This window comes from Corapipo altera, unplaced genomic scaffold, assembly GCF_003945725.1.
Source record: "Corapipo altera isolate COAL_440 unplaced genomic scaffold, ASM394572v1 58, whole genome shotgun sequence".
NCBI classification, from domain to species: domain Eukaryota; kingdom Metazoa; phylum Chordata; class Aves; order Passeriformes; family Pipridae; genus Corapipo; species Corapipo altera.
The window spans coordinates 6,607,792-6,679,880 of NW_020884898.1; the positions used below are offsets into that span (position 1 = coordinate 6,607,792).

General features: G+C 37.3%; 2 long non-coding RNA genes across 3 annotated transcripts; both read right to left on the reverse strand.

Moving 5' to 3' along the window:
• Window positions 1–22,833: 22,833 nt before the first annotated feature.
• LOC113949793 lies at window positions 22,834–26,924 on the reverse strand. Of its 2 annotated transcripts, none has more exons than XR_003528569.1 (3): window positions 26,836–26,924; window positions 26,340–26,461; window positions 22,834–22,976 (listed from the first exon to the last, which is right to left on the reverse strand). It is a non-coding gene; the product is annotated as an uncharacterized LOC113949793 (long non-coding RNA). The 2 variants fall into 2 exon arrangements; XR_003528570.1 differs by lacking the exon at window positions 22,834–22,976 and adding an exon at window positions 24,578–24,690.
• Window positions 26,925–32,547: 5,623 nt separating this feature from the next.
• Window positions 32,548–46,991, reverse strand: LOC113949792. Its single transcript, XR_003528568.1, has 4 exons — window positions 46,925–46,991; window positions 36,957–37,135; window positions 34,971–35,142; window positions 32,548–32,656 (listed from the first exon to the last, which is right to left on the reverse strand). It is a non-coding gene; the product is annotated as an uncharacterized LOC113949792 (long non-coding RNA).
• Window positions 46,992–72,089: the final 25,098 nt, after the last annotated feature.

The following is a 72,089-nucleotide window of genomic DNA, read 5'->3' on the forward strand; positions in this document are numbered from 1 at the left end:
GGGAGCAGGCAAACTCATGGCAGGCCTGGGCATGTGCAGTTGTGCACCGCGCAGCATGAATAAAATGAAACCACACAATAACAGCAATGTCCATATGAAAGTCCTGCCAATTGCTGTATGCTTTTCTCCATGCCCAGAACTGTTCCCATCCTGAATCATGTTCCATCACACTTGTCCATCCTGGAGGTTCTGTGTGATTACACTTAGGATGATCTGCTCCATAACCTTGCCAGGCACTGAGGTCAGGCTGATGGACCTGTAGTTTCCTGGGTCCTCCTTCTGGCCCTTTTTGTGGATCAGCATGACATTCACCAACTTCCAATCATCTGGGACCTCCCCAGTGAGCCAGGACTGTTGGCAGATGATGAGTGGCTTGGAGAGCTCTTCCGCCAGCTCCCTCATCACACTTAGGTGGATCCCATCTGGTCCCATAGACTTGTGGGGATCCAAGTGGCTCAGCAGGTCACTGTTTCCTCCTGGATTACAGGGGGGCTATTTAGATTCTTATCTCTTTCTACCAGCTCCGGAAGCCAGCTGTCCTCAGGACAACCTGTTGAAAACTGAGGTAAAGAAAGTGTTAAATACCTCAGCCTTTTCCTCATCTTTGAGAACTATATTCCCACCCATGTCCAATAAAGAATGGAGGTTTTCCTTGCCCCTCCTTTTGCTATTGATGTACCTGTAGAAAGACTTTTTGTTATTTTTAACAGAAGTGGCAAGATCAAGTTCAAGTTGTGCCTTCGTCTCTCTAATTTTCTTTCTACAGGGCATAACTATATTCCTAAACTCTTCCTGAGTAGCCAGCCCTTTTTTCTGTAATTGGTAGGCTCTCTTTTTTTACTTTAATTTCCTTCAAAATCTCCCTGTTCAGCCAGACCAGTTGTCTTCCCTGCCAGTTTGCCTTTCAGCACACTGGGACAGCCTGCTCCTGTGCTTTCAAGACTTCCTTCTTGAAGCATGTCCATCCCTCCTGGACCCCCTTGTTTTCAAGACCCCTCTGCTTTCGCCTTGTACCATTCATTTTTATTACAGTAGAGTCTTTCTAGACATAACTTTTATTAGTTTTGATTGTTTCATCTTTTGGGGGAAGGAGAAGTCCTTTTGTTTAGTCCAATTATTACCTTCAACATATCATCTTGAAAATTTATTACTTGGTAGTTTCTCAGACATACTGTTCACTGAAGTGAACAGTACAGTGCAATCAGTTTTCAGTATGGTAATGGCAATTAACTCCAGTCTTGAACATTCAAACTTGCCTCATTCACTTACAAGCCAGACATTGTAATACATAGATTTTCATCTTGTCGTTAACCGCAACTTGGTTCCTATTTATGCCAATGTGAACTGGACACAACCTTTAAGCGATTATTTTAATTTTCTTCGCTGTGAAAATGAGATGATATCCACTTATTTTGCATGCTTAGTTGGAGAATGGAAAAATAAAAACTTATCAGTATATTTGAAATGTTGAGAGTTTCAATACATTTTTCCTATAAGTTATTTTTAATATACAAGAGGAGAGCAAGTCTAGAGTATAATAGGAATACAAAATAATACTCTTTAACTCATTTTACTTACCTCTTCTGAAATTATTCAGGAAAGAACAAAGTGGAAAAAGAAAAAGGTAAATGTGTGTTGAAAGCATATTGAAAGAAAATGCTGTTTAGTGTCAGTTAAAAAGAAATATGGAATCCCATCATAATTACATTACCTACATAAGTTGGAATCCTTAGTATATTTTCACTTTAGAATAATGATATCAAGTACTTAATGCTATTTTTTTATCAGTATATGTGACTGTTATCTCCATCTTCAGAACAAATCTACAACCACTCAAGTACAAATTGTCAAAAAAAAACATAAAGAGAGAATATGTCTACAAAAACTGATGGCTGAAAGTTTCTAGCATGACTTGCCACAGAGAAACTTAGATTTTCTAGAATGTGGGAATTCCATCTGGTTACAGAAAAAATACGTAGGATCAGCAGATACAGGATATTTTGGCCAAGAGAAAACTGTGTTTAAGTTGGTACCCAGTGGCTGATGTAGCTGCATCTCTTTCCATTGTTGTTCTGCTGCAGATAAATTGTCATTGCAGCAGAGTCAGGTACCCTCAACACTGGTTACAGATTCTGTGGTTTTTGGTTCAATTAATATTTAGTTGTACATAATACATGAGTAGAGTTATAAGAGACAAAAACGCAGTGTTGCCCATGCGTTGCCTTAGATTGGCTGGGAGCCAAAAAATTACTCACCAGGTAAATTTAGTAGAGATAAGAGAGCAGTTTTAATAGAAGGCCTTCAACCACCACACAAGTACAGACATGTGCGCCCGCGTGTCCAGGGGTTCCACAATTTGAAGTATTTGTCCATCCAATCGCAGATCTATCCACCCCCAAGTGCTGCCCAAGGTTTTGCCCCCAGCACACTCCTCTGGAAATTGAGTTAGGGATCTCTGAGACCCCCTCTGCCTCATCTTCCTCTTCATCACGGCACGTCCAGTCCTAGGAGCAACTCCAAAGGTCTGGATTTTGATGGATATTTTGACTATGAAGTCAAAGGTTAATAGGGTTGGGTAAATGCTCTGAAGGGTGAGCTAACTACAGCTACTTCTAAGATCTACAAAAAAGCTAAAAATCAAAAAAATCCATAGGCATCACATGCATAATGTGAAAATACTCAAGCATGTGGAGTTGGCCAAAGGAGTGCTGTGCACACCTGCATCCTTTCTTCATCATGCTAGAGAAGAGTGCAGATAAGTAAGGCAGACCACAGCCACACTACCTGTGTGGCAAGCTCTGAGGCCCTTTTCTGGACCTCCTGTGAACAAATTCTGGGCTTTTCAGAGGACTCTGAGACTTCTTGAAGACGTCCAAGGTGCCTGCCTCTGCTGGGGGAGCTGTGACAGAAGGCCATGACTGCTGGTGGGCTCCAGCAGCATATGGGACTGTCACAGACTGAGGACTGTCTGTGAGATCAGAAATCTTGGTGCATGGTTGCTAGCACTCCTTGGAGCAGCAGCTTCCCACACTGCTCCAAGCACACTAGAGACCTTGACTCAACTGAACATCCGAGGGAGGATGCAGCTCTTCAGGTTTAGGACCCCAGGAAGTATTTGAGGATATAACTGGAGAGAATCCAGTAAAGAGCCACTAAGATGATCAGATGTTGGTGCATCTGGTATATGAGGGGAGGGTGTGACATTTGGGACTGTGTAGCCTGGAGCAGGACAGTCCTTAAGGGGTATTTTTATCGATGTAAACATAGTTGAACATTAGAACAGTTTGCTCAGAGACACTGTGGAGCCTTCAAGAAAGGACACAGTCCTGGGCAATGTGGTGTGTCTGACCCTGCTCTGAGCATGATGTTGGACCAGGTGATCTTCAGAAGTGCCTTCCTCCTTCAGCTACTCTGTGAGTGAAACGGACTCAGAGTTTCCGTCGTTTCAAATTTTGGTGTGTTCTAGCACCCATGTGAAACTCCTCTCACCCTCAGTCATAGTGATTGTTTCTCTTCAGTCATGAAAAGGAGGAAGCTATATGACAGCGAGCTAGAGTGGTGCTTTTGTGGAATTCTACTAATATTCTTTATCAAATGAGGTGTAGGATAAGGCCTGCTGATCTAGTGTTGGGTCTGAGTTTATTTCAGTGAACATCCATACTGCCAGTCTGAGGTAAGCTATGGAGAAAACTACCTGTTAACAATGCCCAGGTTTCCTCTGGGAGAGAAGTAATTTGTTCCAGAAGGAAGACCTGTAGTGAGCAAGTGTGAGTGAAGCACAGATGATGCAGGGAGCAAGAACTCTGACAGAAATACCAAGCAAGGCCAATTGACAATATGGACATGTTCTCTCATAGAAAATATATTGCTGAAATGGATGTACAGAGACAGCTAAGGCACTTGCAGTTCACATGGTCCAGAAAGGCTTACGCACACCAGAGTGATTTCAGATAGTTCAAGCTACCAGGGGGAAGATTTGAGGAATGAAGTTCTATCCATCACTTGTAACTTTATTGCTGTAAATCCCAGTGGCTACTCCCTGCAGTTGTCTAAAATCATGTCAGGAAGGAAGCACCCTTGCTGCACGAGATACTCTGACACAGTTAACACCACAGAACTGTTCACACAGTGAGCTCCAGTACACAGATGTTGTGGAAAGGAGTAAACAGTGTCATCAGTTGGAGGCCCAGAAGCAGAACAGATCATAGATCAGCTGGAACCTGGTTACCTAAGATATCAAGTAGGCAAAGAGTTTAAGCCAGTGAAAGCAAGAAGGAATGTGCAAAAATAAAAAAGAGGTTGTTACTATAATTTTAACAGTCATGAATCTAAATCTTACACCATTTTAATGTATCATTTTTCATATTACATAGATAACTCCATTACCATATTTTGAAAACTCTAACCAATTTTTAATGTCAATCAGGTAGCACAGATCCCAAAATAATTTTTTTTAGGAGTCAGACTCGTCTTGGAGTGGTTTATTCAGTAACTCCTTCACCAAAGTCTATGATTCAGCACTGTTTGGCCTGTAAATTCCTACACTGTGCTCCTTCACATCTCTTCAGAAGTGTTCCCTCACCCACACTGTCTCACTGAAAATGCAGATTCTTCAGCCCCTCTCAGCTGCCTTCTTTGAGAGTTCATGGGTTTGCAACAGAAAATATTTGTCCTCTCCCCTCATTTCTCCTTGTTTTTCATTTTATCTTTTTCTCCTGAAATTAATGGTTTTCTGGCATTTAATCCATTTAATTTTCTTTTCACCTTCACCGTCTATCATTAACCCAACTTCACAGATTGCTTTGTGTCTTTCTGAATCATCTCTCTTCTTATTATTCATTCTTTTTTTCTTTTTGCAACCTTTGAACTTCTTTCATTTCTCCAGCTCTTTCTAGTTTACACCCATATAATATTTTTTTTATTTTCTACAGAAGAAGCAATAAAAGCAGTTTCAGTTCTGAGTTGGATATTTTCATTGAAACGTTCCTTTTAGCCTATTGTAATATGTTTCTTTCTTTACTACTCAGAAGTCTGATTTTTGTCCCTGGTAGTATCCTATTTACCCAATAATAATGGTCAGTTAAATATCACAATCTCTAATGTGAGTGTTGCAGAGAAATAAACTATCGAGTATGTTGATCACGTAAGTTCAGAAATACCAAGTCTTTCATAAGCTTATCCAGTGGAAACTGGCACAATTTGGACTTTAAAATCTACTTTAACAATACACAAGGGATTGATATTAGAAGCTGTGATATTAGAAGCTGTGCTTGAGCTCAAGTGGAAATCTATATTTTTTTTTTTTTCAAAAGAGTGTTATTTTTATATAGAATTTAGGACATTGATGAACACTTAACAGTAAATTGGGTTTGATAGTCAGTAAAATGAATAGTTATAAATGAGCTACATAAATTTTTCCACCTTGCCAATCAAAATGCAAATAAATTTTCACAGGTAGAACTAACACAAGACAATACATGTATTAACACTTATTGTTACTGATGGATACCACTAAGACCATTTGATAAATGATGGGATAATTTGAACAAGAGTTGTAACAAAACTGATAAACCTTGCCCCTGCAAGGGAAAAAAAAAAGAAATTACCTATTTTGTTATGAATGCAACCAGATCTGTATGTATGGAGTAGAGCTCACTCTTGATTCTGGAGGTTCACCAACAGACTCACTATAATATTGTTAGTGTGGTTAACAGGAGATTATTTACTATAGTGAAACCTCCAGTGATCATTTACTGCTCCTTCATTAAGAACAATGACAGTGCCTATTCTATTAAACCATCTTTCTTCATATTTAATTAATAATATAGATGTGTTGTGGTCTGTTTTCCCCTGGCAGATATTAAGGTCAGTTCCTGAAGTTTAGGAGGCAAAATATAATCTAGGCTCATTGATAATATACTTTATGAAGAACTTCAGGTTTAAAAGAGGATGTGTCTATTTCAGATACTAATAATGTCACCACTAAAATTAATGTCACTTTGAATCTTGCATATTTTTGTTCATCCCTAGGTAGGCCTTCGCAGTAGAGTGTGAGTGATCAAGGGGACAGCACTGAGACGATCACACCGTAGTCTCAGTCCTTTTCTGTTAATATTTTGTCAAATACATCATCATGTTTATCTTTAACATTTTCCCTTTTCAACATTGTGTGCTACTCTTTGCTTTTACTACTTGTATCACACCATGATTGTTATTCAGCCTTTGACACTTTTGCTATATAGAATTAGATAACCATCATACTGTTTCAGACCTGTCCATATTCGCTTTCTGGAATTCCTGTATCATGGTTGCACTAACAGTGTAATTAAGTAGCAAGTCAACATGCTGTCACTTATGCATTATTCATCATTTGTCAAGCTATGATCCATCATAATGGCCTAGTGGGAGCTTTCAAACCACCTCATTCGATCAGCTTAATCAATTTGCTTCTGCAGATTAATGTTGCTGTGCTAGCGAAAAGCAGAGTTGCAAAGTATATAGTCTTACTCCAAATTCTCTATTATAAATTTGCATATAAACTCATATACATATGCATGCATATGTGTATAAATATCTGTATATCCACAGCTGGAATCAAATAGGACTTTTGAGAATTTAGCAGTACATATATATATGTCCTAATTTCAGACCAATCTCCCTTAGATAAACATACCAGTTGTATGATTTCCCTCTATTTAATCTGAAACCATAAAGTTCTTTATAAGAGAAAAATCTGAGATATCCTTCTTGAATTACTTTTTCCTCCCAGGCTTTGGTGATTTAGTCTTTGTCCTCCTTGTAGGGTTAGTACTTTTTACAGAGTTCCATCTTTTGTTTCCAGTATTTTGGTGTGACGTGTTTAAAGCTTACAGAATGATGCAGACTGCAGTAAAGACATGCATTTGAGAGATGAGAGCTTATTACTGTGTCTAGAATCCGGACTTGCACAGTGCTGAGGCTCTACACTTGCTAAGCATTTGTTCTGAACAGTGCTCATCACGATCTGCTCAAAATCAGGAATTAATTAAGAAACTATATTTTAAAGGGAAATGAAAATTCCTTCTGTGAGATCATTTAATAATATAAATAGAAATAAACTTCTATTTTTCACTCCTAGTACTATTTGGTTAAAGGCAAGTTAAATAGTACTTTTCTGTATTTAGTATTGTAAAAATCAGGACTCTTCATTAGCATGAAAATTTTGACAATAGCTCTCTTTGTGAAATAATGTTTAGAGCAGTTTTCTGAGAAGTTGAGCAGAATGTTTCCAGAAAAAAAAAAAAAGAAAAAAAAGAAAACTTTCTTCCATGGCATCCCCTACACCACCCTTGTGTATGTCTGTGTGAATGAACATGATAGCTCTCTTATGTACAAATTGTTGTAGACACACACCTGATGTTGTTGGTAATATGCAGCAAAGACAGATGACCAAAAAATGCCTCCAGAGAACTGGAAAGATATTAATTCTAAACTCTGTGAACATTGCAAGGTGCTTAACATTAAGAGAGGACAAATGAAGAGTAAGATTAGCTACCTAGTGTGAGCCAGATGTCTATGAGTAAAACTAATTACAGTGTTTTGGGTTTTTTTTACAAAAGATAAGAGCCAGAGAAAATTCCTTCTTTGTACCTAAGTGGAGAACTCAAACCACTGGGGTAATCCTCTGGATGTTTGTGTGCATAATTTGAGAAGAGCTTGCAGCCATGGTTTATGCTACTTTTGAAAAACATACAGTACACCTGGGGGTAGATTTTTTTGGTGACTTAAATAACTATGTTATTCTTGGCTAGAATACTTTACAATCAGGTATTGTCCCTTTTTGATCTAAAATTGCTATCAAGAGCACTTTTAAGACTTGAGCTCTGCAAAGAGAGGAAAAAGGGGAGGAAAATTAATAGGTCTATAAAGTCCTCTTGAACCATATTTGAAATGGAACTAAAGATATGTTCTCCAAAAGTACAGTAGATAAGCACTCAGATCAGCAGGTACCAATTAGTGAAGAAAAGCAGCAATTATGTCTGATCTTTGGCCAAGAGTTCTACTTGCCCTTTCATTCCTTTTTATGCCCATACACCAGTTTTCACTAGTTGTTCAATCTATTGCTACTGCTCATTTACAACTCTTCTAGCCCTTTGTAGAACAATCAAGGTATTACACCAAGCTGTAAGCTCATTTTTTTGACATAAATATACATGGGGAGAAAATGGCAAGGGTTTAAAACAATCTCATAATGGAAGTCAGCTAAGACTACACCGCTTCCTCTCTCTTCCTTTAAATTGTGCAATGGAGGGGTTTGAATTACAGCTATCTAAATTACCTTAATTCTACAGTTTTTCCTCTCTAAAGTGTGCAATCTCCCTACTTAGGTCATAAAATATATGTATATGTACACATATAAATGCACATACACTTGTGTGTATATGTATTTATCTGTAGGAATTCACATCAGAATGTTTCATAAGACATTCAAACACATTAATTGGCCTTTCTCTTTGCATTTGAAATAATCAGATATTTCGTGTTCTGATCACTGTGAGGTGCTAATGGCTTTTTTATAAGAACAGTTGTAACCATGAGAGTTAATCATATGGTACACTCTGGTTTTATATAATTAGGGTAAGATGTTGAACAAACCTGTATATTTAATACCATAGTCCCCTGAAAGCTTGAAAAGTCAGAGAAAATAGGATATTTGGATGAGATAGGAAAAAGCTAGAAAAACAGAAATGTAACTAGATGCTCACAGAGAGCATTGGTTTATTGTGTGGCCCCATATATCAATTTCTCAAACAAAATTTTTTCTATGTATGCTGTATTAGCAATTCCATGTCTGTTTTCCTTTTCAACTGTAAACTTTTCATAGCTTTATCTAATCATCTCTACTAGTATTTAATATTGCTTCCAAAATGAGATTTTAAATTCCTTAGGGAAGAGATCACAAGCATGATTTTTCTGTGTAAAGCATCTAGTAACCTTTGGTCCCTATAAACTGGTGGATAAAATGTTCTTTAAACACCGTTATTCCACTGAACAGATACTTGTTAATTCTTCACACATTGAATAAATTAATTTCAAAATTTAGCACCATATCCTCGAAAAAAATTTGTTTGATATAAATTTCTGGTAGCTGAATGCCATTTACTGTAAATATTCTTAAAAAAAAAATAGTTTTAGAAAGCCTCATGATATTTCAGTGCCATTGACTCCTGAAGAATATGAGCACAGGTAACTATCATCACTATATTTTCAGATTATCTGATATAATTTCTGGAAAATCAAGGAATTAAACAGCTTCTTCAAGAGTTCAAGGTGTCCATACAGGTCTAGTATGGCATCTCCTTATTTCTTTTGACTCTCCTATAATTTTCCTCTCGTTTTAACCTTCTCAGACTCTTGCTAACCCCTTATGTTTGCTAGTTTCTGAAATATCAAAAAACATATTCCCTTTCCAAATTTCATATTTCTCATCAAAGCTCTATTCTGCATAATTTCTCCTCTGCTGTATTGAGAAACTCCCCCTACCTTTCTTAATCAGAATTACTATCCTAGAGCCAATGTTTAGTTTATATTATGAACTATTTGAACTAGAAAAAACCTAACTTTTTCAAGTGTTATGGTGACTTGCAGTAGCAGTTATATGATATCCACTGACAGTGTAGGACATGAGGCTTGGAGGAGATGTAGGAAGAAGCAGTAAGATGTCCTGCAGTCACTGAGTTCATTTCTATCAGCCAAGAAATCACTGCATTAAACCAAGCCTTTTGCAATGGAAAAATAAGAAACTACTCTTCCTATGGCCACACACACACACTGCTATCTTAATGTCAAACATCAGCATCTCAGGAGCATGTTTAGGAAAGTAATAACGTTTAATAACTGGAAATCATGTTTCATGTGTTTATGGTACTCCTGAATTTTTGAAAATCAAGTGTCATTAGACCATTTAAGTGGGAGATTTCCAAAACATCACCTAAACCAGCACTTCAGATTTAAGCAGCATCCATTGCAATTTAAATTTTAAAAAAACTCCAAACAACTATTTCCCACCTACCTGAATGTGCAGTAAAGGATAATGAGTAAATATTAGTTAAACATTTTCTACTTTTACTGCATTATTTATCCGAGACATTCAAAGTATTATCATTAATCATTCAGTAGCAAAACAGAACTGCATAACAATTAAAAATAAGTACACAAATGAAACCTTGCATATCTCATTTGGCCTATTTATACTTTCTGCGGATTTTAAATTGCAGTCGATATGGCAATTAAAGGATAGGAGAGGCTCTTACAAAGAGATAATATTTTGCACTGGCCTAGGCAAAAAAAACCCTGCTTCATTTTTACAATTAGAGCAATAATAAATCTTTTCTGTAAATACTACACAATTATTTTGATTCATATTTTTGGAAAATTAAAACATTGATCTCTGGCAACACTTTTGACAAGGAAAATACATAATGCATATTTTATGTATGTTAGAAGATTAATAACTGGTATTTTCTTATTAACTGTTGTCTTTATCTGTGGTTTGCATTATGGAAATTTGGTTTTATGCATGCAATTATTGTGAACACACAGTAAAAAAAATGTGTAAAGAAACAGTGGCTCTCTGAGCTTTGGTATTAAAAGAGAACAACAAACAAAACCAACTAAAAACCATAAGAAGACCATCTCAAACACTGTTAAGTATCTTCTAATGTGGAAATTTATACTGCAGCTTTTTTCTGAAAAACATACAGTTAAATAAAATGCAAGATGAAATGAGCCTAAAACTGTAATTTCCCAATAGGCAGGAAAGCCTCTCTCCAGCAGCTCCCTATCTGCTTTGTACTGGAGAACCCAACACTGGACCCAGCACTCCAGATGCCTCTTACCAGCTCTCAGCAGAGAGGAAGGATCACCTCCCTCAATCTTCTGACAAGATTTCTCCTAGTGCAGCCCAGAATACTCTTTACATCTTATAATGTTGACTATTATCTAGAAAAAATTAGTCATTAACAACCAACACTGTTGTTAATTAATATTATAAATAGCATTATACATTTACAAATAAAGGTTGGCACATTAAAAAAAAGAACCACAGGAAAATAATACACATCTTACACAAAATGTTTTTAGGCCCTTTTCTATTTAGACATTATATTGGATGAATATTGATGTCTGTGGTGACTTTGACACTGCAGATCAGTGAATGAAGATATGTTTGAAACAGAGGAAATACATACTTTTTTCAAACATTAGAAAATCCCTTAGGAAGCTTTAAATTGTTAAAGATTTGAGAAACTGAACTAAAACTTGTATTATCTATTGGTTTACCTGCTCAGAAACACCCATTCACAAGGAAGATATTAGCATACGGCAGAAACATTCTGTGTGTATTACAAACAACTACTCCTGATTCCCTGACCAAAAAAAAGTAGCCTTCCATTTTCTGTTTCTCTCATCAATTATTGTTTTGGTCTTTTAAGCTTATATTCCATAAAATTAAACATATCTATAGAAATACACCTGTAGTACTAAGTCCACTGTCAGGACAGACTTGTAACAAGGATTCTCAACAAATCTCAGAAGTCACTAAAGCTCTCACATATTTAGGCATTTGGCTTTGTTGCCTCTCAGTGAGATCCTTCCCATTTCTGTTCTTTGGCTTCCCAATTACTATGACACATGTTATGTCCAGAGACTATGGAAATTAAGAGTAAGTTCTGTGCCATAAAGTGCACAACTGAGGAGAAACTTGAGCTAATGCCAAACAAAGTGCTAATGACAATAAGTACAGCAAAGTTGCATCAGTGTGGAGCTAATTATCTCTACTGGGACACCAAACTAATCAGCAGAACTGTCTGGGCACGCTGCTGTAGTTGCATGGCTTTTCCAAATTAACCCACTGAGCCCTTCCAGAGCTGCACCTGCTTGGACCTCTGTTGGAGGACCACGGAGCACCAAGGTGTTCAGAATGCTTTGAGAAAACCAGAAGGAAGACGTTTTACTGCCACAATGTATTATTACAATACACTCTGAACTTAAGAAGGGTTTTTTTCACAGCATATTCTTGTATTGCTGCTGTTCTGAGTTTCCTGTTCAATCAGTTCCCATTGCATCTTCATTAACAAAATGTCTGGGCTTCTCTTTCTGATGCAGCATGCCCTGATTGAGCCCTTACGCTTTGGAAATCGGTTTTTCCATTTTTTAAAAAAAATTCAATTCCACCTATCCGTACGTCTGAGCTTCAAAATAGTAGCCTAAAATTTCACTAGAAAAATTTCCTTGATATTTGGAAAAAAACTACTCTATGGATTTTGCCTTTATTAGACTGTGCTAAGGGTTTGATTTTATGAAACCACACAAGTGGTTGGGCAGTGACTGTTGGAATCAAAGCAAATCCTCTGTGGCTTTCAGACCTTTGAGACTAATGTTCTACCACAAACTATATGCAAAATATGCCAGGTATATATCCACGTGTGCAAAATGAAACACTAAATACTGTTGAGTTCTGGCTTAGTAGTCCTGTCCTTGAAACAGAAACAACCAGGATAAATTTGAGGACTATAATTATTGTTTGCCAGCTACTCAATGCTTCTTTGGGTTTGTTTGTTTGTTTGTTTGTTTCTTGTTAGTATATACCTGGGCCAGTTGTCTTCCCTGCTTGTGCTAATTACTGTCATTCTGCTGCTTTGTTCCAATTTTTAATCAACCCATATGTTTGAATTCCATATGTTTTCCCTATGTTCTTTCCTACCAGCTGCAAACTGCACAACCAAAAAGATAATAATGCAAGGAGTTTAGCTTATTTGTACGTACTTAGTTTTAGTTACCAGTTCCATTTTTATCCAAGCCATGGGTCTTGGAGCATCCATTATAGCAACAACACACACCAATAAGATGGATTTTTTTTTTTTTTACAGTGAGCTTATTTTGAAATAAATATGTGTTAGGTTTGTTATTTGTTGTGACTGCTGGGATTTGTGATTTAATAAAGGTAATTCCAGATGAGACAGGCATATTGTGTGATTGATGGTGAATTATGTCAACCTATTACCAACAATAGAAATGTCATCTGACTTCATGTTACGTGAAATGAGTTGCTTAGGAGAGTCCGATTTTTCACTCTTACCAGTTTACATCTCTGCTACTATTTTTGCCATGTGTGTTTTAGGTATTCACAACATTTTCAGGTGATATTTAAAAAAAAAAACAAAACAACAAAATTATTTGGCTAATTGACAGTATGGCATTTTCCAAAGCTCATTCCCAAGAAATTTTAAAATAACAACACTATGGACAAGATGGAAGTCATATTTAGAGCAAAGTGGTCTAATAATTTCTAAATAAAAAAAATTCCAATATTTCAAATACATATCAGGCCATTAAACATGATCTAAGAAAGAAAATAAATATATTTACATCAGAAAGTCTTTTGAAAAGTTTTGTAAGTCCTTTTATGTTAAGTACAAACTACTCTCATACTTATCATCATATTCACTGCTATTATTCATCAGGATTTATCAGTAATCCCATCAATCTGAGAAACTTCAACCTTTCAGACAGACTGCTTTTACTGTTTATCTCATACTTTCTGGTAGTGCACACAGTGTTTGTTAATTAAAACCATAACATGAGTTTTACCATTTCTCATAACCTACCACATGTTTTACCACCCTTATCCCAGCAATGTGTTGTTTACAAGCAGAGAGAACTCATCTAAACTGAAACAGCTGTTATGATCTAATTCTGTTTGTTTCGTTTACTGTAAATGAGTCTTACTTTTAAAAGATCTTAGTCTACCTTCCCTTCTTCAGTATTTAATTCCTAATGAGCACTGAACAGGAGGCTCAGCACTTTAATATGTAAAGACAACCTAAGGCTCTTTCTCCCTAAATTTAATGGAACAGGTAGGAGTCATAAGACATTTCATAGTATTGCTTAATTGCCTGACTGATTAATTGAGCATTATTTGCCTAAATGCTTATTTTCCATATCTCTCATTAACCACATAATTGCTAAATTGCCATATGGCTTCTACTTTGCTCATCTACTGCCCTTTCATTGTAACCTGCACACTTGTACCTCGATTAAAAATTTTTTGTTGCCTTCATAAAGAGAAATCTCTAATTTTACCATTCCTTTGCTGTCTGTCCAAACACTGCTTCTGCTTTTCTTGTCCTTCTTCTGAATTGCTATTTCCATTCAATAGAAATTAAGCCAATTATGATTTCTTCTACACAGTTTTTTATTTCACTTGCATTTTGCTTCTGTGTAGATTGACAGGCCTGAAATAAGCTGCTCTATGTGAAATAGGTTATATCAGGCTGGTTCAAAAAACAGCTTTCAGAGTCCTTAGCTAGCAGATGTGTCAAGTAAGTTTATGTGAACTGCATGATTTATAACAAAATTAGGGGAAGGAATCTTTAGGGCTCAAGTTAAAGTCACAGTTAGGAGAATGATACGCCAGGAGATTCTAGACATGAGGTCAGTAACAGCCCATCCAAGCTTTGCTGTTTCTGTTCTCCTTAGTTCCAAAGGTCCATATGCAGACGTGTAGAGCCAAGTATTGGTTTTAGTGGGTGTAGGTAACCTGCTGGGTTTTCTATCACCCGCAAATTCTGCCAATTTCAAATATGTAACAAAGTAAAATAAAATACTTCTATCATGTTCTAGAAAGAGAGCAGGCAGTCTCTAAATAGTTTATGCATGCAAAATTGCCTATAGGGTGTCAGAAAACCTGCCATGGAACAGTTAAACTGGTGTCCTAGGAGCAGAAAAAGCTCAGTTTGTGCAAGCATTGAATCTCATGTAGATTAAGCCTCACAGTTTAATATGCTTTCTACTGCTTCTCTTGTTGTGGATGTTATGTATATGACTAATTTCATCACAGTTTTCCTGTGTATAGGTAGGTAAACAAATGTAACTCAGTCCAACTTAAAGTTTCCTTCACTCCTGTTCTGTGAATTTTTTCCTACTAAAGTCTTTTAAAAGAAATCATTGCACTTCAGAAGTGCAAAATAAGTTTTCAACCCAGGATTGAGAAAGTAATAGCAAGTTACATAGGTGGTATATAACCACTAAATTTTTTGTTTACAAAGTCCCATCAACCATCATTTCATTCCCTTGATCTCTTATTACATAAACAGATGTCTGACAGCCAACTGAGCTGGTTTATGAAATCTCTCTGCTCCCATAATTCCACGCTAAATCTCATCAGCACAAAATACTTGTTTACTGACTTGAACTGATCAAACATTCTGAATTTTCCTTCTGTGAGATGTGTGTGTTAGTTGCAGACACGGTTTTAAAGAAAAAAAAGATATATACAAAACTTCCATTGTCCACACAAAACTGGCCACTAACCACAAGGGAAATTAATTCACTTGCAGAAAATACTCATTTTGTTCCACTCTGCCTACCTGAGATTGTTGTATGAATTGACAGAGACAGACCTTGCCATGAATTGCAATCTACCAGTAGGAAGCTCGTTTGCAGAGCAGACATTTTATAAGTCCAACAACGTGTTTGGGTTTAAAACCACAAAAAATTTTAGTCTGTAACAAACTGAACACTGTGGAGACCTAAAATAGTTCTGGTTGAAAAGCCTATGCAGGTTTTGCCACTTAAAATAATAAAATTTAACAGTACTTATGTATTGTAGATGCTTACATCAGACAAAGAATAGTTTATCAGCATCTTGACCAGCAGGTAGCAGTCAAGAGGAAGTCCCTGTGCTTGATAAATTATTTCAAAATATATTTCACAAATAACCGTGTGGATGTTACCAATTGTGGTTGTATACACAGACTCTCATCGCACCTCCTGCAATACCATGGAGTCAAAATTTCTACCATGCTATACCATCCCAGATATACCTCCTGGACCCAACAAGGTGCAAGCATCCACAGGTATTAAGAAACTCTCCAGTGAGTTTTCTGGCTATCAGACCCCAAAGGCTGATGTGGCTTGCTTGTCACATCCCTGCTCTTTTCATATCACAACTCACTGCCCCTTCCTCTCCTGCCTGATGAGCTTTCTTGGAAGCCACATATAGGCAGGGCATACAGCCCACACATGCACTGTCCTCTCCTGGTTATCATGTCCACTGGGCACTCAGTGAGGGCTGTTCCCCCATTCCAGGGGAAACCTCTGCAAGACACTCTTTTGGTGCTGCCCATGGCACACATGGGGCTGCCCCCAATGAATGGCCCTTTTGAACCTGTCATATCCATGTTATCTCTGAGCAGCCACAGATTAGCTACCTGCTGCAAAGTAGAAACAAACAGATCACATCTGCCCCACCAGGACATCCATACAACACTTCTGAGACACCCTCATGCATGCGTGAGAAACCAGGACAAAACGCAAATCCAGCAGGACAGGTACCTGAAGACAACGAGGAAATCCCCAAAGGGTTTGGCAAGGCAAAAACAGAACACCTGTTTGATAAGCACATGAATCAGAAACTGTTTTGAGGAAAGCCTCACATGGAAAAGGGGAATGGAGATTGCACAGCTACCTCTGAGGACATGGCAGACAGTAGGTGTGTGCCATGTAGCTCTCCTTTTCCTCAGATCTCTGTTGTTCCATAGAAAGTTTTGAAAGTCTTCAACAACTGACTGAGGAGGGAGAAGTCCACTGTGTGCCCTGTGCTGCCTCCAAGACTAAGTCCTGACCCGTGGCTCCCCAGGGAAGTGGCTGTAGCTCTTGATGCTTCCTCATATGCCTGGGGATGGACATACTCCACATCCCAAGCTCATGGGGAGACATCAGCGTCTGCAGGGGCAAACTCACCCAAGGCTGCCATCACCTCACAGTCCCTCTCCACCTCCTTTTGGCCCCCTCCTTGCTGGTGTTCTTCTCAGCTGCAGGGTCACACAGAGTCATTAGGAGCACATTTCAACTGAACTTTACTTTTGTGTGAACCACAGTATCTGGAACTGGATATCTTGTCAGGGTGGCTACAGAAGGCAACAGCCTGACCCAATACAGAGCCCTGAAGAGGCTAGATTCCACTGATTTAACCTGTCTTTCAAGTCTCCATTCTCACCCTTTTACCAACAGACTTTCATCATCATTCCAGTGGTTCTGAAAAAAACTCTCCAAGTAAACTTAATGTTCTGAATACAAAATGTTTCAACACATTATTTTTTCTACTATTTTTTTACCTCCTGCTGTTAATAACAGAATGTGAGATTGATGATACAAACTTCCTGGGTTTTTTAATTGCATATGAACGTTTAGCATTGCCAGAAATGTGCTCCATAACAGAATCATACCAAAAATAAGTTTCCTCTTACTAAGATGAACTTACTCAAAATTTCTGCCAATTTCTTTCACAATTCACCATCTCTGTTATAACCAGTAAAGTTCAGACTAGCCTGAGAGGAAGCCCTTAATAAATATTCATCAGGACAGTCAGAGAAAGTATGATGACTGCACAGCAAGACTGTGTCTGTCCTAGCAATGGAATGTGACTCTTCTGCTTCTTTTCAAAGTTCCTTTCCAGTTTGTCTTAGATAAAAATGGATAACGTGAGATGAATAATAGAGAATGAGAAACTGGGAAGGCACATCATAAAGCTAGCTCATCAGAATCCAATAAAACCGGGAGAGAGCATATGAAGAGTGCATTAGGTTAGAACTTAAAGACAAAAATGATTGCAGAGAAAGACGTGAACTGTAATCTTCATTTGCAATTCCAGACTAGGAAAGTGGAAAGTTTATGACAATATATTGCTGAAATACACCAGAAGCTTGGGAGACCTTTGAGAAGAAAACTTATGAATATCATAAAATAGTAGATGTCAGTTTTTACCAGGACATACTGAACTGTCTACAAAATATAAGAAAATAGAAGCCCAGGCATCTTCTAGGACTTTGTAAAATTGTAATAAAAATCTCCATATTTATGTGAATGGACAAGGGCAATAAAAATTATGTGTTACTGACACCCACAAATCTACCTGCAAATTCTCAAGACAACGAGATCTAAAACAGAGACAGTGATTAAATCCTGGTAACTCACAGAGGTGGGACAAGATAAAGAGATTAATCACTGTCACTTCCTGACTGATTCCAGTGAGCCACATCAACCAAACACAGTCCTAAGCAGAACCCAAGAATTGTTGGGAGGGGCTTGAAAGCTGATGGCACCTCATCCTCCATGGTATTGTAGCATCCCTGAACAGACTGCCCAGATAAGGGTATTTTCATGCCTGATTGCTTGGCAGACTTGCCCATATCTGGGTACTGGTTGCTATGAGATTGAGTTTCAGACTGAAATCAGTTTTAGCAATAAGAGACTGCAGAGAACACAATAAGTTGTAACTGTACATATGTATACACGTCTGTGATTAGCATACTGTAACAAGCAATTCAGCTTTTATTTGTTCAATTATAACTTTTCCTGATAGGCAGTTCTTAAATAGCCCAGATGAGCTGAAACTGCTCCAGCACAGAATTGAATACCCCATGATGTCTTTCAGTACCACACCACAGGCAACTAAATTTAGATGTCTAAATGTAGCAAAACAATTCAAATGCATAAACACATCTATGTAGAGCTGTTCTAGACCACAGAATACCTGGAACACCTGCTTAGAGCTGCCATATGTGACAGCAGATCTGTGAGAGATCTGCAAAGGTCCATCTTGGGATGGCAGGATACCCTAGGACATCTAAAATGCTGTTAGACACCTAATTGTAAGCACTTGAATTGTTCTGTGAAGAGACCATTCAGCTATGAACAGGCAAACAACTGGTGTCATTTGGCAGTTTGTGAGGGCTTTGAGACACACATTTATGTCCAGACTGCTGTTCCTCAGTGGGACTCCTCCCAGTACCTGCAGAACCTATTTTCAGATACCTGAATCCTACTCTGTTCACCTAGATTCATACTAGGTGTATGTAGACAGAGTCAATGCACTTCTGGGAATCACAATGGGAAATAAAATTTATGTTTGAGACATGTTAAGAGTTAATAGAAAATATATGTAAGTTTAATGTAAAAACTACTCTTCCATGGATTTTGACAATGCCTGTGACACATAGAGATTTTTTTCTGCCCATGCCAAAGGCAATGTAAAATGAAGCATTTTGCTGAACTAGTATTTTCTGTTATAAAACTAATATTTTGCAGCAATGTTTTTCATCAAATATGCTGACATATATCTATTTTTAAAAGAAATATATTATTTCTTAGAAAACACTTAAATTACCATACTGTCCACAGTTTAGGAGGGATCATGGGAAGACATGACTTCAGACCTTTCCAATGCCTACATGCTCCTATTTAAGTCTGATCAGTTGACCTCAGAGTAATATGAAGAGATGAGACTGACTTACTCCCCAGAGCGTGGCCTCATATGGACTGGAACAAAGTGGCAAAAAAACCCCACGTAGTAAGCCATGTTTTTACACTTCACCTCCATAAACTCCTATTTGGATGTAGAAGAGAGATTCTGAAAAGCAGGCTCTGCCAAAATCAGGGCACCAGATGCCACACTGGAAAATTGCCTGGTTGATCTGTGGCATTTGGAGGCAATGAAGGGAAAGGCCATTGCATCAAACGAATAGGGACAGAACTGTACAGAAAATAATATGTGGGCACTTTATTGAATTATGATACACTTACAGACCATGGCAATTGGATTTCTCTAAACCTTCTGTACTTGACTTCGTAACTTTAACATTATATCACTATATTTTTTGAAAAATATTGCTGCGAAATATTAATCTAAACAGATTATGATTGAAAATACTTGTTCAGAAAAAAACCACCTTTTAGTGGATTTGCAGAACAAATACAGTCCACATAATAAGATTTCTCCAAAATGAAAAAGATATTTCAGGAAAAAAAATCCAATATACATTCTAAGAAAGTATTTACATTTGCTTTTTTCATTACTGTTTTACATTGTCTTTTGACATATCAGTAATGGCACATAATCACACAGGCTACAGGCTGAGAGATTATATTATAATAAAATGAAAAAATCATATGACGTCCAAAATATTACAGAAATGAATAATTCTGGTCACATTTGGTAGTCAAAGGGAAATTCTGACATTGGCTCCCTGCTAAGCAGAATAGAGAGGAGCCTTTTAGGAAATCTTTATGGACAAAAGGGGGAGATGTTCAGTAGCCCATATTTTTATTTTCTTGTCTCCCTTCCAGGGGAGAATATAGAATACTTAATATTTGGATATTTCTACTTTCAGTTGGGAGAGATAAGATGTATTATAAGAACATAATTTGTGTTCATATTTGTTCTGTTTTCCAGAAAGATGTTTTTCATAATGGATTTTGTAACAGGACCAATAACATCAGATGAGCCCATTTATTCTGGTGTTGAATGTTTCTCTTAAATTTAGAATTTTTGTATTTTTCACAGCACAGAAAACACACCATAGGACTAGATTTACTTCCTCTGTGTGCAGTGGCAAAACTGAAAGTTGGAGCATTATGTGTCTCCTTCCACAACTTGGGAACCAAATTTGCTGAGTGGTCTTGATTTCTCCAGTTTTACATAGTAAAAAACTCACATTTGGCAACTGAGAAAAAAAAAAGTGTCATACAAGACTTCAAAATTTTAATCAATTACTTCATTAGAATCTTTATATTGTAGAATATTGTGTCACTGTAAAAAAATGTTTAGGACATTGCTGTTAGTACATTTTTAAGTAAAATTCCACATATACTTACAAAAATCTCTCTGGTTTGCATTCTGTTGGAACTCTGGTTTAATGGAAAAGTGGAGGTTAATTAAAAAGAACAAAAACTGCTCAATATTATTTCCACATAAAGAAAATATTATAATAGCAAAGTTTATGGACAACATGGGCATGCAACTGACTTTTTAATAGCTACAGCCACCGAAATATGCAGTTTACAACCTTTTACTTGTTAAAAAGTGTAATTCACCTTTAAAAATTCAATAGTGTAGTATAAACATAATGATCAAAAAGTCCACAACTGTGATAACAACTGTGGAGTGATTGAATTATTTCATACATATAAAACACTTGATCATGCAAATTGTGGCTGAATATAAACAGATCAAGAGAACAACTTCATACCTACTGAAAGCATTCCTGTGGTTCAACACTTTCCTTAGTGTAAGGTGATAGAAAGTCTACACAAAAAGAGAAAAAAACCTCCTGATGGTTTCCTGGAAAACCCCAGCATCTGGGGAAACATTCCCAGAAACTGACAGAAGGATTAAAACAAAGAAAGGAGTGATAGGGAGACAACATGGCCTTTTGTCCGAACATCTTGGCTGCTGGGAACTCTGGAGGTGGACCCTTGGGCCTATTTCGTCTGTCTGTCACCCCAAAATTAGTTTATTGACTATAGCCATTTGAACTGCTTAAGAAAAAGGTATAGAAAGAGATTGGACAGGAGCAAAAACAGGGGAGAAGTTCCATCCACTCTATGGAGGTAACCAATTGGCTGCCTTTTTGTCCCTCCACCTCCTCGGGATACCTTGGGCTGAGTGGTCACTCTGTACACATACACTAACTTTACTTTTGCTCCATAGCACTTTAAAATTTTTACTTATTACCTCATTGTAAGTTGCTTTTGCTCTAGTGTGTGTGTGCCTATGCGTGGCTTTATTATTACTGTTACATAGTTTGTGTTTTTGCAGTTAGACCCTAGTCCAGACACAACAAACCCCATAAATTGTCACAAATTTGTATTAATAAACCTGTTATTTGGTGAACTATTAGAGTGACTCTGTTTTTAGGTGCTGACAGTTTCATCAATGGTGAAATAACTCATAGGAGAAACCTGCTGAGGGATTTTCCAACTTCTATTAAGTGCAGCCCTTATATAAAAAGGTATCAAATGTCCTGTCTGTCTCGGTGAACCTGTTAAACCAAGGGTCTCATTAGGTGAGATGCTAACAGGCTGTTTTCGATATTAAAAGGCTTTGATTTCCTGGGGATGGGGGAGGGGGCAATGATAGACAAAAAATAAATTAATACAGGTTGGACAGTAAATTCCTCTTTTCTGCCCCTTTTAACATGACACTTAGAAAGGGACCACAACTAGTTAGTTACAGCACTTTATTAGGGTGACCCATCCAGTTCCAGAAAAAGAACTAAATATCAGCCCTAGTAGCCTTATTCTCCCATATATACCACATGAGCAAATACAGAAATAGAAGAATATTAATATTGTACAGTAGGTAAAGGGGAATAGAATGTATGTTCTGAAGAATAAGAAAAATATCCGGGCTGATGGGGGAATCAGGACCACTTGGTTTATAAAAGTATATAAAGGTACATAAAAAGAGGGGGGGGGGAAATCCTAATCCTAGTAAAGATTTGTTTAGCAATACTGCAGCATGAAAATGAACACTCTCTCATGTCTCCTCATTGAGTCAAAAATAGTTATTATATGCAAAAGTATACAAAATATCACACTGTGCAGCTACAAGCTCAACATGGTTTGCTTCTCATCAATCTCAAATCACATCCACTGTATCACTTTTTTGGAAGGCATGTTCATTTAAGGTCCTGGAAAAATTATTAAGATTTTTATCTTTCCCTTCACTGAAACTAATTAATATAGGCTCTACTAAATATTTAAATTACTATTGGTGAATGATTTTCATGTTAATATGTGTTTGATTAATTTATTTTACCTAGTCATTTTTACAAGTGAGGTGTGATTATCATGCATGAATCAATCTCTTTTGAATATGTACTTCCAATACACTAAGTGGATGCAGTAAGTCACTGTGAACTGCATGGTTTTGGGGACACTTTTTTCATAATAGCTGTGAAAGATAATGTTTGCAATCAGTTTTCTTACAGTGTATTTTAACATTCAGTTTTCTGTCTCTCCCCACTTTCCACTTTCAGATTCCATTGCTTTTGGTCTGTTAAAGGAAAATTTATTTGGTAACAGTCTTCAGATTGATGGCAGAGCTTGTACAAGATGACACATTTCACAGTAAAGCTATTAATTACCACCCCTGGCTGTTCAGGGGGAAAAACAAACATGAATCTGCCTTAGAGTTCATGTACATTTTGTTTAGTCAGCATCCTTTGGCAGGAAAGAGAAATGCAATGGACTGTTCAGTGAGCTGTTTACACTTTGCGTTATACAGAAAAATAATCAATCTTTGACACAAAGTAAACTATTGGAGTAAAGGTGGAGAATCATATTCTGGGCTGCATGAAAAGAAGAGTAGTTAGCAGGTACAGGGAGGGGATTCTACTCTGCTCTGGTGAAACCCCACCTGCAATGCCTCATCCAGCTCTGGGACCCCCCACATAAGAAGGATGTGGAGCTGTTGGAGCAAGTCCAGAGATGGGATAGAAGAATTATCAGAGGGCTAGAGCAACTCTCGTATGAGGAAAGGCTGAGAGAGCTGGGGGTGTTCAGCCTGGACAAGAGAAGGTTCCAGGGAGACTTTCTAGCAGCCTTCCAGTACCCACAGGATCTACAAGAGAGCTGAGAGGTACTTTTTACAAGGACGGGACAAGGTGGAATGGCTTTAAACTGAAAGAGAGTAGGTTTGAATCTGATATTAGGAAGAAGTTCTTTACCATAAGAATGAGTCAGACACTGGGGCAGGTTTCCCAGGAAAGTTCTGGGTGACCCACCCTTTGAAGTATTCAAGGCCAGGTTGCATGGAGCTCTGAGTAACCTGGTCTAGTGGAAAGTGTCCCTGCCCATGGCAGAGGGATTAGAACTGGATGATCTTTAAGGTCCCTTTCAACCCAGTGCATTCTATGATTCTGTGATTTTATTAAAGTCACTAGAAATCTTGAGTTATTTCTTCGTTTCTAATTAAACAGACAGGTCTCTGATTGCTACAAAATTCCAAATAATAGGCGAGAACACACTGTCTTTACATACAGAATGCCAAAAACTGAAGGGACTAAAAGCTGAGACATGTTTCAGGAAATATGGTTAAAATTTTATATTTAGATTAAATACTTATAAGCATTGAAGTTCACTGAGTTTGGGTATCCAAACAATTGTGTTGCCTGTCAAAAACAAGTTTAATATAAAAGTGAAAGTAGAGCAAAGATCCTTTTCAAGGTTCGCTCCTCTACTTACTAGATGATTAAAGCACGTAGAAAAAAATAGGACTAAATTCTAAAATCAAGAAATCTAAAACTAAAATTTATCTAAAATTTTTTAAGTGGAGGTTGCAGATAGAAGAAGTGTAAGGATGGGAAAGGGTAAAGGAAGAAAAGGAACAAGGGAGACAATCCCACTGAGTCACAAGGTTCAGGGTGGACCCCCTTGCCAAACTTAGCCTGGAACTTGACCAATGGTTTAGGCCTAAAGGTTTAAACAGCACTTAAGTTTAACAGCACTGAATTGATAACTGAAGATAAGAAATTTAACAACAGATTCTATAGAATTTACTACAAGCACAACAGCAACTCGCTTATAGGCCTAAACCACATATGAATCTAATGTACTCAAGAATAGCAGAGAGCAACGTTCACAGTATCTCTGCTGTGGCATATTCACATTCACACACACACAGACCTAAAGAGTCTGTACAAGGCAGATCCCTGTGAAAAATTCCCCTCCAGTTCAGTGAAGTACTCACACTGGATGTCTTTGCATCTTCTCAACGGGCAAAGGGTTGAGCCTTAAGGAGTGGGGGTATCAGCTGGGGCTCCGTCATTGGAGTTCTCCAAGTACAACAACCTTGGGAGTTCCCCAGCCCTCAGAGGGAGGTTGCTGGTCACAGCCCTCTGCGGTCCAGGATAGCTCAAAGGGTCTCATTTAGGACCACAGCTTATAGGGTCACAAAAGAGTTGGCTTTAGTCGTAGTAATTTTCCATCCTGGCTGCAATTTAGGTCAGTAACTTTCTTTGAAAATTCAGTAACAAAAATGTTGTTCCACTTGGGCTGTTATTCAAAAAATAAGTTTCCAAGGCTGTTTAATAAAAAAACCTCAGGAACTCATTATACAGCACTGGTTCCTGGGAGCAGACAGTGCTTCTGATAAGCTCAGGAGGAGCTGAGCCCCACGTGCTGTTCATCAAGGCTGAGGCCTAATGAGCATTTCTAAGATCACAGTATGGCCCAAGGGGGTGGTGGAGGGGTGTTGTACCACCACAGTATGTTTGTGTAAAGTGTGTTGGAATGCTCATGACATTTATCAAGAACTCAGCTATTATCTATGTTTGAATGAAAACGAATTTTATTGACTTGCAAACAAGTGGCCTGGGAACATCCATTCTTCAGATCAAAAGCTGTGCAAGAATTATACCTTACTGTAAAATGTGCCAATTAAAACATAATACACAATTACAGTACATATAATTTTAGCTGCAGTATTTCATTACACAATTTTTGCAAAATAGTTTTAATTATTTGGCTGATTTTTTAATCACTAATCTCAAATCTTTAGAACTAGTCAAGTTGAGAAAACAATTGCAGTGATCAAACAGAAGATCCAGATTTAAAATACTAATGCTACAGTTTTGACATGAATTCTGATAAAAGGATAATTGAGTACCCCAAGTAAAACATTCTGATATTTGAGTTACATGTAGAAAATATCAAATCTACCTTTCTCTCCTCTTCAGCAATCTGCCCTTAGATGTAGCATTAATGAAGATGCCTAATTATATTGACAGATAAGAAAAAGTATGACATTTTCTCTTTCTCAGAGATTAAAGACATGTGTACTCTAAAAAACACAGCAGTATATCAAAACCTGATGATGACGATGATGATTGTGATGATGATGATTCTTCAGCTCAGAGTTCTTGACTTTTTTCACAATTGACATTATGTTTAACACATCAGTCTATCAACAGAATTTCTTCCCAAAGTGAAAATGGTATTTAATAATACTTCTGTATGATTTTTACCACAAAAGGAAAATTATTATTATTATTATTATTATTATTATTATTATTATTATTATTATTATTATTATTATTTCTTCTTAGTAAAACAGCTTCTGAAGAGTGAGGCCACAAGACCTGAATTCTGATGTAACTCTGTGGTTGTTTACTCTGTGCATTAGGCAAATGAAGCTGTCTGGCTGCTGCTGTGTACAGTTTCACTTAACTTAAATTAAAGGAAGAGATTAGAGTATGTTTCCACAATCAGGCTGATTTGTAATTAAGTATAAAACTGTTATATATACAGTATTTATAATACTCTGTGGGAAAAAAAATTAGAAAAGATTCCCTATAACAAGAAAACATCTACAGGATCTGTTTTGGTGTGATAGGAGAGGCTAAAGATGCTTTGGGATTATTCAGCGATTTATACTGTCTGCCACTGAAACAGAAAAAATCAGTAGCATATTTAAAAATATATGTATAATAAAGTGCAAAACATAAAGTATCTTCTACCTTGTCCCACTGAAGTGTCTTTCAAATGACATTTTAATGGGCTCCATTCACATAAAACTTGTTTTCTTCCATATCTATAGTGCTGCATCATCTTCAAATACACATTTCTTATTAACACAAAGCTGCAATCCAGAAATGTGCAAAATATATTGAAAGGCTGAAAACATCACTTCCTCCTTTCTAAATATACAAGCAAGACATTACTTACCATATGATTCAAAACATAAAGCATTACTCCAATTTAATATAAAAACATTTTTAGCCATAAACTAATTCTGTGCTATACATTTTTAGCCATAAACTAATGCTGTGCTATAATATTTACCAACAATAATGCATTAATTACCACAGCCACAAGCCTGTGTTTATGTGAATTCTAACTATCAAGGGCAATCATAGCTCTATATCAGTCCTAGTTAAATGAAACCCCAGTTTTTTACTATAGCAGTTCATTACTATAGCAACCTCTGAAATGCAAAACTATAGGAAAATTTACAGTATCACTGCTGGGAACAGAAATTTCTAAGTATGCTTTTCCATGTAATTTTCCTTTTCAACAGTCTTCATCAGCTTCTGTGACAGAAAAAAAAAACAACCTGAAATGTGAGTAAAACAATATTCTATTACTTTAGGGCTTTTGCTTGTTTTGGTTTGGGGGTCAGAAATTTTTTTTAAATATAATTATTTAACATTCTTCTTATCTCTTTTAAGAATGGTTGTCTGTGGTGTTTTTGCATTCAGAACTGGCAATTGTTTCCCCAAATGAAAATAATACAGAATGTGACTTAAGTTTAGAAAAATATATGAAAACCAGAGAGCAAGTAAAAAGAAAATAGGTGTAGGCTGAAGAGCAGGTATGAACCGCCATCATCAAAAATCAGAGTACCACAAAGATTCTCATCAGTCAAGGACCTGCTCCCAAAAAATACTTGTTTCCTGGAGAAGAATGTTAAAATAGTGTCTACTTGAGGAATTTATAAATAAATCCAAGTATTCTCATGCTTATTCTAAAGAGATTGGTATTATCCTACCGTAGAGCAAGCTCTGTGTCTGTTGACAGGATGCAAATGTTACATGTTCTCTAGCAACTATAATTCATTACCTCTTCTTCATACGAAGCAAGATGTGTGCTACACATTTAAATGAGTTCTGTGTCTGCAACCCAAGCAAGAGAAATATGCAGTTCCTACAAGCCATAAACCTGGCCACTACAGTTGTTGAATGCATTTATTGATTGCACAAAGTATGAAGAAAAGAGTGAAAGGATGGGGGGTAAAAAGCAATTCATTGTCACTAATTCTCAGTTGAGAGGTGATATGATGTGTGCTGAACTTAGTGGAAGTTAAGACAGATCATCTCCAGTTGCTCTTTGACTTCCTTGAAGACACAAATTACTTGCTCGTATATCAGGCAATGGGCACAGGGAACTACAGGGACAGAACTGCTATTCTTAACTCAAAGATGCAAGAAGTGTCACAAGAACTCCCTCCCCACCTTTAACTTTTAATGTAACGAGGAGAAAAATGCAGGAGCAAGAGATATTGTTTGAATTTGAGACACTTCTGTAATTCCAGTACTGCCACTCTATAATCTGGACAAGGCTTGATAACTCAGCACTTCTTTTGTAATAGTCTTTGCTCATATCTTCTCTTAGAGAACAATTTAATAAACAATATCCATTACAAAGGCAGTGAAACACTTATGTTAACTGTAGCTCAAATATGCCTTTCTTACAGAAAGACATTAATATCAGTGACAGCTATAAACCATATGGGGGTTTTTTGATTGGGTTTTTTTCCTCCTTCTTCTCTATTTTTTTTTCTTTTCTGGTGCTATAATGTATAAAAAGGGAAAAAAATACAAAAGAATAAAATACTAACAAAGCAAAGGTACTGAGAATAAAATTAAAGTTTTTTTTTTTCCACACATAGTTTTCTCTTTATTAGCCTGGGGACATGCCACTCTGCATACAAGCAGCCAAAAACTTGTGACAGAGTTCTCTACTTTGTGTTTAGTTACCTAATTTAGCTACATATGGGTACATGTTTTCTTTGTTATTCAATGAGAATCAGGACATAAGAATACTTCTCATTTCTCTCAATACTACACTACACATCATATATATCTAATATATCTAGCATATACAGAGTGTAAACCAAACACAAAGCTCTAAAATAGCAATGTATAAATGCCAGCTAAATGTTGGTTAAATTGAAGTGTTGATCTATATCCATCATGTAACTAGAGTACATAGTTTTTTGATTTCCTTTACAAAAGTAAAAGTTTTGATGAATGATTTACAAATGAAAGCAATCAAGCAGAAGATAAAAAACATCATTAAAGCCTCAGGCAGATGATAACTCAAACAAATCCATATTGTTTGCTGCCCTGCATGATTCGCCTTTCAAAGCACCAGAATCTGTGTGTTCTGCTTTTGAATATTCAAAATAAACTTCCTCAGTTTTTATAGAGAAGAGAATTTATATTCAGGAACACAGGACAGAAGGGCCATCTTGCCAGGGAGCATGGCAGGATGGGGCTCAGCCCAGGTGGGGAGTAACAGAATCACAGAATCATTTAGGTTGGAAAAGATGTCTGAGATCATCAAGTTCAACCACTGACCAAACATCACCTGGTCAACTAGACCAGAGCACTGAGTGCCACATTCAGTCATTTCTTGAGCACTCCCAAGAATGGTGACTCCACCACTTTCCTGGGCAACGCCGTTCCAATGCCTGACAAATCTTTCTGTGAAGAAATTTTTCCTGACATCCAACCCAACCTGATGTCCCCTGGCACAGGTTGAGACCGTGTCCTCTTGTCCTGTCACTCGCTGCCTGGGAGAACAGGTTGAAACCCCACCTGGCTACCATCTTCCAGAGGTTTCTAGAAGGTGATAAGGTCCCCCCTGTGCCTCCTTTTCTCCAGGTTAAACACCTCTCAGCTCCCTCAGCCCCTTCTCATAGGACTTTCTCTCTAGGCCCTTCCCCAGTTCCATTGCCCTTCGCTGAACTTGGTCCAGCACCTCAATGTCTTTCCTAAAGTCAGGGGCCAGGACTGGACACAGTTAGACTTGCAGGGTCTAACAAATAAAAGACACACCTGAGTGGCAGGCCCAGAGCAAGGATTCTTTGTGAAAGAGGCTGGGCAGCAGAATACAGGTCTGTGAACACATTCACTACTTTTGTTCAGATAAAGCCAGAAGAAAGGTGAAGTGTGTAAGGATTTACACCAAAATAAAAGTTGTTCTGAGAATATAACATTTTCAGAAAATCCTTTGGGTGTTAAATTAGATGGTGTTGGAAAGAGACATCTTCTTTTTTTAATAGACTGTGGATAATACTTTCCAGTAAGGACCTTAAAAAAACCCCAGCTATTTAGATTATCAATGGGTAGTTTAAGTAGGTTCAAGTATTTCTTCAAGTGAAAACAGTTGAAAACTAATGGACATCCCCTCTAGTGGAGAAGGAAAAAAAACACAATGGCACCCAATTGAGTTCAATATAGCAACATTTAGGATGGGGAAAAGGGCCAACATTTAACACCATTAAAGCATATGAGGTTCCTGTACATATGATGTGAGAGAAGAAAATATCTTGAGATTATGTTTAAAAACATCTGAAACCCCAAAAGTTTAAAGTTCTGTAAACTTGTTAATATCTAAAAATATCGACTATACATAATGAATGACAGAACAGTACAAAAGGGTTTGCCTGTACCCAGTAGGCATGATCTCCACAGTTTACTTCTGTATGAATAAATAATGAAAACTTCCTAAATTTAGAATAATAAAACCTTTCCACTAGGCCAGCTATCTAAGCCCATGGGCCGGAACTCTTGTGTTTTGCTTTTTTTTTTTCCCATTGGTAATGAAATATTTTATGTAAACCAACAGATTATACAAAAATAGCCTCTAAACTTTCTATTGTCTCTTTCCTTTATTCTCTCTTTTCTAGCTGCAGATAGAGGCACAGGAACAGTTACTTTACTGTTTTTCCCCTCATGTTTTTCACTCAATATAAACTGTACTAGAATGTTATCAGCTAAGATAATGCCCTAGTGAAAGCTCAGGTTTCTGATGAAAGCTCAGATTTCTGAAAAACATAGACCTTTTCCTCTCACTGTAAGAAGCTCCTCTGTTATGAATCATCTCATTAGTCTTCACACATATAATGTGCTAACAATCTAAAGACATCTTTAAAGAGAACAGCAGGAAGGACTGCAGAACACATCATCATCAAAACTGAGGTCTTTAGCAAGACATGACAATAGTCTTTGTCCCATCTCCAAAGTCTGTCAGGGATTCCTCAGAAATTTCCAAGGCCACACACACCCAAAAAAAGCTCTGGCTCTAAATGTGATGCTTTGTGTGCTGCTCTGATTCCTGATTTTCTGACCAGTAATGCCGATAAGGATCACAGATGTGTTGTAACTGGCAATAAGAAACTGCTAAAATGTGCATAAATATTAATAGATGTTATTTGCCTGCAAGACAGTTACTTCCTTTCAGGTTTGTTTTCTGTTAGCTCAGTGATTTTAGGAGTTTCAGCAGACTCTAAACAGCCCTTCTCATACCTAGGTTGTTTTAGTGGTTGCTTGCCTGCTGTACCTATCAAAACTTTCATTCCTCTTTGTACTATCCCATCCCTTCTTCTTGTCATCTGCCTTCCTGCTGTGCAATCTGGAAGTTATTTTTCCCCTGACAAGTTCAGTTCCACCTAGGTGAGAACAACTCTTCCATTCATAGGATTCTCCATGATCGAATCAGCATTATTTTTTAAGAGGAATATAATAAACCAACAAATTCCATAGTGCATGACATAATGTATCAATGGATGCTTCTTTTACAACAGCCCAATAGTTGGAAAAAGGTAGCCTGGTTAGTAACATCCTGGGGAGCTTCAGGCAAAATGCTCATTTCATGCAGAATCCCAGAATGGGTGATGTTGGAAGGGACTAAAGTGGGTCATCTGGTCCAACCTCCCTGCTCAAGCCAGAGCACGTGGCACAGGACTGTGTCCAGATGGCTCTGGAATATCTCCAGAGAGGGAGACTCCACAAGCTTTCCACATAATACACATGGTAATTTCAACTGAATGAAGTAACAGAAAATTCCAACAAAAATTTCCTTAGAACTTTTATTCCCAGAGAGAAAGCTGTTCTAAGAAATGTGTATGTAGTCACTCCTTATATACTATACTCTGTGTTCCCACTCTTTACCTCTCCCTGGATATCAAATTCACTTTTTATCAAAATGTTACATTTCCTAGCACTGCTTTTGTTCATCACAGAAGAAAATATTTGTTTGGATTAAGAGGCAGAGGTGGGTGTATAATAAAACCTGTACAGATTGACATACGTGTAACCAGCCTGCCAATAAAACAGAATTTGCAAATTTCACACTTGTTTTTCTACTAAAATTCTACAAAGTAATCACTAGCAATACCTGAAATAATAAGTTTTAACAACAATGACAAAATGGAAAATGGAAGCTTTCAGCAGCTGGAGCATTTTAAGGAAATTTTGAAGAAAAGATTAAAGTCTGCTTGATTTCTTTCAATTCAATAAAACTTTTTCCAAAAGCCTCTCACTGATGTTTTATAATCTTTAGTTAGCACTGCCTAGAGACTTATTGACTGAGAAAATGTGCAAAACAAACAAGTGAATAAATAAATTTAAAAATTTAAAACAAGTATAAAATACTGCACAGGTTACTTTATATTGTTCAAAATTAGCACAGTTAGTAAGCAGATTACTGCTCATATATTCAGGCCATTTCCAACTTACTAAGTGCAAAGACCTATGACAATAGAAACAGGTTGCAACAATAGAGAACTCCAATATAAATGTTAAACTCATTAACAAAGGTTCTTAATATCTGCTTAGGTATTTGCTTAGTATTTGCTTTCCTTAATTTTTGCTTGGTTGCAGTATCAAGTCTCATTATCTTGGTTAGAAGAGAAATCCTATTTCCCCAAAACCAAATGTGGGATTTTCCAAGGATTCTGATCTAACATTAAAAGAACTTGCAGTATGTTTATATGAAGTGAGAAAAGTCAGATTTTACTGTTAACAATTCGATAGTTATGTTGGTTTAGTTAGTCATAGGATTGGTCAACAAAAAGTGAGTAATGCACAACAGAACTGTACTTTTTCATGTTTCCTTTCTATTACTCAGTGAAACCTTTGTTGGATTACTTACCTGCATAATTGATGTTAGCCACAGGGTATGTATCAAAAAGGATTTTCAGATTTATTCATCCATAAATATCTGGCTATTCATAATTTTACAGATAATTCCATGTATTGGAAATCACCTGTGATGAACACAATATATGGAAATGAAAGGTCAGCACCTGTGCACAGATATATAGACACGTGTGCATAAATGGAGTATTCTCTGAATATTAGACAGAACACTTTTATGATCTCATATTTTTAAATAAGAAATTATATTACTCATGCTGAGAAGAAGAGAACACATTTTCAAGACCCCAAGGCCTCCATTAAAGAAAACCATATCTGTATAATCATCTTTGGTGCAATGAAACATTTTTTAAACTTTTCTGAAAAACTGAGATATAACAACGCTGAATTACTTATAAATTGCAAGGCTGTAATTTTGTGTGCTCATAACTTTTATTCTTCTCTGACTCTGACAGACTAATCTCCTGATAGTATTTTAATAGATAGATCAGATCCAAGTCAGATCCTAGCTAAAAGTCAAAATCTACACTGTAATTCAGACACGTTATAGTTTAAAACCCTGGAGCCTTTAATTAGCTATTTATTTTTCCTGGCTATCTCTGTTCCACCTTTGTTTACATTTCCATTATTTTAGAAAAAAAAGAGTTGGTGCAAGTACACTTCCCATATCATACCAATTGTACAAGACAACATTTCAAAGATCAAATACAATACATACAGTATCCTAGAAGCAGAAGTGAAGAAACCACAGATGTGAAAATGAAGTTTGAGAGGTCTCCTACATTTGTTTTATCCATTTTCTCCCCATTTGATTTACAGTGTTTAGTTGCTGAACTCTTAAATCCAAGGTGTGATACTTACACAATGTAAAATATTAAGTCTGTAACTCATACAAGTGAAAGACAGGTACAGTTAGGACGTACGGTAGCTCCTACAGATATAATAAAACATCTCTTACCCAATGCTTTTTTCATGTTTTCCAAGAAAAATGTACTGTTGGCTTAGCAAATATAGGCAGGAGCTATTATGGTGATTTGGCTGCTTTTATCTTCTATGGTGTATTGCCCCCTACTTTGGATAATTTGGTCATTTACTCCATTTCCTACCTGCAGAGCACCTATCCACTGCTGATGTCCTGGGCCTTTGCAGCTTAAATACTACAGGGGTTTTTAAGTGTTTCAGTCTTCTTTATTATGGTTTTAAGTTATTATATGTTAAGACAAATGATTTTGTTTTATTTAAGAAGTTATTTATTTATTTATTTATAGTGGTTTCATTGGATCCTTACATAGTTAATTTTATGCCTACATTTTACTTTTAAACTATCACTACCTAATAGGGAATTGACTTTAACACCAGCTCTACTCTCTCCCATTTCCCCATAAAATGCGTTTCTGTGGTCACAATCATGTATAAGTGACTTGGGAGAAAGAGGACAGTAGACATGCAACAATTTGGACTCACTGAAAACACACAATGTTAAAGCTTAACACAAGTTTTGAACAGGTCAAGAGAGGTGATCCTGCACCTCTACTCAGTCCTTGTGAGGCCGCATCTGGAGTGCTGTGTCCAGCTGGGCTCCTTAGTACAGTAAAGACAAGGTACTACTGCAGAAGGTCCAGCTGAGAACCACAGAGATGATTAATGGGACTGGAGCATCTCTCTTACGAGGAAAGGCTGAGGGAGCTGGGCCTGTTCAGTGTCAAGAAGAGGCAACTCAGACAGAACCTTGTCAATGCCCACAGATATCTCAAGGTGGGTGTCAAGAGGATGGGGCCAGACTCATTAGTGGTGCCCAGCAATAGGACAAGAGGCACAAACTGATGCACAGGAAGTTCCACCTGAACCTGAGGAAGAAGTTGTTTACAATGAGGGTGATAGTACTGGAATAGATTACCCAGAGAGGCTGTGGAGTCTCATTCTCTGGAGATATTCTAAACTTGTCTGGATGTGATTCTGTGCAATCTGCCATAGGCGAGCCTGCTTTAGCAGGAGGACTGGATGAGATGGTCTCCAGAGATTCCTTCCAACTCCAACAATTCTGAGATTCTGTGAATGAATTATTGTATTTCCTAAATGATAAATTCAACAAATCCAGTCTGCTAAAGGATACACAGCTACAGAAGTGGTTATGTTTTAAAACCTAATTGTTTGCATTTATCCTTGGACTTATTATCCTTGTGTTCTGTATTAAGCTTGAGAAATCAGCAGTATTTGTGAGATATACTCAACTTCTTGGGGAAAAAAATTTTTGAGAAAAACATCTCCTAAATAAGCTTCTTAGAGACTGCTTGTTCCCTTGAAGATATTTGGAGAAATTTTGATACCTGATAGACATTTAGAAGAATAATATTTACCCAACTTTACTCCATCGAGTACCTTCTTTATATACCTATTTAGATTTACTTTGAGTACTCTACAAACCTTGCCATATTCTTGTCATGATGCAAATGATGATTCTGTACTATAACTTCACCACTGATTTTTTCTTGCATGAATTTTAATCCTCTAAGAAAATGAATCATAGTGTTATAACACACCTGCTTTCTTGCCCCTTTGCACTTTGCTTCCCTTTGAATATCACAGTGAACACACCCTGGAAAAAAAAAAGAAGTATTAATTTTAGAAGCAAAAATTTTCAGCAGCACTCAAGAAATTATAGTTTCTGTAATATTATAGACTTGTCAGGAAAGATTATGCTTCTTCGCTTTTCAATCTCACCCCATTCTGAGGGTTCATACAACAGCTAGTACAGGAGCACTTGAATACAACAAATCTAATTAAATACACTAACTTCTCCATTTCCTTAAGTAACAGTTCTCTTAGGTGTTTAGAGAGGTCAAGGCAACCTTTCTGTGCTTCTAGTCTCTTGAGTGATCCTGTTTTCTTCCTTCTTGCTGAGTTATTTGCAAATAACACTTTTCTCTTCAACTCATTTCCCCAGGCCTCTAATTTTCATTCATTTCAGTAGTATTGGTCCAGGAGTAAGATGGAAAAAAAGGAGAGTGAAAGACACCAAATTTTTGTAGGGATGAAGATATTCTAGTTAGGATTCTAAATATAATCTCTATCATTTTAAGTAGTGGGAAGTGATAATAGAAACAATGACCCTTTAGAGTAAGGGTCTGTCAATGTTTTGTGGCAGGGAGTAGATGATATAGAAACTGGGATGACAAATAGGAAAAACTAGTTTCAAGTATAAGAGAAAACATATCATTTATTTGGTATGAGAAAGAAAAACATGTCTGCCTAGCAGACAAAGTAAATGAGGTGGTGTATGAACATGTGGGCTGTAAACGAGCATACACCAATTCTGAGGTCATAGCAGGTACTGTAGTAAAACTGACTTATATATGCTGCAAATATATATTTGAAATATCAGATCCAATGTGGCTGTGGCAGCAAGAAGTGCAGCACAGGCTGCAAAACCCAGCCAAGCTGCAGGGTACATGAATCTGTGCTCTCAAGGCCAAAATCCCACTAGCATGTGAGCTAGATATTACATCTATAGGCAGCTGCCTTTGTCCCTGCCCTACAGACATAATCTGAGATTTATTTTAAAAAAATGAGAGTGATGGTGAGTAAGGAGGCTGTCAAGGTTGTGGGAGTCAAGTTTAGAGACAGAACAATCAGTGTGGCAGAGTAGAGGTTGCTGTTTTTCTAAACTGCACATAGAAGATACAACCCTACAATCTGACAAAAACATTATACCTTGAATAGACTCTGCGCATAATGAGAATTATTTAATTTATACTAATCACTTTGAAACTTTTTTTTTTTAATTCTCCGCTGTCCTATTTAATTGTGTTTTGGGAGTGGGTATAGAGTAGTCACTTCACGATAATTAGTGCAGGTTTTTAGTTTTCTACCTTTTTATTCCATGATTGGATTGTTTACTCAAATTCCCAGTGACAACTATGTAAGAGCTGGAATCTCACAGAGACAAATGAGACTGTTTACTCTTCATAACACCACTCTTCAATCTTCCTACAGACTTGGGGCTCTGCAGACAGTTTTTTGCCTACAATCGTTTAATTAAATATTTTAATATTTCATTAAAAGTCAGAAGATGATTCAGGAGAATATAAAGACATTAAGACAGTTAACTCAAAGCACTTTACTTGTAAGTGTATATTCTGGATGTAAAATATCTGATTCTGAGTCCTGAAAAGTCCTGAAAAACACCCATTTTGACAGAGATAATTTGACACCCACAAATTTGACAGAGATAAAACTGTACCCACCCAGACACAATAATAAAGTGAAATAAACAAAAGTAGCAAAAACAAAAGGTAAGAAATTTAACAAAACTCATGGAATTGGAAGGACTTGTTCTTTTGTGCTATCTATGGAAGACAAAAAAAAACCCAAATGGATTGTAATTAGCAGTAATTATCTTAGTTATCCAACCTGGAACATTTGTCTCAGCAGGAGTTTCTGCTGGTATTGAGGTGTTAAGCTATTTCTTTCTTCTGGTTTTTTTTCCAATTCATTAGCCATTATTCCTAAGGAACTTTTAAGTAGTCATCAGTCTGTATTGTTACCTGTTGGTTCAACCTCTTCAAATTGTTGTTCTTCAGAGAATTATACTGTAAAACAAACCGAAAGAGACCTACTAAGACCATTGAATTAGTACATTTTTGGGGTATTTTTTCCAAAGATTTAACTGTCATTGATGAAAGTATGCCTACATTTATATAAAATTACAGCAATCTGTTACCATAGTCTACCTGAACTGTTTATGTGATTTTTTTTTTTAATATTTGAATTTGTTTTTTCTTTACATTTTGAGACATGTCCAAGGACGAGGTTGTAGAGAGGCCATCTCTAGGTTATTTCCCCTGTGTCTCTGCTTTCTCTGTAGCCAACAAAATTTCATGTTTTCATGAGGTATTCTGTTTTCTAGAGATGCTAACTCTATTCCTTTAAGTGAATATTAGAATATTTGTCAATAAATTCTTGCACTTGGGGCATATTCGAAAAAGGACCTGTTCCCTCCACACACTGGGCTCCCACACCTGCCACTTCAGGAATGCTTCCAACACTTTAAGGAGTTAATGAAGCTGGAGCACTCCAGGACTGGATGATACCCCTCTCACAGCCTGCTAGGGCTGAGCTTTCATTTCTGAAAGACAGGTACAGACACTACCAGGCACTCACAGATGTACAGAGGCAGGAGAACTGTGCTTTTGCAGGAACTGCACACACACCAACAGCACTCGAGTAAACAGGAACAATACAAATGGCCTGATCCTGTTCTTCCTCACAGGATAATCAGGCTCAGTGAGATGTCATGGTGACATCCCATCTCCACGGCAAACACTGGCATCTTTTACACAGACACTACACACACATTGGGGCCCCAGAAAACAAACAACTGCATCCAGTACACATGGAAGCAGAAATACTTGTTCTTAATACATCCCTTCCCCAAATAAACAGGAAACAAAATTCTGTACCAACTAGCCACTCAGCACACTTCTGGGACAGGTATCACACAAACATGCCAAGGGCACAGTGCCACCTGGACTGACACATCCTGAATTTAAGGGGCAAGGACCCTCTCAGACCAAGGAATGTAGTGAGCTAAAGTCTGTGGTCTAGTTTGGACCAATGAACCCGGTACACAGAGAGACAAAACTCACATCCTCAGTACACCAAAAAGGTGATTCTGTCCAAGCAATGACACCTGGCACTTGGTATCACTGACAAAAGCATAGGGCTGCTACATGCAGGCATCCTTATCCTTATTCTCCACTGTATGTCACAACCATAATGTAAGAGATTTAAAAACCACAATTGCCTATCTCAAACATTGTCAAAGCCACAGAAGGAACTTGCCATAAGATGTCACCACAGCAGGAACTTGAGATAAGCATAGAAGAGAGGAATTTGCAATAGGAAGGCACTAATTCCAAGCCTGATGGAGGTAAGGCTGGTTAGCACATCCTGTTTACTGCATCTGGACAAAAATTCCCATTGTGGCAGACTGTGTGAAAGGAATCAACTGCTTACACTCATACCATCCCAAGTTATGGGAATAGCATCTATCCCTTGTGAATACCTGGAAAGTGGACTATATTAAGGTGATACCCCAGAAGAACAACTCAGGGACCACCACCACTGACAAGACCAGGGTGGAGAAGGACCAGTGGGACGCCACTGGATCCACAGGTGGTGACTGTCTTCTGCTTAATCTGTCTCTCTCTCACTCTCTTTCTCTCCACCTCGCCTCTCTTTTCTATGTCTTTCTATCTCTCTGCCTCACATTTTACTGTTAAATAACATCTGTACTATTGACTTTGGCACATGGTCTCATTTGCACCATAATTCAGGCAGAGGCATCTCTAAACAATCAGATCATAACACATAAGACAGACCCTCACACCTTGGAAATATAATTTTTAGATTTGTTTTTCTAAATGAGACGGACATAGCAGGGAGTTCGCAATTCCTATTCTGTGCCCCATCACCACTTCTCCCCCTCCCTGAAAGCTCCCACATCCCATTGATGGAGGGGAACAGGGCATACCCTTGTACTGGGCAAGGTGTCCAGTCCCGTCTGTCAGCCTGGCATTTGCACATTGTGGTTCTACCATAAGCTCAGCTTTCTACATGGAGTTAGCTGTCCATGGATGTATTCCCCTGTAAGGGCCTATTGTTTTCATTTTTTATTGCTTCCCAATTTAGATGATTTATGAAAGCTGTCAATGGCCTCCCTGGTCACATCAGATCAGGCAAACCTCTTTTTCACTGCATATAAGAGACTAGATCCTTGTCTGATCCCATCGCTGACCCTACTTGGAGTAGGATATTTGACTAGTCTTCCAAAGGTCTCTTCCTGGCTGAATTACTCTGGTTTTCTACCTACTCCCCTTCCCCTCCCCCCCCCCATCAAAGGTCGTATTTTTACTTTTAAAAAACTAATTACACAAAAAAACTTCTATACTAAAGGCTTTTCTTTGCAATGATATTAATTCAAGAATAAAAATAACTTAGAACTTTTTTTTAAGTCAGTAGGATGGCATGTTCTTATAAAAAAATATTAATTTTTCCTGTTTACATGCAAACCAGGGATTTTGGTACTAACATCAATTTTAAACTTATGTAAAATAGCAATCCAAAATAAAACAATGCTGCCACAGTACAACATTTTCATTGGTAAGTGCAGTAAGAACGTTTGCATAATGTATAAATCACACAAATAGTTCTCATAATTAATTTATCTCAGTATGATATGGGCAGAACTGATGAAATGCAAACAGACACACTCTGAGAAAGCACACAAAAAAGTGAAGTTTCCTGTGCAAGGAGTGGATTTCAGCACTTTTGTCAGCATATAGCTGCAGCTGAAATTGAGAGTTCTAAATAATGCATCCGTTTTGCCACTACAGACAACTGTGCCCTAGTTGCAGTGAAGGACAACATCCACTTGCAGGGGAGAGAAGATGCTGAACAGGGATGGTTTACAGGCTCAGAAACCAGTTTCAGCAGAGGCTGCTGTCATATGTCACCCAGGTTCATTTGCTACAGTGTTGTCTTGGACCAGCCTCTCTCAAGACTGCTGGATCTTCACTAAGTTGGAGAAGGAATCTGCAACTGCCAGATTCCAGCTGCTTTCAGAGGAGGAAAGCAGGATTCTACATTAGAAAACTCATTTATTTCAATTCACTCCTGACTCTTTTTGCTGATTCTTAACCTCATACTCTCTTCTATGCTGCAAACATATACAGAAGACACTCTTGTAAGAGGCCATGCCTGAAAGACAGTGAAATAATTCTGTTATGTCCTTATAACACTACATGAAGCATTATGTCTTCTCTGTCTTCTCCTCTGAGAACTAACTCACCATCTGCAAGTCTGATACCTCCCACCTCCTCACATAGTCCCCACTGAGACTGGAAGAGTTCACAAAAAGGAACAGTTCTCCTCAGAATGGGAGGGAGGGAGAGAGGGAGTGAGGAAGGCAGGAAGGAAGGAAGGTGAAAAAGAAATTAAGCTTCTTTTTGTTGTTCACAAGGCTTGATGGAGTTTGGTTTTGGCTCTGGTTTTATTTTTTTTTCTGTTTTTTTTTACCATGGGTTTGTTCCAGACTGTTCCTAAATCTTACATCATTTTACCTTCTAAGGCAATCTAGCAAATGCTTATTCTCCTATTTTATTCTATGACTGAATTAGTAGTGATAATATATAAATTCCTTCTTATTTGCTGCTCTTGATATCCAAAGGTCTTCAAAGACTATTCACTTTTTATGTTCTCAATCTCAATTAAATCTCTATGGAAAACTGCAGCTTTTTAAACCTCTCTCAAATTTTACCTATTGTTAGATACTAACTTTAATTCTATAACTGCTTCATTTCATTTGGAAACCATTCTGAGTAAGCTGCTATGAAAGATGAAAATCAAGGCAGTATTATATTAGAAATAATGAACAATAGTAAAGAATTAAGGAGAGTTTTCTCAAAAATGTAGGGCCACGAGCATTGCTCTTTTAGGGTAGAGTTTTCTCCTCTCTTAATGCTTACAGTTGCATTTCAAAACTTTACAGATTTAGACAAGTCTGGACAGAGGAGAGATACTGAAAAAATAGCAATATATGCATATTAAACAACTCTTAGTAGAAACTGTGATGCATTGTTCCACTTGTGGATAAACCATGTTTCTTTACTTATTTATTTTCAGAAGAATGCTTTTCATACAATTTAACAACCTTCTTTTCAATTTCTTCTTGCAATCTTTTTTCCATAGTTTCTACAAACACAAAGAAGGCACTTTTTGGACAATGTCCATGAGCAGATTCATCTTTCATCACCAGCTGAAATATCAGAAAAGTAATACATTTTGAAATATTTTATTACTTTTTCCCTAGATTGTTGCACTCATCCATGAGCTCTTTACTTGAGAAGGAATGTCCTAATGTATCCAAAATAACCCACTTTTAAATATCAGACGTGTTGATAACATCAGTTTGATGAAAAGTATTTAAATACAAATTAGACAATTCTTTTCTGCATTAGAGAAGCCAGACACTTTCTCAGTCATCATTTTTTACATTATGCTACTGTCTGACATCATACTACTAGCTGGAGAGAGAAAAGGGATTTGTTCAAATTTAGCTTAATGTGATTGCTTTTATGATTTTATTTTTTAAGTTTAAGAGACTCACATGCAACAGATCTGCTAAAATGCTAACCTAAAATTTCAATGTCATTTTCATTTTAAAATCTTGTAGCAGTGTAGACACTTCCTCATCCTCAAGGAGAGGAACTCTGTAAAGGCTTTTAAAGCTGTCAAAGTTGTGTGCACAGGAAGTCACTGCAGGATAGAAATACTCTGCTCTCTTCAGAAAGACAGCTGCAGCCACTACCCTGTACAGACTCAATGCTTCCTGTAAAGAAAATGAAATTCCCATTAAGAACTGTCTTTCCTGCTAGATCAATGATGTTTCTCTGCAAAGATTTATATTCTGGGTTTATATAAGACAGAAAGGATATCACTCTTCAGAAAAAAAAAAAAAAAAAAACAAAAAAAAACCCAAAAAAACCCAAAGAAATAGAAAAGAAATATTAGTTAAATCACTCCTCCTTATATTATTCATTATTTCTGTCACTAACAGCAATCTCGTTCCCATGACTTCAAAACTGGTAATAGTAACAATTACTTGAATTAAAGTGCATGTCACAGCACAAGAGGCTCCCAAATACATAGCTGCAATATTTCTGCTAGACAACATGAAAAATAGGTGATCAACCATTTTGTTTGCCATCTTTTTTGGAAGAAGAAAAATTGAAGTTTGCAATGATGTTCTACACTTTCGTAAGTAATTATGTGCTTTTAAATTCTACAGTACTGCAGTGATCATTGCTGGAATGTCTAAGCTGACAGTTTAATTTCTTTTCAAAGTTTTAAAAAATTCCATTATCTTGTTGCCATGCTTCTGCACTTATAACTGCAAATTTAAATGCAAGAAAAGCAATCCAGCTTCTCTAGTAATGACTGAATATCATTACACGAAATTTCAGTAGAATTAAAAAATCATTTTTTAAGCATTTCTTAACATCCCAGTTAAGAGAAGGGAAAAGCACAAAAAAAAAGCACAAAGCAGATTTCTTAGTTTTTTGTGTAAAAGCAGCATTGACCATAAGTCAAGTACTTGCCACTGAACAAGTAGTAGTTCAAGTTCCCTCCTAAATGGCATCTAAAGGGATGTTGCCCTCAGGCTTGTACATTTATTCAAATAATCACAGGTTGCAGCTGCAGCACTCTTACAGAAGTGCCAGCAGCTCTTAATGCAGCAATCTCGGCCTCCTAAGTCTTTCCTTCAAAATTAGGGAACTGCATCCAAGCTTCAGTGAATGAGTCACATCACCATCATTTCTTCACTCGTGGGTAAAGCCTTGGCTGAGTACAGCCCTGACTCACTGAATGAAACCACCGAAAAGGTTTGGAAACAAACACCAGGGTCCTTGGTGCTGAAGTGGGAAGTGAGTGTGAGGGGGTGTTTGTGTAATACCCAACTTGGAGTCTCAGGCTGAGTCAATGGTAAGGTTTTTCAGAGGTTCTCAGGGATTCACAGCTCTTCCAGAAAGAAATAGTTACTTTTCAAAGTTATAACTGTACGTGTTTTTCCCCAAAAATACACAATGACTTACTGGCACAGGAATAAACTGCAGTTTTTGATTTACTACCATTTCCTTATTCCACTGTGGTTAGCTATTCCTTCATGAAAACATGAGACAAGTCCATAACTTTGGTAGCAAGTTGTATTTAATTTTGTTGGTCTTCTCTACCTTCACTTATATATTAGCATCATTAGCCTAATTTTTAATATATTTTCAGACAATCCAGTATTTTCTGTCTTTTCTGGCATTCCATACCTCCTGAATGTGGTATTACCCAGAGAACAGTGTGTCAAAGAAATAACAAAATGTAATATTCTTTTCACAAGAGATCAGCTCTGTGACAGGGATTCTCGGTAGCAAGAAGGTACCAGATAAGTCATGTATCTGTCAAGGAATAAAGGTTCTCCCAGAGCACATAGATGACTAAGAACGTTACTGAAGACCTGACTTGCAAAATATATTAATTTTGTTCAGTTCCCTCCACAGATCCCACAGACTTCTTCTCAGCTAGCTGGAAGAGAAGTTGGATCCTTCTGCCACAGATTTTACAAAAAAAGAGAAGTACCTGGACTTGCTATTACACAGAAACTATCACACAGTACTAGTGCATAGTCCACTTTTACTCTTAGATTACATAGTGCATCTAACTCTCATATAAACTAAACAGATTATTAATTTTTTTGTGGGGCATTAACATCAGACCAGTACTAGCAAAGGAAAAGTTTTAGTGACAGATGCTGTTGCCTTGAGCAACACAGGCAAAAAAATGCACACATTTTGCTAAACACAGAGCAAGCAAGCAGACAGTTCTTTTAAATGGATAGAATATTCAAATTACAAAAATTTTAATTTAAATCAAAATGTCAGAAAATAAATGAACTTAATTGACTTTGAATCTAAGTCATTCTGCTTTTAGATTAACTTGGAGTTTACATCTGAAATATTATTTTTGTTATGCTACTATTTATGGTTTTATAATTGCATCTTTCTGGTGTTGTTTTGCTTCTCAGGAAGTCTGCCTACTCTTGCACATAAGGGAGAAGGCAAATTGACCTTGTAAAGTGAAAAAGGAATAGTGATGACTCATATCTTCTAAATGTACAAGAAAAAAGTAGAATTTCTTTTCTAGGCTTACAGTCTTTCCAGTTACCATTAAAGGTAGAATTTATAATGAATAAGAAGATGTATATTGTGTGGTTTTATTTGTCTTGCAATATTTATTAAATACTTAAAGTGAGATTTGAATCAGAATAATGAGCGGAACATTCAGTGTGTTGCAGTTTTGTTTTTTCATGTCTTTATTACAAATATATAATATGAAATTGATGCATGTAAGTAAACTCAGAGTTTGGATAATAAAATTAACCTATAAAGAAGTTACCCTCTTTTATGATGAGTTTTGTTTTGCTTGGTGGTTTTTGTTTTAAGTAGTAGGTTTTGGTTTGGTGTGGTTTTGCATTCTTATTACATCCTGCTACAGTTTTTATACTCTTTACATTCAAAATCTGGAAAATATATTTTATTTTTTCAGAGTTAAGAAGACAAGGATATTCTCTTCAACTGTTAAACTTCAACTTGAAGGAAAACATTTTTTTCTATTACAGAGATAGAAATGAAATAACTGCCTATGAAATTATATGCACTTAGTTATCTAAATTGCCTAGTCTGAACACAGTTAAAAAGTTATGGATGATATTTTCTGCATTTAGAATATAATTTTCGATAGGTCACCTTGCATAATTCTATTCCCTCCTGCTTCAACACTCTCTTCTCCCTTTCAGCTCTTTGAAGTAGAATCTTTACTGATTTTGAATCAATTACCAAACTACCGGAAGGCTCAGTGGAGGATCTGAGATGTAAACACTACGATCTGAAATTCTGAATCATGTTCCTCACATCACAGCCTGGTTTCCCATATCCTTTCTCATGCTGAATAACACTACATCTCGTGTGATCCTAATGATGTTAACACAACCATATTCAAAAAAAGCTCCTAAACATACAGGAACAAAGTCAGTATCTTGAGGTTTAAAAGTAGCTCTCCTTATTTTTCTGTTATTCTATATTTCTATATTAAGGGACTGGAGCATCTCTCCTACAAGGAAAGGCTGAGAGAGTTGGTCCTGTCAGACTCAAGAAAAGATGACTGAGAAGGGACCTCACCAAGGTCTGTCAGTGTCTGCAGGGAGGTGTCAGGGCATGGCCCAGGCTCTGCTCGGTGGTGCCGAGCAATGGGACAAGAGGTAATGGGCAGAAACTGATGCCAGGAAGTTCCACCTGAACATGAGGAAGAACTTCTTTCCTGTGCAGTGACTGAGCACGGGAACAGATCACCCAGAGAGGCTGTGGAGTTTCCCTCGCTGGAGATATTCCAGAACTGTCTGGACACAATCCTGTGCCATGTGCTCTGGAATGACCCTGCCTGAGCAGGGAGGTTGGACCAGATGACCCCCTGGGGTCCCTTCCAACCTGACCCACTCTGTGATTCTGTGATATGAGAATATAAGTGGTTTTTCTGTCATACTAAACAGATGAAACACAGAAAAAAAAGACAAAGAATATTTGGAATATATGAAATATAGCATTGCACAGAAATATTTGATAGCTGCACTCATTCTCGGGGATTGAGAAACTTGTTCAAAAGCAAATTTCTTCCTGAAACAGTTAATTTTTTTTCTACCTTGACTAGTTATAGAGAGTAAAGTCATCAAAAACCTTTCTTCTGATGAATAAAGAGAGAAGTGGATTCGGGGAGAGACGGACAAACAACTCTGACAGGTCGAGGAGCCCCTCTATTGCTCATTGATGGGTGGCCAACACCACCTGCATTCTTCAGCAACGGACTGGGTAGAAATAGTTTATCTAAACAGCGATACCTGATTTCTGAGAAAAGCACCTGTAGGTAACACCTGAAGAGCTAGCTCTGTCATATGAGGTGTTGAGAGATATCATTTCTGTTAAAAGTTTATCCCAATTTCCAGGTTACACCACTTCTGTTAGTTTTTTCTAGTTTGGACTGAAATGACTTTAAAAGAAAACAAAACAAGTGCAGACAATACAAATTGTGTACATGGCAGTAAATGTGAAACCAAACTGTGTCATATTTGTCCACTTTTCAAAAGTAGAAGTAATTACATTGTAATCCTGTTTAACGACTTCCATTTGACATCATCTCAAACACAAGGGAAAAAGGCAGCATTTGATACAAATACTTATGGGAAACACTTCACTGAATTGAATTCAGTGCAGTGAATCACAACTTCTGGAACTTGGTGATTTTGACCTTAAATATTAACCTTTAGATTAATGAGATTTACATGCAAGGAGCAAAACAAGACAAGACATATCAGTAAGGTGACTTAAAGTAAAAGCAGCATGGACCTATTTAGAAATAATTTCTCCACAATTTTCTATCTGCCATGTTATCAGCAATTAAAGACCTGAATCTATTATCTTCCCCCTATACAAGAATGGTGGGCAGAAAATATCAGGCCTGTTTCATCAATGTCAAGTTTTCTGAAGTCAAGGACTCTTTTATGTGTTTACTTAATCTTCATTTAATTCTTTTCTGAAACAGGATAATAGGTACCTGTCAGTTGTTTTTCCATGCACCACTAGTCTTGAATAAAGTTATACAACACCTGGTATAGGGACTTCAATGTGGACATCACATTTTCCTCAGTCAAAACACTACCCCCTTCAGTAAGAAGATGCGGGGAAAAAAAAACCACATAAAAGTGAGAGTGAAATAAATACCTTTAGTAGGGACCACAGGATGTCTTTTCCTCCCACCTGAGACACATCCTTTCCACCATTAAGGCTTGTGGCATGCAGGCCTTTAAATTGCTGATTTTATGAATGGTGTTCATCCAGGACCACTCTGAAAATTAAACAGGACGGTAGACCCCATTATTGAACTGTTAGTATTTGCCAATTGTATTTTGGGGGATTTTCATGCTTCCCTTAAAAATATCACCAGCAAGTTTTTATTACTAGACATTAAAATCAATCATTAGTCAAGACAGCACAGGCTGCTCACAGAAGAAATACTTTTTGTACCTGTAGCAACAAAACCGTCCTCCTGGAGCCACAAGTCTGCCTTCATAAGGGACATTTCATCTATACAGCAGTGCTTTGTGCTTCAGTGGGTTTTGGTTGCAAAGGATTAAGATACATTTCATCTCTTCAAGAGATGCATAACTCTTCTGAAAGAAGTTATTCTCAACATAAAGAAGGCTTCCAAGTGCTTGAAATGTCTTTTCGTTTTTAACTATGTCAAGTGCTTCTCTCAACAACAAAATTTAAAAGACACATTGCAAAATCTGATTTTTGCTCCCTGTTACTTTCCTTTCACGTACTCACAAGTTTATGTTATTTACTTGGTCACAGGAGTACTGCCTGAAAGTGATGGAACTGCAGTGTAGATTTGAATTTATGCGCCCAATTGTGAAACTACTTATTCATTAAAATTGCCTTCTAAATTTTATCTAAAGTTAAGGAAATCTATTTAAATAGACATGTCTCTTTTTGTACATAGTATGGAGGGGGGTGGAAATTTTTAAGTCACCATGAATAGATTTTATATTCTAACACTGATCTGAGATATCACCCAGGAAGTTTTTTTTAGTCAAATGAATTCTGTTCAGAATTGACTCAGTTTCCTGACAGGGAGTCTTGTATAGTAGTTCATATGAAATCTGAGTAGCTTAGTTTGATACAAAAATTCAGAACTGGAAATTATGGAAGTTTTACCTGAATAAAAATGGGAAGTTTAGGAATTTTAAATATTTTTCAGCTTACCAGATAGGAATGTCAAAGTGCATGTAATGAAGACACCCTCCAGAATGAGGGTTCTATTTTCACAAAATGTTGCCATGCTGGTTGATTGCCCTTACCTTATAGTATTACATGCAGGGACAGGTTCAGAAATTGCAACAGAATTTGAATTAAATTATTTTAATATTTTTTAAAGCTGCAAAATGAATACTGGTAATGAGCATACGCTGCTTAATTACTGTACCAAAAATCTCACATTTAAACTATTTTGGGAACTTAAAAAATGGTAACAAATTCAGAAATAAAACCCACTGAACAGTTGCAATAAATCATAGTAGAGGGAAAAAAGGAAGAAGTTATTTTATATATTGACAATAAAATAAAAATATGAGAAGTGTTGTGGAGCCATCACTACAAGTTAAGAAAACTTAAATTCCAGTAGTTTACACTTATTGTTTTGATAATCCAGACACTTTTTGAATTGCCTGCAGCCCATGTAAATAAACAAGTTAAAATGAGACCAACACAGACCAAGCCTGGGAACCTTCAAGACACTGTAATTGACTTTACTTTTTTTTGTTGTTCTTTTCCTAATTTAGTCACACAAACTATACGAAACCAAGAGTTAATATTTGTCAGTTCTTAATAAAGCTGGTTGAAATCCGAGCTGCTAAGAAAAGCTCTGCTCTAGATACAGGGGAGTGAAAATTGAAACAACTCAATTCTAGACACTTCACAACATCAAATAGTAACACAGAAGCTAGATGACTCACAGCTCTCAAGGTTAAGACCTTGAATTCCCACATCCCACATACTTTGCCCCTGAGACATTCCAGGTGTACCTGTCCTAGGAAAGACACTTCCCCACCATGTCTGAATTGACTAATGACTACAACCACACCACCCAAGTTGCAGAAGGCAAAGGCAGGAACTGGGAGAATGTAGAACTGTCTGCTGCAGAAGATCATGTTCACAACCATCCAAGGAACCTGAAGGTGCACAAGTCCATGGGTCTGGTGAAGTTCCCACTGACTTGAAAAGGGGAAATATAACCCCAGTTGTTGAAAAGGGAAGAAAGGAAGAATGAACGACCTACAGGCTGGTCAGTCTCATCTCTCTGCCTGTCAAGTCCATGGAGCAGATCCTTCTGGAAACTATGCTAAAGTACAGGGGAAAGAAAGAGGTGATTGGTGAATAAGGGAAAACCATGCCTGATAAACTTGGTGACCTTCTATGATAGGGTTATAGTGGCGGCTTATGTGAGAAAGCAACTGATGTCAGCAACCTACACTTGTGCAATGTTTTTGACACTATCCCACACGACATCTTTGTCTCTAAACTGGAGAGACATGGACTTGATGGGTAGACCACTTTGTGGATAAGAAATTGGCTGGGTGGTGTCTCTCAAAGAGTTGTGGTCGATGGGCCTATGTCCAAACGGAGACTAGTGACAAGTGGCATACCTCGGGGCTTGGGATTGGGCCAGCTCCATTTAACGTCTTTGTTGGTGACATGGATGGTGGGGTTGAGTGCACCCTCTACAAGTTTTCATACGACACCAAGCTGTGTGGTGTGTTCAACACACTGGAGGACAGGGACAGGCCATCCAGAAGGATCTTGACAGGCTTGAGAAGTGGGCCTGTGTAAAACCCATGGAGTTCAACAGAGTTAAGTGCAAGGTCCAACACCTGGGTTGTGCACTAGCACAATATACAAGCTGGGCAAATAATGGATTGAGAGCAGTGCTGAGGAGAAGGACCTTGGGGTGTCGGTGGGTGAGAAGCTCAGTATGAGCCAGCCATGAGCACGGGCAGCCCAGAAAACCACCCATGTCCTGGGCTGCATCAAAAAAAGCATGGGTAGTAGGTTGAGGGAGGTGATGCTCCCCCTCTACTCTGCCCTCATGAGACCCCACCTGGAACACTGCATCCATCTCTGTGGCACCAAACAAAAGAAGGACATGCGACAGTTGGAGTGAGCACAGAGGAGGCCATGAAGATGATCAGAGGACTGGAGCACCTCTCCTATGAAGACAGACTGAGGCTGTTCAGTGTGGAAAAGAGAAGGCTCTGAGTTGACCTTAGAGCCCCTTCCAGTACCTGAATGGAGCCTTACAAGAAACATGGAGAGGGACTATTTACAAGAGCATGTAGTGACAGGACAAGGACGAATGACTTAAAACTGAGAGTAGGTCTAAATTAAATATTAGGAAGAAATTATTCACTGTGAGGCTGGTGAGGCACTGGAACAGGTTGCCCAGAGAAGCTGTGGATGGTCCATCCCTGAGTGTGTTCAAGGCCAGGCTGGATGAGACTGAACAACCTGGTCTAGTGGAAGGTGTCCCTGCAAATGGCAGGGGGTTGGAACTAGATGATCTTTAAGCTCCCTTTCAACCCAAAGCATTCTACGATTCTGTTTTATCATCTCTCACATGTAACAGCAAGACAGAACAACACTTAAAGGAATGTTAAACTGGCACAGTGCACTACTGAAGAGCTGTATTGCATTGATGACTTTATTCTCTACACGCCACCCAACCCACACATGTACAGAAGACTCAGAGACATTCTAATTAGAGGAGCACCATGCTGGTATAGATTTTGGATAAAATGTCAAGTACCGTCCTGACCATTCTTTAGCTAATAAGAAACCACAAACAGTTATACATACCAGACAAATGTGTCCAATTATTTCTTTGCTTAGATTTCTCTTTTTTTTAATATACAGTGTCTGAGCAGGCTGGTGCATACCGAAAGGCATCTCATGACATCCAAGCACTGAGTGCAGAGAGACTCACACAGAGTCTCTGAAGACTCAAATTCATGAATGCCTTCTCATTCCATAATAACATTTCCTTAGAAGGTTTATTATACTGAATTAGTAGCTTAAACTGTGATTCCACGAACCTCCAAAAAGCAAACAGCTTAACCTGCTAGGATAGAAATCTCTCCTACATTAAAAAGACTCTGCAATTATTCTTAATCCCAGGTGAATCAAGTGTTATATTTGGTGTCTTGTTTTAGGCTGCATGAATTGGGAAAAAATCAATTTAGATTTTAATAACTTGAAACAGCAGCTAGGAAACATCCGTACAGAAACTGGTCTCTTGGAGCACATCCCTGGTCTGTTCCCCCTTCCTGTGCAAATAGGAGCTGCTTCCTCTGCTGGAAACAACAACAAGCAACACAAGCTGGAGGCTTTCCAACAAACATGCTCCGAAGTACTTAACCCCCCTAATGCAGAAGATATCAAAAAGATTGTGTCATGTTCCTGTGTTTTAGCAGAGAGTTGGCTTCTCTCCTTGCAGCCAAGTGCACAATGTGACTAGAAGAAAACTCTCCGAGTTGGACTGAGATGTGGTCCCTTGCTGGTGCAAACACACAGCATGGCAAACTCTCTCAATTTGCATATCAATTAGTAGCCAAGGACAAGCTGTAAAACCAAAGATGGACAAATTTGATATGAAATTTCATGCTGAAGGTTCTCAGGTGTTTTTAGCAGCACTGTCAAATGAGAAATGTGATTTGAGAGAAATATGAGCCTGATTAAGCACTCTTTTCCTTCAACTTTACTCTGGCAGAAAAGGAGGATTTTGACTGTAGTAACTACTGCAGTGTAAGCCTAGGCAGCACCACTATTTTTAAGATGCACTTGTCCCCCATAATTCGAAGAGAAATCTGCTTTGCCCTTCAATGCTATTTTCTGTTAGCTTTAAACTTTTCCTTCACAGAGCCTGAATGCTTTTCTTACTGAGATCATAATAAAACAAGTCTGGGTGTTTTCATCCTCTCTGAATTTCCACACAAGCAATGGTATCTAAACTGCTATTTAAAATGCATGAGTGGTGTGATGTCCTGAGACTTTGCAAAAACACAAGATTGTTCATCACATGTAACTGTCATGGCAAGCCAGGATTTCAACTAGAGAAGTGCTATTGCTAATCAGAACGGACAAAAGGAGCCCCTTAATGCAAATTACTGCTCTATCATTCAGTGGGAGATTTTCTATCTGAAAATCTGTGTGATAGAATACTGCATAAAAATAATGTATGCATACTAAAATGGCAAAATGCTCAATATTGGTTAATTTGTACCTAGAGGGTCATCAGAGCATTCTACTGGGCTGCCTTGAAAAGATAAAGTTTTGGGTTTAAGTGCTTAGGTTCTCAGAATGGTGGGGACAAATACAATGGAGTCCAGCTAGAAATCCTACAATGAATGGATCATTTCACAGAGGTTCCCTAAGGCCCTGTCCCCTGCAAATGACACTCTTAAGAACAGACACAAAAATCATGATTTTGAAAACAGTCTTGCAGAGGCCTGAAGGGGTGTGTAAATGCTGTGTGTCAAATGGGGAAGAAAAAAAGCAAACCCAACAAACTATTATTTTCCTCAAAATACTACATATTTCATTTACAGAATCACAGAATCTGCTGAGTTGGAAGGGACCCACAAGGATCATTGAGTCCAGCTCCTGGCCCTGCACAGAACCATCCCCAAGAGTCACACCATGTGCCTGGCAGTGTCATCCAAATGCCTCTTGAACTCTGGCAGGCAGCAAAGGACAATGTTATTTTTATAATATCTTTACTTCCTTACCCTTTCTAGTTATATTTCTCTCCTGACTTGAAGTCTGCTCATGTAGCCAAGCATCAAATATGACATTCTGGTTTACTCTAAAGTTAAGAGAAGCTTTGGTATTCACCTTATAAAAAGGTAAGTGTTCAGCTAAAGCACAAAAAGTTGCCAGTGGCTTGCATTATTTGATACTGTATGTGCTGTTCCACCACATTTGTACTGAATGAAAGACTAGAAACTCGGTTATTTGAAATATACCTTGTCCTTAATAGAAAATGAGAATTACTACTTAAAGAATGTACAAAACAGTCTTCATAATGTATACCCAGGAAATCAAAAAGAAAACAATTTCTTTGTAGAAAGAGTTGTGGGCATTCAAGTTTAAATTTTGCCTCAGTGTAACTGCATCATTCATTGTCACTAGATTACAGGGTATTTTAGGCATTTTAGGTAGCAGGAATGCAGACAAAACCACAACAATCAATGTTCTTTACAAATAAATGTGAATAAGATACCAACAATTTGATTAAAATTGTTCCCCAAAAGCCATACTATTATTACACTGAGATAAAACAACCTGAAACAGGTTAATAAACATAAACATTTATCTAAATTCATTTCATTCTCTGCTTTTCAAAGTATGATAAAAACTTCAGTAACAAACCTTTACTTTATTCTCAAGTACATAAAGTGAAGGGGGAAAAAATCAATTTTGCAGTATTGAGACTGGAAAGTACTCACACTGTGAAAGAAACTAGTCAGAGATGGGAAGAAATCTTTCATGATTTCAACAAGGAAAATTCACAGGAGATAGAGTTTAGTAAATTAAAGGGAATTAGGAAGGAAAAGAAGGGGGAAAAAAATTGAATTGAAACACAGTCAGAAATAACCAAGTGCTTTCATGACAGACTTGAACCATATATTTCTAAAAGGGCTAAAAATACACAGAACTCCATAAGACATAATATTGTGCTTGCCTGAGGAGCATATAGGTCAAACAACAAAAGGTGTTTCCCTTTTACACCAGAGAATATTGACATTTATGTTAGTTCAATTCAGGAAAAAATTAATGTAGGTAAAAGTAACCTCACGGAAACTTCCCAGTACAGTATCCTATCCAGACACTTTGAAGCATCAGTATGAAAACACGAATGGTTGGAGTTCTCAGTAAAGACAAGACCTTTTTTCAACATATAACTGAAATTGGTATGGGAGAGGGAGAATACTGCCATGTACTTTGAGCCCCATGTCTATAAGAAAAATTGAGAACATTTCTTTAAGTCAAAGGGTTAAAGTTAGTTATGTGAATAAAGACTTTAAGGAGTTGAGATTTTACTTTGCACATTTTATCAGAGAATCAGGAGGTAGTATCCTTGTTTTTACAAGCAAACTATACTGATATAAACTTGGTTACAGACATCAAGCAATTGAAGGACATCACTAAGATGAACCCTAGTCCTTCATTTTCCCCAAGCCACATCACCAGACCACACTGTTTTTTAAGGACAGTTGATGACATAACTTACAAAATATAGTGACAAGTGCACTGATGGATAAGATGTTTTAGAATCTGTCTGCAGTTTGCATTTATTAATAAGAAATTGACTCTATATTTATTGAACAACTATTATTTATGAAGTATCTGTTGAAAGAATCTTAGATGATGCAGGACATATACTGCTTCAGGCCTGCTTGCACAATCCGGCCTGCATGCTGGACGGCAGGGACCTGTGTTCTCCAGTACAGATCTGTGTCCTTGAGCAGCAGATATCAGAAAGCTGCATAGAGGAAAACAGGGAAGGAGGTTGTTATCCACAGTGTGAGAAACCAGAAGATGGGCCGGCCTGGAAATGTGCCTTGGCTAGTAGAGCCAATAAAGTTATAGATATAGTGTGTGAAAGTAAATGTAACCAGTAGAAAGTTAGATTAGAGCGTATGAACCCTGTAGGACCCTTGATAATGTGTGTATTTTTGGAATAAAGTGAGAACATTGACTGTACCTCGATGAGGATGTGTCTTTGACTCTCAAGCTCATTTTTTTGCAAGTATCTGATTTGTGTGTTCAGTAAGTGAAGGATAAAAATATGAACAAGGGGCAAAAACATTTGAAAATATAGCCTGCCTTGCAATACAACTGTTCTTAGAACATTACTAAGAAAGTTGTTTAAAAGAAACAGCTGTGTTGGTCAAGTCTGACCAACTATTTACCCAAAGGAGAAAAAAGGAAATCCAAGAAAGCACTTTTCTTCCTCTTCTCTCTCTCTGCTTTTGGCAGTACATCAGCATGTAAGTGAAATCTGCTATAAACTAAAAATTAAAAAAAAGGAACACACCACCTCCCTCCCAAAAAAATCACCGCCCCCCAAAAAACAAACAAACAAAAAACTCCAAACCAAAAACAAAACCAAAAAAAAAAAACCAAACCAACAACAAAACCCAACCAACAAACCCAAACCTAAACAAACAAGAAAAAAAATAAAGAGAAATAAATAGGAAGGGAAAGATGTCTGGATAAGCTATTGATGCTCTGAATTAAGAGGTCTAAATTGGTAATCTCAATATTTGCTGCTCAACAGGAAAGTTTGAGTTGATGAAAACTGCTGATCAGGAAGGTTTTTGTCAGCAAGATGCCAACTTAACTCAGGGAAAAGAAGAAACTTCTCAGAAGTTAGTGAAAGGTACAGTCTGAGAAAGAACAGCTTGGGGCTAAAAAACCTGTCAGAACAGACAAGTTGCACAAATGAAAAAGCTGGTGGATCTGCAGATGAAAGCAATCACAAAGGAAATTACAATGCTAAAGCCCATCAGTGCAAGGTAACACAGAGGTCAAATACAAATTTTTGCTCTTACTGCTGCCATCAGACCCAAGAAGCAGATGGGAAAGTGTCCACCCCGACTGCGTTTCCTTCTCCAGAAAAAATCCTCCTAGAATGAGGTTGTTAACATCCTTTTTGGTACTTCTCATGGAATGATGGAACCCATCCTTAAGTACACAAAATCCACTGTTCTGGTATTGCTTAGAAACTGGAGAAATGGACTAAAATAGAACCAAAATAACTTACAGACAGATACCTGGGTATGAGGAGAAAGTCCCACATATTAAGCCATTCACTAATCTATACTTTTTAAGCTTATATTTTAAGTGAATAATTACATAAAAATTGTGATGGGGAAAAAATACATAGCAAGAAAGTATGCAAGTCAATTCTCTACTCACCTTTGATGATGGAGAATCTTTTTCAAATTCCTAATCCAAAAGTATACTAGAGAAATACTGATACTAACTGTGTGCAGAAATACACAAAGGCAAAATGGCAAAGACAGCCTTTCCTGAGTCATGGATTGTAGTTTCAAGTCCTCATTTTCATACCTTTTCTTTTGGTAACTTTTTGAGAAAAAGAGGAAATTAATGATAGACATGGAGCTAAGGATTTCTTTGCGATCTATTTAGAAGTGTAACCATACATATAATTTAACTAGACTAAATTATCATTAAACTGTAATAGCTCAAAGGACAACAAAACCACATAATTAGTGATAACTTCAAAATTGTTATGCAAGAAAACTTAGGACAATTTATCCTTTTCCTCTGATGTTATGTCTACCCTCCCCAAGACACTCTGGGTGGCAGGATAAGAGTCTGAGGGTGACACAATGAGTCACCAGTGTCCCCAGTTCTTACTGGGAGAGTTATAATGTTAGTCTTGAGGTCTCTTTCTCCTATTTTTCAAATTATCTTTGCATGTTGTCCCTTTTTTGTATTTTTTTCAGGGTATCCTCCATCCAAATGGTATCTTTCCATAAAAGAAAAAACAAACATAAGAAATAATCATAGAATCAATCATAGAATCACAGAATACCCTGGACTGGAAGGGACCTTAAAGACCATCTTGTTCCAAACCCTCTACCATGGGCAGGGACACTTTCCACTAGACCATATGGCTCAGAGCCCCATCCAATCTGGTTTTGAACACTTCCAGGGATCGGGCATCCACAGCTTCTCTGGGCAACCTGTACCAGGGCCTCACCACCCTCAGTAAAGAACTATTTCTTCTTTACTGAATTCTGTAATCTAAACCTACTCTCCTTCACTTAAAACCCATTCCCCCATGTCCTGTCCCTCCAGGCCCTTGTAAACAGTCTCTCTTCTTCTTTCCTGTGGGCTCCCTTCAGGTACTGGAAGGCTGCAATTAGGTCACTCCAAAGCCTTCTCTTCTCTAGGCTGAACAATCTCAGTTCTCTCAGCCTTTCCTCATAGGAGAGATAAAAGATCATAAATAAATAAATAAATAAATTCACAAACAAGTATACGTATATAAATAAATATATAAAGTGTAAGCATCCACAGAAAAGTGTGAAATCACTCGCAAATATCAATAATGTGCACGCTCACAAAATATTGTTGAATTCAAGAACTTTTCTTTTTTTCCAGCACTTCAAACACTATTACACTCATTATCTTGATAAACACTCTTTATCCTCCCTATTATTTCCCCTAATTATGGCCTTTCTGTTTCTCTTCTCCCTGAAGTTTTCATCATTCTGTCTTTATCCTGAGTCTCCTCCTCCAGCGGATACATGTAAAACCTTTCTGTGCCTATGAACACCATAACATTTGCAACTTGCCAGTTGATTTCAGTGTGGTTGAAAGATAAAGTTTTGTTATGTTCTACAAAGGTTGCGAAAGAGGAAAGCTATGTAGAGCAAGGAGGGCACCCTGGGCGTGGTGCTGAATAACGAGCGTGAGCTTTACTAGAGTCCAGAGAATCTCCAAGAAAAGTGAGTCTCGTTTCCAGAAAACGATTTATTCAGAGCTCACATACTTTGGAAAAATAAAGGCAAAACTTCATTCACCGTGGTGATGTGAAATATTTGTTTCATCTTATTTCGTTCTGGGAAGCAAGGAAAGACTAAATTAGAGCCTTATGCATTGAGAAAGCTATAACACTCTTATCTTACTCCACAAATATTTTAGTGAGTTGTTTTGCATTGTTTGCCTGTGTTCCCTTTGCATAGCACTAAACTTCCTCTTAAAACCACGAAATTACCATTTTGAAATTGCCATAAGAATCACTCAAGTTTCTACCACATCTATTATCACTGTAATATTTTTCAGGAGACTAAGTTTGTACTGTATGATTGTCTTCTGTCCTTTGAAACCACAGTTGCTGAAATTAGGTATCAGATTTTTAATATCTCTTTCAATCTGTTACAGGTGCTTTATTACCTCAACCTTTTCAATATTCTGAATGTTGGTTGCTGTCTTTCCCTTCCTCAAAGTTTACAGTCTCACTAAACTGTGGGAAGAAAGATAATGGCCAGCAGGCCAAACTGCAAAATATTAAAGCTGAAAGAGAAAAGGTCAAAACTTTCAAAATCCACTGTCCTGTTTTAAGTATTTCAGGAATTTTAATAAAGTCATAAAGAATCCTTGATTTTATTTTAAGAATGAGGAATAAGTTATTTAAGGATTTATTTAAAGGAGGGATAGTAATGAGTTGAGTATATTTTGTTGATTTTTCAATTAAAAAATAAAAAGAGATTAAAAGTTCCTTTTCTATTGCTCATTAAAATTATTCTTTTTTTCACCCAGGGTAAAAATTTTCATTTTCAAATACTTATCATAAAAGCAAAAAAAAAAAAAAAAAGAAAAGCTCATTTCTCAAAACAGCAAAACAAGGACATTCCACTTGTAATCCCATCTCTCCATCTCTTTTTCTGTAATAGCACATAAATTGGATCAATTTACCAAGAGCCTGGGAGATCCAAGTTTCATCTCTGTCATCTGTTTGAGAAGGCTGAAATCTATGGTTTACACAGAACATTGCCTTCCAAACGAGCATACTCTGATGTCAGAGGAAGGGACAGTTTCAGTCTCCTTTTTTTGTAGTTTTCAGGTATTTAAATACTGAGTGTTTAAAGACAAAAAGTCACCAAGATAACTTGTGGGGATGTTGGTGATTCTTGCCCGTGCCTCAGTAAATAACTCATATTTTTGCAAAACAGCTTAATTTTTGAAGAGACTGCCCAGAGAGGTAGTGGAGTCCCCATCCCTGGAATTGTTCAAGAAATGACTAGGTGTGGCACTCAGTGCTATGGTTGAGCTGACACAGGTCAGACTCCATGATCTTGGAGGCCTTTTCCAACATGAATGAATCTGTGATTCTGGAATTCTCTAAGTAAGACTAAGATATCCATCCCACTGAGAAACATCCTGTAAAATATCATGTAAAAAGCCTGCAACAATGATTTTCCACTTTGTAGAAGAATTTTCTTGATCTGCTGATTGCCAAATATTGAGAAAATAATCTGGAACAGGATGACTACAAGTTTCACAATGGACATCTGAATAGCTACAGGAAGACTATTCGAAAAATAATAAGTATACAGAAGGTTATTCATCTGCATAATGGCAAAGCAGGAGAAAAAATATTAATTCTTCTTTGGATCTTTTTTTCTTCACTAATTGAAATGCTAAAATTGATCTAGAGTGCCTTCATCTTCTGATAACTTTCTCTTAAAATGGATATCACTTCATAGTTGAGTCCTATCTCATGGCAAACTGCATTTTGGTAACAGCAAAGAATTGAGCTGACATCTTCTTTGCCCATTTTTTAGCTACTGTCAAAGACAAGCATAGTGCTGTTAGATAAACAAAGTTTCAGCATAACAGTCCAAATTCATCCTTGCTTAACCCCCCCATGTCTTGGTGTGACAGTTTTCAGCACAGAACAGATGCTTCCACTCTGCATAGCAGCATGAACTACAAGTATAGTCATCTCTCATAAATCTCATTTATGACAAAAAAAATCAAGTTCATTAAATATCTGAATCATGTTGGATAATTTAATACGGTTATAACCTTTTTTTCCCCCTAACTTTTAATTTACTGTCTTTAAAAATACTGTCTTTAAAATTATCTGTACTGCAGATAATATGTTTGTATTTTGAGGTTTTTTAATGTACTGTAAAGTAGTCTGACTTAAGGATATGTTTCACAAAATTAAATTAAAAAAACTTAAACTCTCAATATGAGCCCACCAAAATGTATAAGATAAGTAGGCTAGAACTCGTTTGCAAATTCTGGGCTTGGGTGAGATTTTCCTTGTTTGGTCACTGCTGGCAATGTACAAATACTGAATTACTCTTCAAATCTTTAGTATATAGTATTATTGCTACCTACCATAAATAATGATTTACCATCTGTTTCACTCCACAGCTTTTGCCTTACAAAATTCTTCAGAGTAGTTGCTGCAGGAGGTCACATCTGTGCCCATGAGGTGCTGCACACACAGTTCATCGTCTGCCAGGGAAGAAGAGCTTATCAGCTTGTGCAAGGAACTGTATTGTTTTCAGAAGCCAAGACAAACTAGAACTATATGGGCATATCATAGAATCATAGAATCATAGAATGGCCCAAATTAGAAGGGACCTTAAAGATCATCCTGTTCCAACCCCCCTGCCATGGGCAGAGACACTTTCCACTAGACCAGGTTGCTCAGAGCTCCATCCAACCTGGCCTCGAACACTTCCAGGGATGGAGCAGCCACAGCTTCTCTGGGAAACCTGTTCCAGGGCCTCACCACCCTCACAGGGAAGAATTTCTTCCTAATATCCAATTTAAACCTACTCTCTATCAGTAGGAAACCATTCCCCCTTGTCTCATCATTACATGCTCCTGTATTTCTCTTTCCAGGTCTCTTCTACGCTCCTTTTAGGTACTGGAAAGACACAATTAGGTCATCCCAAGTCTTCTCCAGGCTAAACAATCCCAATTCTCTCAGCCTTTCCTCATAGCAGAGGTACTCCGTCCCTCTGATCATCCTGGTGGCCTCCTCTGGATTCGCTCCAACAGCTCCATGTCCTCCCTGTACTGGGGACCCCAGAGCTGGAGGCAACACTGCAGGTGGGGTCTCAGCAGAGCAGAGCAGAGGGGTAGAATCCCCTCCCTCCCCTGCTGCCCACACTGCTTTGGATGCAGCCCAGGACACGGGGGGTTTCTGGGCTCCCAGTGCACATGGCTGGGTCATGTCCAGCCTCTCACCCACCATATATTACCCTTTCCCACAATATCTATTTTTTTACTACAGACACAGCTTAAAGTATCCTGTCAATAACATCAGAGCATAGCTAACCACTGGGTATGGTATGCACCTGATTATTTGTGTGAATGACTTTAAAAATTTGTAAGTCAATTTTCCTGGAGAAAGTTAACAGCACAACTAGCTAAGAGGAACATCAGCTGGGTAGACCAGCCTGCCTAAGAGCTCAAGTTACAGCTAGTTTTGTTCTGGCAATGGTAGAACTCTTCCAGATTGTTCTTTTAGGAAATGTATGAACATTAAAAAAATAAAAATAAAAAAACCCAGCAAGTGGTATTTTCTGTCTCAGATTACTCCTGCAAAACACAAAGCAAGTAATGCTTGAGTAAAAGCGACATTTATGTACACTAAATGTTTACGAAGTTCTTGATGTGCTCCTTGTGTAATTATCTCTCAACACTGCATTCTGATATGCAGGGAAAGCGAGAACAGCTGTTCATTTTAGAGCCAACTGTTATTTTTGCCTTTATATACTTTTATCTATTTTCAACATTTTTATGCACACATATATACACATGTACAGATATATGTACACAGAAGTGCACACATCTGTACATTTGCAGATAGACACTGATAGCTGGATAAGAGAGTGAGCCTTCCTTGTGCTTCACAGTCTGTCAGTAAAAACTGGAGCTGACTCTCCTTGTGAATGGTTGGCTAAGCTGGAACAAAATTAAGTACTAGAAATAGTCAAGTTAAATAAAGATACTTTCTGCAGGAAAAAAAAAAAAAGCCACATGGTAAAACTTTGGGGGTTTTGTGGGTTTTTTTAATGTGTTTTTTTTTTTAATCTGTATTCCTAATAAACCACATTTACTGACTTACCGAATTTTATTTCCTCATGCAGATAACTCAGAAAGCTGGATTCAGCCATTTTACTCACACCAATAATCCATTTCTCCATGTACCATTAATCACTGTTGGAGCATTTCATTAATCACTGTGGGAAAGGGTATAAGACATGGTCTACAGCAAACTTGGAATGTTACACTGGATCATGCAAACAAATCTTCATTTAAGGAAGAGAAACCTACTCATGACTAGTTCCTTGAAAAAAAGTACTGACTGGACTCATCAGTTTACTCTGACCACTTAACATCACTGAGACAACATGAAATACTTGAAATATTTATACCCTGGTTGTAGCTGTTCAGCACAGAGCCAGTCTGCCCTCTCAGCTGATAAATCCAGGCATAAAGCTGGTAAGGGCAAGGGAAGAACTGACTGTTTACTACTTTCCCCTTTCCCATATCACATACAGAGGACATCTAGGAGAAGAAGAAATAGGAACAGACCATGACTTCCTCCCATTGAAATCCTCTATCTCTATAAAGGACTACAGTTATACTAAAATAATAGAAAATGCTAGTGTGTCTTTAACATAACAAAATACATATATAAACCAGTTTAGCATTACAGATGTGGGTGAAAGATAATTATATCAAGTACATTAATTTAGAGAAGTTACTCTGATCAATGGTATCTTCTATTAATTATCACACTTTAAATCAGCAGTGGGTTTGTTTCATTTGTTTGCAAAGCCTGACATGTTGGCAGATCCATACCAGCAACTTTAATCAAAGCCCTGAAGTGACACTGAAACACCATTTGAAGGTCAAGAGTGGCCACAATTAAATGCCCTCTTTTTTTTGGATATAGCTTGCTTGCATAATTTTCTGGTAATTCAAGGTCCCAATCAAACAAAGTTTTGTTTATAATTTCCTCCCTTCCTACTAAGTTTTAAAAGATAATCTTGTTATTCTTACTAAATCACGAGTTAATAATTATGCATTTAAAGTCCTAGGATTGTCCACATTCACATTAGAACAATACTTCTAGTGCTTTCCTGACAATAAGCAATTTGTGCAAACAAAACTAAGCACCTCTCAGAATTCAAACAAAACAAAAGAAAACATGAGGACAATAGGCAAGAAAAAAATACAGTGAGGAAAAAGAGGGCCTGAAAGAGACATGATACAAAAAGTTGTGGCAAAAATAATGTTCATCTATGGTTAAGTTTCAAATGTTTTTATCAACAGGACTTCTAATGTGCTTAGCAAGACATGCTTTAAACTAATGTTGCTGTTATAGAGATGTTTCCTATTTGGCATCTCTTTTTAAGGGTCATTCAGCAATGTTTGCTAAAAGGAAAATTGAAAATATTTATTCATAAATAGATATATTCCAAAACAGCTTTAATGACATTTAACCACCCACTTATGTGCAGTCACCCGTAACAAGTATATTGTTTCGATATACTGTAATTACAGTACAAGATAAAGGGCTCATATGTGCAACTAACCACTTAGTAAATGATAGACTACGTTGATAATTACAGACATTGCTCAAATCACAAAATGAAAATCTTTTCCTAAGTTTCCTAATAATCTTCGCTGTAGGCAGTTCTCCTATTATACATGAATTCTATAAAAGCCTTAAGAAATTGTCATAGTGCAAAAATATTTGTTTGAATAGTTCCTGCTGCCAGCAGCAAACTATAATTTATCACATTCTGGGATACACAGGCTGTCATTAATTCAACTTGCATCCCTAAGTGCTTATTTACTCCATTCTGTAGTCACATGGCATAGATTTGGTCTAAATAGCATCCATAGCATCTCAGAGGATTTACTGATGACACTGAAAGAGAGTTATTCCTGCACAGGATTCAAAAGCATTGCTCAGTTATCAGTGGTAAAGGGTATGGAAGTATTTTTTTTTTTTTTAATCCATCTCTGCCAGTACCTAAAATACAGGAGATTTTAACAGATATTTAACTTGCTTCAACAAGAATCAGATCACAAAGCCCGTTCAGAAGATAAAACAAAGCAGTGATGTAGTGAGATAGAACTGATGAGAGATACAAACTAGACTTGGGCAACAACTATCGCTCTTCAGAGAGATGATGCTGTTAAATGAAGTCTGGTTTTGCCTGAGGTTTTTGAACCTGCCAATCCATCTAAAAGTGTGTTGTTGGCTGTGTTCCCACGTAATCTCTGACTGCTGTGTTCCTATATCATCTAAGTATATTAAAACTGAAATATATGTTTGAAAACTTTACAATACCTTTATAGATATGCAAACAATATTTTGATTTTATAATATCAAATAGTATATAATATTTTTCAATATTATGGACACAAAGTTTATAGATTAGATTTCTTGCTCTTGTTGTCCAAATTAATGCCTAAAGTGACTGCAGCTTTTTCTACAGCGTGCTTAGAAAACTTTTGTAGAGCTCCTATCACTGAAATGTCTGTAGACACTCTCTTATCACCTCAGCAGGAAAATCTTTGAGATTGTATTAAACTGTACAAATGTGCCATTTTGGAATAAAATAGAAATATTAACTGGTTTCTTGATTTATTTCAAATATTTCCTTATTATATCAGTATTTAGAATCCCAGTAACATCCAGAGGCTGGGTAGATGGAAACAGATGGTACCTGCTCTGAAGACCTTGAAATACTGGCTTTCAGTTCTTCAGACATGAAAAGGACATTAGGTTACATCAGTAGGAGGGCTATGCATTAATGTATTGGTTTTCATATTTAATATGGGTGCTATGACTGTCCAAGTTCTGATTCTGAAAATACAGCGCACAATATTTTCTTTGGCAACACCATACCTCAAGATTTTTTCAATTGTTCCCAGAAATAATCAGCAAAACAGCTGGCAAATTTGGATTATCCCAATACTGCTCCATTTGATCTCAAGGCAGTCAAGCTCTACCTGATGTTCATGCTTTTCTCCTGAAAGAAATATTGAAACAAATTCAACACTTTAAGCAGTGAAAACCAAACAAAATAGAAACAGAATTTTTTTCCTGTGGTTTCAAAAATGAAAGCGAAGATCACATCTTCATTTACAAAATGCAGGTAGAGATCATAAAGGATAAAAGCACCATGTTTCTTCCTAATTTTAGTTAAAGTTAACCTAAGCTGAAGATGATGATACTCATGCCTTTTTCTGTTTCCTTTTTTCCATTAAAAGAGCTTCAGTAAAAAGATGGTGTCCCCTGCCATCTCCAAGCTGACCTCAGAAGTATTTGCCTTTCTTGCTTGAACAAAAAGGATCAAACAAATGATGTATGTTTTCTCAGTTCCCCCCTACTAGTGACATTTTTCTTTTCTCCTCCCATATATATGCCAAGTCATTAAAAAAGACCCATCATTTCTAGTCCTGATGAACTCTTTTTCTGTCTCTAATCACCTCATGTATTCTATTAGATACCAAAGGGAGAGGAAAAGAAAAAGACAGTTATTCTTCAGCCAGGTGAAGGCTGACATCTTATTTCTGTAGAAAGAATAAGGGGGAAATCCCTATGTCATGAAGATGCCAACCAGATCTTCCATCTTAAAATAATCTGAAAATCCACTAATCCAAAGAGAACTTTTGAAAGAATCAACCTGCCTAGTAGACTTTTTTTTAACAGTAGTGATTTTAAAAGTGTATAATTAAGACAACTCAAAATGAACATGAGTGTTCTTCCCAGTAAATGCCCACCTAAGGGAAACATGGTATCAAATATAATACTAAAAAAAAAAAAAATCAAAAAATGAGGAACAGAAATTAAAGGGAAAATATTTTATAACTAAGGTGCACTAAACGTGTTCCAGAGGCTTTGCTGCAAGACTCATTATAAATGGTATTTTTCTTAAAACATCGGTTCCCTGAGATCACATGGCAATGGAAGAATATTATAATATATTACCCTGGGTAACAAAGAAAAGCATTGACTCTAAAGGTCGAAAAACAGAAGGCCGATAAAAAGAACTTGCAATTAATCATTATAAAGTAACCTTATATAATTGAAACTTTTTTTTGCCTCTTTTTTTCTTATTTGAAGTCTGATGCATGAGTTTTGAATGGGTTAGCAATTTTGGATTACTGACAAATAAATATTCCAGTTTGTTTAGCATACATTCTCACAAATATCTTATATTACAGCTAATACTAAGTGTTCATTACTTACTGGGAACTGAAATGACTGACCTCCAAAAAGAGAAATATTATTTGAGGAACTACATCAAGATCTTTTCAACCTTGCTAGGCCTTTCTCAGAAATACAAACTCTGGATATTTCACAAGTGATGAGCTTGTACAGGGTAGAAAGACTGCATAAACTTAAGTTAACAAAAAATGTGGTGTTCAGTAAATATGTTTATTTAGGGTATGTATGTGTTAGTTTACTAACTTCCTCCGACTACTATCAGTGTGAATGATTGAAAATAAATAGTCCAAAAAGTGTGTCTCTCTCTATATATCTTTAGTCTGAGACACCCATACACAAAGGCACATTCACATTTGTCGTTCAAAATCACTATAAGTCAAATGTAGTCATACTACAAAATGCTGCAAGTTTTTGAATAAACATAATAAAACTAAAAATCTAGTGGTTCAGTAACAGCTTGTGAAAGAGTAACTGTGCGTAAAATGTTAATACCTCTCTTCCCTTCTCTTTTATGTTGAATGAATTATTCATTTGTCATTTATTAGCTAACTCTGCATATCTGACGCTTTTTTAAGATTAGTAATTACTTCGTGCAACTTGAAGTATTTACACTGGATTTGTATGATTTTTTTACCACGTTGACAATTTAAACACTCTATCACATAAAATACAGCAATTACTACTGCCTTGTCTGAGAGAAGGTTGTAAAAACATGTCTCATTAATTTTAGGAGGTCACCTAATTGATGTAAGAATGCAGCAGAAATTTCAGGGAGCAGTTGGAAAGCTGGAGCAGCTCCCTGCAGGCGTGTGGAGCTTCTGTGCCCTGGGAGAAATCCAGCTGCAGCATCCACCAGCCGAGCAGGGAATGGTTCACCCTCTCCCATCCTTGGCATTACTGTTTCTTTCACATGTGCTCACAAACACGAACTGCAATGCTGAAGGGAAAAAAGAAGAAAACTGCTAAAATCTCAGTGCAAGACTGTCACCAAGTTTCCCTGGGCTGAAAGTGATTGTATACGGCAAGATCAATTCTACCTTGTGTCAGCACCAGAAAGGCTACACAAACATTGAGTGGAGACAGGAAAATTTGCATAAAGATACAAACAGAGCTGCCTCAGCCTGATGTTTTTAAATATGTACTATGGAAGGCTTCTATGTTTTCTTACATCTTGGCACTGATGAGAAATGTCTATAAGCACCTATGGAAATAAAATGCTCAATACGTCAACTACGTATTGTTCTAAGTGAGGCAAAATTTATCAAAATGATATAAATTTATCTATATTTCATCTTCCAATTTCAATCACTGGGGAACATAACATTGCGTATAAAATGCATATGAAAAGACAAATTTCTGATATAGTAACCTTCCATTAAACAAAACTCTTGATTAATAGGTTTTGTGTTATGATCCTTGTTCAGACTGTGGGTCTTTAGTCAAAAGGATCAGACACAACACAATCTTTCCTCTTGGGAGTGTGTTAAAGGCTTTACAGAGATGTTTTTCCTATGCTCCCTCTAGTTTGGGGTAGTAGTTCCTGTATCCCATGACATGATTATTTTCAACTTATATTGAGAAATGTATCAATGAAATATAAGAGTGACCAAAGCAATCAAAATGATGGTAGAAAATGAAGTATCTTAAAGTTTTCATATTGTAATATCAAGCGACATGATTTTATGTGATTTTAAAAAACACTGAAATAAAACTTTTACTTTGTAAAAAGCTACCATCAGAACTAATGTTCTGTACAAAACCTAAATAGTTTTTTTCTCTATTGACATTTTTCTTAACTTTCTTGTGAGAAAAAGCATTTGAAATTAAAGCCAAAAACATTTCCAAAGGCTGCGCATATTTGTAAACATCACCATGAAAGAAGAAGAAGAAAGAAAGTTGATTCTGTCCCTCTACTCTGCCCTTGTGACACCACACCTGGAGTGCTGCAATCAGCTCTGGAGTCCTTAGCACAAGAAAGAGATGGACTTTTTGGAGTGAGTCCAGAGGAGGGTCTCAAATATGATCAGAGAGCTGGAACATCTCTCCTACAAAGACAGGCTGAGAGAACTGGGGTTGTTCAGCCTGGAAAGAGAAGGCTCTGGAGAAACCTCATTGTGACCCTCCAGTGCTTAAAGTGGGTTATAAAAAAGAAGAATAATGACTTCTTACAAGGGCACATAGTGATAGGTCATGGGGTTAATTGTTTTAAATTGAAAGAGGAGAGATTTAGATTAGAAGCTAGGAAGAAATTCTTTACTATGAGAGTGATGAGCACTTGGACAGGTTTCCCAGAGATGCTGTGGATGCCTCATCCCTGAAACTGTTCAAGGCCAGGTTGGATTGGGTCCTGAGCAATCTGGTCTAGTGGAAGGTGCCCATGTCCATGGTAGGGCCATTTGGAGATAATCTTTAAGGGCTCTTCCAACCGAAACCATTCCATGCTTCTGTGAAGGACAATAATATGTTCTTTTATGTTGTAATGTTTCTCTCAGCAAAGCTGTACCACATCGGGAGTTATGAGAGACATATAAGTGACCCCATTTGTTGTTTAAATAGATGCACTCCCCGCTTTCTTAAAAAGAAAACTATACCTGCGATTGTACTTGCATTGTCCTACACAACAATTTGGAGTATTTAAAAAACTAGGAGAAATCTTGGTAATGACACAGCTAGCATTAGAAGATAAGCAAGAACCTGAGAGCATACACTGCAAGCACCAAAGGTCCAAGCCTATTTTCAGTACTCAGTGCCAGTATTTCTAATAACCTAAGTGAGAGGCAGTAAAGTAGTGTATTTCAAAAATGAACAAACCCCAGAATTTCCCCCTATCTCCTTCACCTTGCACAACACTATTGGATTTCCCTGTATTCTTTAGCTGATGTAATATGGGTAAATACTTCCTGTCAACAGAATTGTTATAGTGATTAATACCAAGCCAAAATTCTAGGTCTTTTTAAAATGATGAGTATAAGCAGTTGACATTTCCAGAGTCTATGCACTTGATAGTCAATTGCATATTTATGAGCATCTTATATGCTTAATGTTACAGTAGAAAAATACAAGAGGCTCTTGAAATATCTTTACTCCTCCTCCAGGTGACATTCATAGAGCACTAAAAGAAAGCTCATAAAAGGAGACTTGGAAATACACTCAAAGCTCCTAAAATGGGTAGGACAAGAGCCACAACTAGAAATTAAAGGTGTCAAAGGATATAGTTTTTTACTGTTATACACATGCCCAGAGATCTCATTGAGGTAAAATCATAGTTTCCCTCTTTCTGTTCAGCTAAATTTTGTATGTACAATACACCAACTCTTCATATACCTTGCAATTTCCATTTACCATTTCTAGTGAGGACTAGAACAAGATATAAACATTAAAATGTGTGCATGGAAGTTTCAGTCAGAGACAGAAAAACCTTTTCTTTCTGCACAAAATGGACTAGTCAACTGAAAAGGATAGAAATGATACTCACTGCAGCTAGGAAGTGGCCAAATACTGGAAATTCTCATGTTTCAGTGCATAAGGAAGGCAGGAGAGGTTGGATGATTACCATAAAGAATCATTTGTCTGGTTTTGTATATATGACTCTAGTTACTATTAAAACCCAGAATTACTAGTGCTACAGAACAGTAATGCAGTCAGAAGCACTGTTTTTACTGTGGGCCACTGCATGTGTTAGCAAATTCTCTTTCATAAGGGAAGTAGCAGATTCTCCGTCCCTGGAGATTTTTAAAAAGAGACTGGATGTGGCACTTAGTGCCATGGTCTAGTAACTGCAGCAGTCGTGGATCAAGGGTTGGACTTGATGATCTCTGAGGTCCCTTCCAACCCAGTTGATTCTATGATTCTATGATTCTGTGATAAATAGGACACAACATTCAGTTCAGTAAAGCAGTTCAATCTGTTTGTTCTCATGGGCTGTGTTTCAAAATCTTAATTTCTTATTTAAAGAAATCTTCTGTCATAATTCCATTTGTTTCTTCTTTAGGCAACAGCCAACATACTAAGCTGTAAATGTGCTAAAGAAAGTAAACAAGAGGCAGAACAAGAGCTAATGATACCAATAGCAGTGTTCCCATAACCTAAAGCAGAACACAATCCATACCCTTGACCCGAATTCTGCGCTAGGAATGAAGATACCAATTTTGATGGGAGTAGAACTGGAAACAGTGTCATTGAGTAGGTGGGTTTGGCTTTGATTTCTATTTAAATACTAGAACAACTGAAAAAAACCCAAGCATTTAGTACTTCTGTAACCAGGGACAAGCAGGTATAATTCCTACTGGGGACTGCTCTTGCTCTGCTAATGGGCTTTAAGACAAAGTACTGGTACCAGTTTTTCCTGGTTTTGGCTGGGATGGAGTTATTTTCCTTCCTAGTAGAGCAGTGCTGTTTTGGATTTGGTATGAGAACAATGTTGATAACTCACCGTTGTTTTGGTTGTTGCTGAGCAGGGCTTACACCAAGTCAAGGACTTTTCAGCTTCCCCTGCACTGCCATTGAGGAGGTCCACAAGATGCTGGGAGGGATCATGGCCAGCACACTTGACCTGAATTCACCAAAGTGATATTCCACACCATAGACTGTCATGCTCGGTATATAAACTGTAGAATTTGTCCAGGAGAGGCCAACTGGGGACAGGCTGGGCATCAGTCAGTGGGTGGTGGGCAACTGTGTTGTGCATCACTTATCTTTCTTGGGCTTTATTATTCTCTCTCTCGTTTTCAATAGAATTATCTTTATTGTTGTTATCATTAGTGCTATTATTTTATTTTACTTCAATTATTTAGAAGTATTATCTCAATCCACAAATTTTAATGGTTTTTTTTTTCCTGATTCTCTTCCCTACAGGGGGGAGAGAAAGTGAGAAAGCAGCTGTGTAGTACTTCGTTGCTGGCTGGGTTCAAACCTTCTCACTGTTATATCTGTATCTGTTATTGTAGGAAAAATCTCAAGAGCAGGTATGGTCCAAAATATGATAAAAAAATTATACCAGGACTTCAAACTAAGTATAGTGTAGTTGTATCAGATGGTTCCCATACATCTTCCATCCCATAACCCACAGGTATCTTTGTTGTTCTCTAGTAACAAGATGAAGATAGTGTCTCTTATTCGTATGGAAGAAATAGAAACATGAAGGATAAAGAACCTGTTCAGGAAGGTCTGCAGGAACAGTTAAGAAACTGAAAAAAGTTTTACAACATCTAGACTTTTCACATAAAAAGCCTTTCTCTCCCCATAGGCAGGAGGGCAGAGTCTGTGTCTTCTGCTGACACAGACATGTCTGTCAAAAAAAGAAAAAAAAGCATTTTCTCTCTAGAATTCAAGCTTTGGGTGATAGCTAAATGGAGGGGTTTGCCCTCCAGGAGACAGTGAAAACCTGTCTGAAATTAAGACTTCTGGTGCATCCTTGTGCTCATTTCACCTGAAAGGTGGTACTGAACTCCATCAATGCCCACGACCATACCCAGACACTTCAGGCCTATCCAGTTGAGAGCAAGGCTCCGAGAGAAGTCCTGGAGTAGCCTGCAAAATTCATCACATATGTATCACAAAGACAGCTAAGGTTCAGCTCACCTCATACCCCAGAGCATACTAGTCTGTGCAGAATTTAATCAGCCTTTTTTTCAGGTAGTTAATTATAACATATAGACAACAGCCACAACCTACTCAGTTCATACATTAAATATTTACAATATCCTAAGGTTTGCTACTGTTTCAAGGTACTCTCCACTTATTTCTTCCTCTTTATTTCTCTCCACAGTCATTTCTTTCAATATTGTAGCAAATTGAAATTCACAATAGCCATAACTGAGTTAGTATTATTCAACCAATTTTTTATACACCCACATCAATTGGAAATCTTCAGGAGTTCAGCGCTGCTGCCCAGCCAATAACAAAGATTTTGCATCCAATACTGCTTCTGTAATGAGACTGAAATTATTTCTAACATCCTCCTACCAAAATGCTCATGCCAGCCTTTAATTACGCTCCAATCTTCTTGTGTTTCCACCCCTCTGAAACAGTTCCTTGCACAATGATTTGTATTCACCCTTGCACCCTGTGTTCTGCCTCCACTGTTCCATTTTATTTTGAATACAGAATTTTGAAGACCTTAATTTCCATTTCTTAAATTCAAGCAAAAGAGTTTTCCTCTAAAAAAAAGTACGTGTTAACTTCTGATGCTTTTAAGTTCCAGGAACCTAGTCATTTGCAGCCTTAAGCCTGATATAACAACTCCACAGTGTTTGCAGATATCTAAAAACTTTCGGTGAAGGGTAACTCCTTGACAAACTACTTCAAAATAATTCTGCTTTACAAATGTATAAGAGCTGAATACACTTTCTATTTTTCTGAAAGAAAGAAAACACAACAACATAAACCAACACAAACAAACAAACAAACTCAGAATTAATATAAATTGTTTCCTTTCATACAAAAGGGGATGTTAATAACCAACACATATTTTTGCAGATCCCACATGTTCACAGGAGAGAGGTTTTTACTTCT